The sequence below is a fragment of the Chenopodium album genome, chromosome 7 (genome assembly GCF_948465745.1).
Source record: "Chenopodium album chromosome 7, dcCheAlbu1.1, whole genome shotgun sequence".
NCBI lineage: Eukaryota > Viridiplantae > Streptophyta > Magnoliopsida > Caryophyllales > Amaranthaceae > Chenopodium > Chenopodium album.
Window position 1 is genome coordinate 52,248,438 of NC_137840.1, and position 72,089 is coordinate 52,320,526.

General features: G+C 36.6%; 1 protein-coding gene across 1 annotated transcript; it reads right to left on the reverse strand.

The window, feature by feature from the left end:
• Positions 1-38,077: 38,077 nt before the first annotated feature.
• On the reverse strand, positions 38,078-41,302 carry LOC145640301 (uncharacterized). The gene is made up of 4 exons (XM_081691601.1): positions 40,136-41,302; positions 39,062-39,436; positions 38,763-38,974; positions 38,078-38,663 (listed from the first exon to the last, which is right to left on the reverse strand). Exons 1-4 carry the CDS (start codon positions 41,300-41,302, stop codon positions 38,078-38,080), a joined length of 2,340 nt encoding a protein of 779 aa, XP_081547727.1.
• Between the last annotated feature and the right edge of the window lie 30,787 nt (positions 41,303-72,089).

Below are 72,089 nucleotides of genomic sequence, written 5' to 3' on the forward strand. Positions count from 1 at the left end.
TCTCTTCCTTCATTTTCTCTGTTATCCAAATGAGGGATTTTGTTTTCTTTACCCCTCCCCTTCCTTCATCTTCCTTCCCCTCCCTTTCCCTCTAAAATTTCTATCCAAATAAGCTGTAAAGGGTTCATTTTCAGGCTTGACTTTTAGTATTAAAATTTGCATCTTATACAAATGTGATCTTTAGTACTTCATTTGTTTTTAAATAAATGTTATATTTAAGAGAAAATTGTGAAAAAGGACCTTTTAAGTGGTCGACTTTTTAAAAAAGGAACTTTTAAGTGAAAACTTGTGAAAAAGGACATTTTAAGTTTCATTTTGTTTGTATGGGGTACTTGAGTGACCTTCCGTGGTGGTCAATGCTGGAGCTTCGGCGTTGACTATCAAGTGCGTGTTAGTCACGTGACTTATTATTATTTTTTAAAACAAAAATAATCCACAAATTGGTTGGGTCGGGAAAGGAGGGAAATTTGGGATTTTTTTTAAAAAAAATTAAGTCACGTGACTAACACGTGATAGTCAACGTTGGAGCTCCGACATTGAACCCCATGTAAGGTCGCAAGCTCACCTAAGTACCCCATATAAACAAAATGCAACTTAAAAGATCCTTTTTCACAAGTTTTCACTTCAAAGGTCCTTTTTAAAATAGTGGACCACTTAAAAAGTCCTTTTTCACAATTTTCTCTATATTTAAAAATGTATAAATAATGGTTATATTATCATAAATGAACAACTTTACTCTTAAAATTCCTACAATACCTTCACAAAGTATGTGGTTCCCTCCCCACATTCCTCCACCCTCTTTCTTTCTAACTTTCGTATTCAAAAAGCTAGTGTCAAAAATACTCAAAATGAAGGTATGTCAAATTGTCAATTATATGTTATGCATCAAACTTAGTTAGCTTGCTTATTGCAGGTAACTGCCACAACTGCCCACACTTTCTACGAATTCTCAAGGATGACTGTGGGCTTAGCATGCAGGTTGTTGCGTAATCTTAACCTTCGTGACAATTACCTTAAGAAGCTCCAGGACTATGCGGCGGAGAAGAAACTAGCGATGGATCAAATAATAGGCGATGTTAGTATTGTAAGTGCTAGAGAGAAGTCAGTAGCTGTTGAAAATTTGTTACAAGAGTTGGCCGATCAGAAGCAAGTGGCGCTTGATTTTATGAGGGCTCGTCAAAACCCTACTTCTGGAACTATTGCCAGTTGGTGGAGGCGAAGGCACCAACTTTCTGATTCTATGTTCGAGGACATTGTGCGCAAGTATGTGTTTAATAGAAGTACAAGAATAAAACTTATATAGAAATATAAATGGGTATTATATACATAAAAGATGCAAGGATATCATATTGTGGTAAAAATTATTGCAGGCACCAGGCAAAGATGATAAAAATAGATTCATCATTTAAAGGGAGATTTGGGAATTTGGGAACGTCGTCAGAAGGAGCAGAGTTAATAGAGATGGAAGACTTGAGTGTAACAGGGATGTTAAAGAAAACAGAGGTATGCATACTGCATTAATAATGTGATTTTTTGTTTAAGAAGTATTAAATGCTACTAGAGGAAGTCTAAAACTTTTTCTTTAAAAACAGTTTAACTTTAAGGCCTGTTTCAATCATCTAAGCTTTGAATATTTCTTTTGAGGAATTAATACGAATGAGGGATTTTTTCCAAGATGTGACGTATGTAGTTGATTGTTATTTATAAGTTAACATGATGATAATGAATCATCTACAGGTTTACGCCGACATAGCTGGTTTGACTGGAAAGCCTACATATGCTAGGCTAGCAAGGGTAGCTAAAGGTGCTGGGGCAGCACTAATACTTTTGCAAGTTGGCTTGATAGCGTGGGATACATATTCATCCGATCACCCACTAAAGACTCTTACAAAGGATTCAGTGGAGACAATAGCGTCTGTTTTAGGGGGGTTAGGAGGCGAGATTATGGGTTCTATTGCCGCCACTTCAATCGTGACAGCTGCTGGAATGGCTGTCACTGCAACAGCAGCTGGTGCTTTTATTTTAGCCTCTTCATTTTTATTAGGCATTGGAGCAGCTGTTGCAGTTGGGTTATTAGCCGGTTGGTTTATTGATAAGTTATTTGCATCTGGAGGAAAAGTTGCTCACAAGGCAGTAGCTCAAAAATTAGCTCCTCACAAACTTGCTGTTCTTCACCCTTCTACTGAGCACCTTTTTCTCCACATTGCCTCAATGCCTAACGGTGACCGCTTAGCTCGCCAGCTTACTGCTGGTCCTAAGGCCTAAATCAAGCTTTTCCTTGTTTAAATAAGAGAAATTGAAGAGTGGGTGTGTTTATTTCAATAAAAGAAGACCTGACCTTGATCATGCAGCTTCAAGGTTTTTCCGTTGTGAAATCATTATGTTAATCCTTGACATTAATTTTGTATGAATGTTTTTCTTACAACAAACATTAATATTGATATTATCATATTTATACATGTTATAAAACCACAATATATATGTTATGTGTAGCACTTGCTATCTTGGGATGTTGGAAAATCGTTTTTTTAACATGATGCTACTTTACATAAAATTTGAGGAGTAATTGTTGGAAAAATAACAGTTTAATCCCTAATTTTCAAATAATATTATTACTCATACGAATAAGTAATGCTAGTTTACATGGTTAAGAACGCCTCCCAAATTAACACAATGATCTCCGTAATTTGAGAACTCAGACAGAAATTGAAATTTACATTGTATATCAGGATATACCATGCTCATGGACTCATGGTACACCTGAATGAAAATTTTCATTAAAAAAAGTCAGCTTTCTAAATTTAGGCTCCTTAATTGAAGGGTTTTTGTTATTTCCTTTCTATAATTTTCCATAATTTTAGCTTCCCATATCCATAATTGTTCATAATCAGTTTTTGAAAAAATAGAGAATTTTTAGAGAGAAAATAAAATTTAATGAGAAATAAATAAATTTTTTAAAGAGAAAATGATTGCTAGTGGTAAATTTCATCACAATCTATATTGTCGATTGCACTTGATGATCAGCAGATTGATGATAATTAATATTTAATTAGATTTTGTCACCAAATGAGAAGGTAGTTTTTAATAATTTTTTTCAATTTATGTTTCATAATTTTGTTATTGAAGATGATGTTTTTATATTATTATATTTGTTCATTGATCATTGTCAATGAATTCGTCACTAAAAGAAATTGTAAATTTGTTTTATTATTATTATTTTTTTTCTTCATTTTTTAAAAAAAATTTGTGTTATTGTCGAAGGTTGAAGATGAAGTTCTTTTGGATTAGGATAAATGTTCTTTTATCAATTATTTTGATCCATATTCATTGGAATGAATACGTTCATTAAGTTAAATTAATATTCTCTTTAGGTCTAAACTATATGTTCTTATATAGTCACAAACTATGTTCTTCGGATTTAAAAAATGTGTTCTATTAATTAAATTGTGATTCAAAATCTAGTCTAACACACTTTTAATGAAGATATCTCTCAAAAAATACAAGTGCTTTTGAAGTGATTCAAGTTTGAGGTGATAGCTTGGTTCAAGACCTTTCCAACTATAGGTCATATGCCCAATTCCGATAAGAAACAAGAAAGTTATGGCCATTTTACGAAAACCTGACGAAGTTGGAAAATTACGACGAGCGGGCGAGCTATAGCTCTATGCGAGTGAGCTATAGCTCAGCCCTATGAGGACTTGCGACACGCATAAGCTAGCTGCCGAGCTATAGCTCGGTAGTTCGGTTCTTCTAGGATAATTTTTGGAATATTTCATAAATTTATATCTTTTCTATGATGGCTATTTTTGTATACTTGAGGAACAATTTAGGGTTTTTATTAGGGTTTTATTGTGTTATATAAGGACCCTTTAGTTGATCAATTAGATTATTCCTTTTGAGCCATTAGATTTAGGACTCCTTGTATCATTCTCTCGTTCTTTCTCCATTATACTGAATAAGCTTTCAAATCCCCCACCCGTGGATGTAGGTCTATTTTGACCGAACCACGTAAATCCTTGTGTTCTTTATGTAGGACTTTAGATACTATAATCAGAATTGCATGAATCATATTTTTATAAGCATCTAAACACTAAAATCAATCCATAACACATAAAGAATAATTAGTAATACCTTTGAAGCATGATTTCACTAGCAATCGAGCAAGAACAAACGGGAGACAAAGAACTCCAAACGTGATTCCTCTACTTTGTACATGGGCACAAATTGAACCTCCACTAATGCTAGTTAGTCTTGATCGAACCTTTAAATAAACCTTCTACGGAGAAGAGAGGAACAAATAACTAAGATCCACCAACACGAAACAACACGCACCACAATAGGGTGGCCGGCCGTACGGAGGGGTGAGAGATCAAGAGGGGAGTGCCGTGTGTGTGTGTGTGTGTGTGTGTGTGTGTGAGAGAGAGAGAGAGAGAGCTTAGGGTTTTGGGATTAGGTTGCTTGATTCACAATTTACTGACTTGTAAATTATGACTTAATTCAACTTGTTGTCATGGACTTTATTTATAAATCATATCTAAAATAAGAGTCCTTTTTAAGACCAAAATCCTAACTTTAATCTAACTAATCTAGCCCAACTCCAATCATGGTCTGTTATATCCTCATAAAGCCCATTAATTGGCCTCTAACTTGTTTAACCTTATACCCTTGTTCTGCGACCTCATAGGATCCATACTATTAGGCTTTAGACTATTTGGCTAGCCCAAAGATCATTTATCATATCTAGCAACAGACAATGAGGACCCAAAAGAATGAACTTATTATCTCCATAATAGTGATCCTTAATATATCTAGTAATTGCACTTATCGAAGATATAATTCCTTTAATCTCCCACTTGTCTGAGACAATTGCGCAATATTCAAATTCCTTAAGTCAATGTGCGTCGATTTGATAACATGATTGCATCTCATGTCTTGATCATATTAATCTACAAATCTTTTCTTGAAATCTGAGTTAGAATTACAAAACAAATGATTATGGTGTTATCCATTTGAGCACGGTCATGCATTTTCTGAATTCTCCCTCTTAAAGAGACCAAGACTCATTCCTAATTAAATAGGTAGACTCAATCCAATCTTGTGAAACCAAGCTCCCACTCAACTTTTAAAGTAACCAGGAAACACCCCTTATAATCTCTAGTTAAGGGTAGACGTTTGAATGTGCCACAGTTAAATCAATCATTGAATGGAATCCATGTTCCAATCATGTAAAAGGAATCCAGTAATATATTTGGAATCTCTATACTTGAACTTCATAGTAGGTCTATAGTTCGAACATGCATCATTCATGCATATCCATGTGATTGACCAAGCATCATCACTATGCTCCTATAGCCCATGAAACTGTGCTATCCAATCAATCTTACATGCTAGTCTTTGCATTGAAATCATTTATGTCCACTTCAATGATTTTGAATTAGGAACTTAAATAATAAATGGATTTTGGTCACCTGCGGGGTTTTATTCACCAGGTCATCAACCTAATGAGCCCATCAATCCATAATTATTTTGGACATTTTATTTAACATTAAAACCACAATTAAATAAGAGAAATAATAAATTTCTTATTAGGCATAATTCTGCAATTGAATGTATTTTATATGTAATAAGTTTTCTCAAACAAATACTACTTAAATTACATCATTAGCCTCAATCCAGCTGCACTAATATGAGTCTCATGTTTAGGGAATGGAAGGGGTTTAGTAAGCGGATCAGCAATGTTCTCATCCGTATGAACTATTTGCACATCGTGACATGCATCTTGGTTCCTTTGATTGAGCAATGGTGCCATTGTTGTCACAATACAACTCAATTCCATTCTAAGAAGTTGGTACTATGTCCAACTCTTTGATTAATTTATTAATCCAAACTGCCTCTATAGCCTGCTTCAACGATAGCCGAATACTCTTATTCTGTCGTAGAGTCTGTGACAGTACTTTGCTTTGAACTCTTCCAGCTCACCGTTCCTCTATTCATACAAAAAATGTACCCTGATTGGGATTTGAAGTCATCTCTGTCTGTTTGGAATCTCGCATCCCTATAGCCCTTTACAACCAGCTGATCTTCACCTCCATATACGAGAAGCATTCCTTTAGTCTTTCTCAAGTACTTAAGGATGTTCTTGGCATCTATCTAGTGTGCTTCACATGTATTTACCTAAACTTTGCTACAAATACTAAGAGCGCATATGAAACATTCGGCCTTGTACAAATCATGGAATACATAATAGACCCTAATGCAGAAGCATAAGGTATACTAGTATACGTCTCATATCATCTAGCGTTTGAGGGCACTAACATTTACTGAGCGTAATGCCATGGGAGATGGGGAGAAAACCTTTATTACAGTCTTTCATCTCAAACCTATCAAGAACCTTATCAATATAAGTCTCTTGACTTAGTCCAATCATCCTTCGAGACCTATCTCAATGAATCTTGATTCCCAAAATGTACTCGGCATCACCCAAGTCTTTAATAGAGAAACAACTCTTCAACCATTCATTGACTGACTCAAGCATTAGTATGTCATTTCCCATGAGTAGTATGTCATCTACATACAAGACTAAGAAAACCACGCTGCTCCCACTAGATTTCTTGTATACACAGGTTCCTCGTCGCTCTTGAGAAAATCAAACTATTTGATTGCCTTATCAAAATGAAGATTCCAACTCCTTGATGCTTGCTTCAATCCATAAATGGATTTCTGAAACTTACATACTTTTCTATAATTTTCTGGATCTTCAAAACCCTTAGGTTGTGTCATACACACTTCCTCCATCAAGAACCCATTCAAAAAGGCGGTTTTGACATCCATCTGCCAAATTTCTTAATTGAAAAATGCAACAATCACTATAAAGATCTGAATGGACTTAAGCATAGTTACTGGGGAAAAGGTTTCATCATTGTCAATACCATGAATCTATAGGCATTTCAAACACTTTGTTATCTGTGTGATTCTAGAGGTAATATCCTCTTGTTTCTTTTGGATAACCCACGAAGAAACATTTATCTAATTTAGGGCCTAGTTTGTCTCCTTGTAATCATTTTACATAGACTTCACAACCCCAAATCATAAGTTAAGACAATTTTGGAACTTTTCTAGTCCATAACACACATGGTGTCTTCTCAACTGCTTTGGACAGGCTTCTTTTTAGTATGTTTGCAGCTGTTTCTAATGTATATCCCCAAAAAGATATGTGCAAATTAGTAAAGCTCATCATGGACCGAACCGTGTCAAGAAAAGTTCAATTCCTCCTTTGTAACATACCATTTAACCGTGGTGTTCCTGGAGGAGTTAACTGTAAAGTGTTCCACAATTAATTAGATGATCATCAAACTCTTGAGTCAAATATTCACCACCACGATTGGATCGCAGTGCTTCAATTGTCTTCCCAAGCTCGTTTTGTACGTCAATTCTAGAATTCCTTGAACTTTTCAAAGGATTTCAACTTATGCTTCATTTAATAGATATAACCATACCTACTCAAATCATCAGTAAAAGTAATGAAGTAGTTAAAACCACCTCTAGCTTTTGAACTCAATGGTCCAAACACATCCGTATGTATGAGGCCCAAAAGGTCACTAGCTCTTTCAACCTTTCCAATAAAAGGTGATCTGGTCATTATTTTACCAAACAAGAATGACTCATTGTTTTCAAATGATTTATAATCAAATGAAGTTAGGAGTCCATCCTTTTGTAAATTCACGATGCGCGATTGATTTATAGGAGTCCATCCTTTTGTAAATTATGGATGCGCGATTGGTTTATATGACCTAACCTACAATGCCATAAATAGGTTTGGTTTGATTCATTAGTTTTACGCTTTTTTAAACCAATGTTGTAAATAGGGATAGTATAATCTAAAACATAAAAACCATTAATCAATTTTGCGTTTGCATATAACATATTTTCTCTGAAAATAAACAAGGAAAAATTGCTCCCATTAATCTGAACTTTGCCTCATCCGCCCAAATTAACCCGAACTTTCGATTATTATCTATCACTCCCAACTTTAGGGGGTATTAATTTTTATTGCACCCAAATGACTTGCAACCGGTAATTCAGGTAAACATTTGTAAATTTTTTTTGGGAAATTCTCAATGGTAACACCATAGTTTTTAGTTTTCTCAGTGGTGAATTGCAAAAAAAATTATTATCTTTGGTAAACCTAAACTATTTATAATTATTATTAATGACATTAATGATGACTTTTTTTAATAAATAATTAACTATGGTTAGGATTTCATATATTTTTTAATATTTAATTAATTATATTATATAAATAAAAATAATAAAATTTTAAAAAAAAACCCTACTCCCCCAACAGCCACCCCTCCCCACTCCCCCACCATCAGGCTGGCCGGCGCCCAGCCTCCCTCCCCCACGTCGGTGCCGGCGCCAAGCCCATCCCCCTCCCCCAAACCCAAACCCAACCCACCCCACCCCACGAAACCCCTCTCTCCCCTATTCCCCGAAACCCACCTCCCCCACGGCCCCACCCTCGAAAACCCCAGCCACCACCATCGAAATATCCAAATCTTCCCTCCCCCCCACCCTTAAGAACCCTCAACAAGGGTTTTTGTGGGTGGGGAAAGGGTCGATTAGGGTTTTTCGAGGGTGGTGGGCTGGGTGGCTCGGGTTTTCGGGGGTTGAGGAGAGGTCGCTGAGGGTTTGTGAGGGTGTGGGAGGGCCGATTAGGGTTTTTCAAGAGTGGTGGGCTAGGTGGCCGGGGTTTTCGGGGGTGGAGGAGAGGTTGCCGAGGGTTTGTGAGGGTGTAGGAGGGCCAATTAGGGTTATTTGAGTGTGGTGGGCTGGGTGGTTGGGATTTTCGGGGGTGGGGCAGGTTTCCAGGTGGTTTCGAGGGTAGGGGAGGTAAGGTTCCAGGTGATTTCAAGGGAAGAGAGGTGGAAATCGAAGGAGGAGGGGAACGACTGGTCGCTGGCGCCAGAAAAGGGGAGGGGACTAGGTGGCGGCGGCGCCGACGCCGGCAAAGCTGGGTTGCTGGTTCGGTGGGGAGGGTGGGTGTTTTTTTTTAATTTTTAAATTTAAGTTAATTATTTAAAAAATAATAAAACTAACCGTGGTTAATGATTTTAACTAAAAAGATGTTAACCATGGTTTAATATTAACTAAATTGCTTCATTAACTTCACCATTGAAAATTATAATAAATTAAAGTTTACCAAGGATGATAAGAATTTTTGCAATTTATCACTGAGAAAATTACAAAGTTTAGTGTTAGCATTGAGAATTTCCCTTTTAATTTTTTTTGCACACGTGTCAATTTGTAATTGGTTGAGAAAAATAAAGAAAATAAAAAAAAGAAAAATGTAAAAAAAAAAAATTAAAACCAACCCAGCAGCTGCCCACCACCGACGCACACCACACCACCACCATCGATGGCCGATGTTGGCCACAAATGGCCGAAAATGGCCGATGTTGGGGTTGAATACCCTAAATCGGCCGATTTCTGCCGTTTGTGGCCGATTTCGTGGCTGAATGTCGCCGCACTGCTGTAGGCGTCGTTCGAAGTGCGCCTACATAAAAGCATGTGGTGAATATGCTTGGTACTCATAGGAAGTGGGAATTGACATATAAGATTAGGGACAAGGAAAGTAGGGAGCCATCAACAAGTTTTTAAGGAACTTGTAAACTGTTCACGGATCATAAAAGGCAACCACGATTAAGGGACAAGGATAGGCAACAACTATTGACCCGTGAAGGTTACATCCCATTCATAATCCATGAGATTACTAACTCCATATGGTTCGGAACCACGAAAGGAGGATCGGGGATGATGGTACAAAGTGAGTCATGGAGTCACATTCGCCCGAATTGGCCTCTACTCGATTCTTATAGTGAAAAGTGTTTTCTGCGATCTCAAAGGCATACAAACAAAGATTTAATTTGCTCCAAACTATTATTATACTAAATTGGTTGAATATTAATGCAACACATAATTCTAATATATTAGTGATCACTTGATTAAACAACAAGATTAAAAAAGAGCCAAAACCTGTTGTCCAAATTATCTTATTAAGCGTGATTTTCAATTACATATTCACTTTAAACATGCAATATAGTGATCAATAGTAACAATAGAATAAACATTAATATTAGAAGCAATTCAACAATAATAGTGTTAGTCAAATCAAATAATAATAAACCTAATCATGATATTAGCAATATTAAAATAAAAATAAGTAATTAAATTAATTACTCACATTCCGCGCGTTCCTTTAAATTGCTACATCATGAATAAATTGTTAGTAACTGCAATAAAAAATATTAAGTAAATGAAAATTAAATTAAATTAAATAAAAAGTAGAGTTGATTTGGTCCAAACCCTCAGTTTTTTGTACCTTTCACGCCTTGGTTTAAGGACGGAACCTCGGGTTAAGTATAGACTCCTTGGAAAGCTTAGGGGAATTATTATGGAGGAATAAGGAGGCTAGAAATTAGGTTAAAGAGGGAGAAGAGAATGATTTTTGGTGTAAGGTGAGAGAGAATGATTATTGATGCCCCGAACTGCAGAAAGGGGGGTCCTATTTATAGGGAAAATGAGCAGAGGGAACACGCGGAACCCTAAAAAGATAAAAACCCTAAAAAATAACATCGTGTCACGGCAAAGAGCACCGTGACACGGTGCCAGGCACCGTCAGATGGGGAAGATCCCGTGACACGGGGGAAAACTGAGTGACGCGGGAAATAATTAGGTTACGGGAAGTGAAAAAGCGTTTATGGATTACGTCGAGAAAACACGGAGCAATCCCGTGTCACGGGATGTGCACCGTGACACGGGAAGAAATTTCGTGACACGACATTGTCCACCGTGGCACAATGCAGTATGCCGTGTCATGGTGTAAAAAGTACGCGGAAATTACACGGAATATCCCTGTGTCACGGAATGGGCACCGTGACACGGTGCAAAATCCAGTGACACAGGTGAAAACTGTGCAGAATTACACAATAAGGGCACCGTGTCAAGGGAATAAGCCCCGTGACACGGCAGCATTTGCCGCGTCGCAGCGTTTTAGCTGCTGCGCGGTAATTACAGTTTTTTACCCGTTTTTAAAATAATCAAAACTTTTGATCCATAACTCGGAATAAGGCATATAATATATCATTGGAAAGAATATCAAGTATAATTTCTAACCCAATTGGAATCAAGTTAAAATAATTTTTATATTTTATGATATGACCATTTTAGTGGAAGGGTGTCGGTTTTAGGCCGAGTTTAGTGTTTTGCTCATATCTTTTTCGTTATAGCTCGGAATTGGGCTTATGATATATGGATGGAAAGATTATTTAAATTCTATCTAACAAAATAATAATTGGATCAAAATTATATAGCTATAAAATCAGTTTATCTCGGTTTTGCGATGTGGACAGGAAAAGTGGAAAATAGGTTATGGTTTAGGGAAATGAGCTAGAAATTGGATTGGTTCATGAATTATATTGGATTGAACATGGATTTAAGAACTCCAAAGATTAAATACTCAACTCGACTAATAATGGCGGTGAAAGGTGTTCATCAACGAGTTTGGTTTTGGGGAGACATTTTTAGGCGTCTAAAGAAGCCCCCACTTTGACTGAGTTTGTAGAAACGTCAGTTTCGAAAACAATAGTCAAAGTAGTCGATAAGGACGGAGAATGATTTAAGACGTTCTACGATCCTAAATCACTCTGTATACGCCGATACCTGCAGAAAAATGTTAGTTCTACAGATAAAAGAGTAAAGGGATAGAATGCTTATCTAACACCAATGTATCGGTGGCAAATGAGCTTGGTAGCTTCCTATGCTTAAAGGAATCCACCGAATGACGTTCTGTTGAAATACTATCCATGCTTGAAGAAAGTCGACTGGCGAGTTTGGTAGCTTTCTATGCTTGAAGAAATCTACCAGATGATACTTTTCATGCTTGAGGAAAGCCGACAGATGATGAGATTACAAGTCTCTGTGTATCTATAACCTTGCGCCGTGAAATGATGATGGTTCGATTGTCCCCGAACGTGGGCTGTAGTTGGTTCGCTTGTCCCCGGACGTGGGCTGTAAATGGTCCGCTTGTCCCCGGACGTGGGCTGTATGTATATGGTTCGCTTTCCCCCGGACGTGGGCTGTAAATGGTCCGCTTGTCCCCGGACGTGGGCTGTAGTTGGTTTGCTTGTCCCTGAACGTGGGCTGTAGATGGTCCGCTTGTGCCCGGACGTGGGCTGTAAATGGTCCGCTTGTCCCCGGACGTGGGCTGTAAATGGTCCGCTTGTCCCCGGACGTGGGCTGTAGATTGTTCGCTTGTCCCCGGACGTGGGCTGTAATTGAGACCTGCAAAATAAAATTTGTCAGGGGACTCGTATAGACTATGATTGACTTGACAAACTGACTTGACCAAGTTTGACTTGACACGACATGACATGACATGAGTATGACTTGTGATTGTGTGTGTATAGTTTGAGTGTGTGTGTGTGCAGACACAAGCAACCAAAAATGCAAAAGCAAAAATTTTCCATCATTTTTTGTCATGAGACGAGTGGAGGGTACCGACTTTCTCCCGAAAAAGAAAGACGTGAAAAATGAAATTTTATTTTCGAACTTCCCTCGATAAAAATTTTGAAAAAGTTTTTGAACTTCCCCAAAATAAAATAATGAAAAAGGGAAGAAGTTTTGAACTTCCTCCTTGAGCAAGACGAAATGAATCGTATGGATTGAATTGCTTGTCCTGAAAATGATATATGCATGATGCATGTTCTTAGTCCAGGAGGCTAAGGACAATTATTACATCATGTGACAGGATAGATGAATGAACTAAAGTCATGGAGCTAAGCATCATATATGGTGTAAAGAAACGATCTTAAACGTCACTTTGGTATGGAAGCTAAGCACGTATACAGATGAAGTGATTATTGCATAATGAACGTTGCTTAGGTCAAGGAGCTAAGCACGATATGCTTTGTATGATTAAAAATCATTGATATATAAATGTTTCTCAACACATTATGCAATGCATGAAACAATGAATATTGCTCAGGTCAGGAAGCTAAGCAAGTATACAATGTTTCTTCTAATGAATGTTGTCTTTAAATATGATGAAACATGCACAGTGTTGAAACAAGATTTCATGATAAAGGGCTCTTAAAGGGAAGGATGATTGATATGGATGGATGTGTGAGTGAAGTGTGTGAATGTGATACTAAGGCTGGCTACAAGGGTTATGGCGATGGAAAGAGATGTGAGAAGAGTCAAAGATGATGACTCTTTAGGATAGGTAGGCTAAATGATGTGGGCTCAAGCCCCCCAAGTATAGCTCTAAATGGGTAGGGGTAAGCATTGGATATTCGTTGACTCGATCATGCATATGAATGTGACCGCACCTCAATATGAGGTTGCCTACGTATTCATTAGGAATCAGGCCGAACGTAGCTCTAACCGAACTTTTCACAAGTGTGTGTACACCTCAAAGAGGTCTTTCAAGGGTTGTAATGTGGTTAAGTTGATGGTTTAAGGAAGAAAGGGGTAAAAGGCTCAAGACCCGAGAGAATCCCCAAGATGTGTAATTGTGAATTTGAAAATTTTGTATTTTGCAAGTTTATTTTCAATTTTTTTTTTTAATTTTCTTTTCTTTTTTATTTTTTTATTCTTTTGAATCAATGTAGGCAATCTCACATCATGCGGTCCATCACTCACTTAGCATTCATGTTTCTCAGGCACGGTACCGAGCACTCGATGAGAGACGCATTTTGAGACGTGTTTATATCAAAGACATTGAAATACTTGCCTTTAGACATTGTTTTATTGTTGCTTTGCTGCCTTTTTTTTTTTACTTGCTTTTTGAATGTTATACAATTACACATCTTCCAATCCCAGGTTTAGTGAATGTGGGTTGAAGAAATGAAGACCAAACGTTAGACGAGGCTCAAAATGGTTGATGAAGAAATGGAATGTGATTGAACGGTTAACGGGGAATGACAGGGTTGTATAGGTGCCTCAAGTCATTGGTGTACCTTGTGTTTGGTTCGGTAATTGATTTTTTTTATTTTATTTATTTATTTTATTTTTAGAATGAATGAATGAATAAAAAATTCTATGATCGAGATGTAAAGGAAATTTGCTCACTTTATTAATGGAAAAGGTGAACGAAACACATGAAACATATAAAAATTCAAAATGGAAAACCTATGCTAGACATGAATGGGGGAATGGAGATGAATGATAAAGAAAGAAATCATGAAATCTTGCACGAAGGATCTGTTGTGCGCCTTGTGTTCATTACTTCTTGTCGCCTGGAGGGACAGGAAGTTTGTTTGCATCCACCAAGTCTTGAATGACGTCCTTCAAATTCCAACATTGCTCTGTAGTGTGGCCCCTTCCTTGATGGTACTTGCAATGGGCATTGGGATTCCATTTGGCGCTCCTTTCTTCAGGTTTTGGCTCTGGAAATGGCCCAATAGGTGTGATCAAGCCTTGACCGTAAAGGCGATCAAAGGCCGCCTCATAAGTCATTCCTAAAGGAGTGTAAGTTCTTTTTTTCTTGCGCAATTGAGTATAAAGAGCTAACACTTTATTGAGATCAACTTGGCTTATATTGTTGGTAGTATTTTTGTGCTTAGAAGACAAAGAATAAGGATGGTCGTTCTTCTTGTTTTTCCAAGTGTTATTATTGTTACTACTAGTAGACTTTATTAGCTCATCCTCGATGTTGATGCCGATGTCATATACAGCTTCAAAGTGTTCAAAGGAAGAAATTTGAGGTGTTCCCTATACTTGTAAGTCGGATTTTGAATAAAGAGGCGAACCATCTCTCTTTCTTTGGGAGAATCTACCAACAGTGAAGTCGTTTCCCTCCACCTGTTCAGATAAGCGGTGAAGCCTTCATTCTCTTTCTGTTTGAGAATGGAGAGTTCACGTTCAGAAGTTTTAGTTTGAATGTTACATTTATAACGATTCATGAAACTATCGGTGACATCTTTCCAAGTCGTAGTACGCTTGGAATCTAGGGAATAAAACCATTTTTGGCAAGCATGCTCTAAGGAGAGAGGGAACACCGTAGGGAAGAGTGTTACGTCCAATCCCTTGAGATCCATGGTTGCAGAGAACGCCTTCAAGTGAAATATTGGATTGTCAGTAGGCTTGAACTTTGGAATATCAGCAGTGGAGAACTTTTCAGGAAGTCTGTCCTTCACATCCAAAGGAGTGGGAGGTCGTTCCACATAGGTGAAATCCTCAGAAATCTTGCTCATTTGCTCTTTGATCTTGTCCATTGCAGCTGCAGTAACATTGTTTTACTCTATTGTGTTGACTCTGGTAGTGAGTTCTTGTAACATGTTAGACATTGTCTCAATGGACTTGTTAAAGTTCTCAATATCTTCCTTAGTGGCCATTGGGACAAACAGGAAGTAGTTTGAACGTGATGAGTGACGTGGAGATGGCAAAGTTCTCTTTCAACGCCTCTTAGGTCTAAGAGGTTGATGTATTAATGACTCGAACCGTACCAATCTACCCCAGCTCCTTGACCAAGTGTTGTGAAATAAAACAACCGCACTTAATTGTTTGATACATTTCTCAAGATAGGAAAACAAAAAGTCATTTGAAAATAGGTGAGAATAACTCCGATCCACTCATCTTTTATTATGACGGAAATGGGGGTGCATAAACCTAGTATACGATCATAAACGACATGGTGTATGACTCGAGTAAAAAAAAATAAAGAAAGTGTGTGGACTATACTTGACTCGTGAGTGATTAAGTGATGTTATAAGACTCGTGGTATGATCGTATGGCTAGACATGTGAACATTAGCAAAAATGACTGACGCGAGGACCAAATTAACTCGGAAGACTAAAAAAAAAGTTGACTGGACTTATTTCAAGGGAACCGTGACACGGAAAACAGTACCGTGTCACCGTACAAGCTGCCATGACGCGGTGGTTTTTTTTTTTTTTTTTTTTGTCGGAATTCCACCGTGCCACGGTGGAAACTGCCGTGACACAGTGAACTTTCCCGTGGCATGGTGGATGCTGACGTGTCACGGGAAAGTCCACCGTGGCACAAGATTTTTTTTTTTTGCGCTAATTACTAAGTGAACACGGTCCATTGGCAATCGTTAGTCATAAAATAATCCACCATAGACAAAGAAAGATCGTTAAGGTTAGGATCAAAACGACCAAACATAAAACACGTAGGCACAATGATGCAACGAATAGTTCGCAACCTAAGGTCAAGTTCTATGTTCGACTATGGTCAGGTTTTTTTGGTGTCACTAGGGTACCATGGTTAAGAGTTTGGACGCGTTAGCAAGGCAGCCTCCCTTGAGGGTGTACGCCAACGGGCGGCTCCGTGAGTTCGTGATGAAATCGAACTCAACGCCATGGTTTGGGTGGATTTAATAACTCGGATGAACCCTTATTGCCATGAGCATTTTTGGGTTGATAGAGCTTAAATCCCCCGGGGCTAAGATGCATTTAGAACACACACGTTTTTTCAGAAGAATCGAAGGAAGTTGACTCTGAGAAGATAAAACAAGCCACTGGACTAATTTTAGGACTGCCGTGACACGACAGAGAGCACCGTGCAACGATGCTGCACACCGTCAGACGGTGTACTTCACCGTGACACGGCAGATTCTGCCGTAACACGGCAGTCAGACAATCTGACTGGTGCCCTGTTTTCCTTCGTACGCAATCAAGTTATTCAATTTTTCTTACGGGACAGACCTAAATGCGACGTTAAAACGTCTATGCTTATGCGACAATGCCAAATTAATCACAGGAATATTTTTCAAGAATCTTTGAAGTCTCATCCACTCATCTTAATTAAATATCGATCACTCAAATCGATAAATAACCAAGAATCCTCCCTAGTGGAGTCGCCAAATTGTAGGCGTCATTCGAAGTGCGCCTACGTAAAACCATGTGGTGAATATGCTTGGCACTCATAGGAAGTGGGAATTGACATATACGATTAGGGACAAGGAAAGTAGGGAGCCGCCAACAAGTTTTTAAGGAACTTGTAAACCGTTCACGGATCATAAAAGGCAACCACGATTAAGGGACAACGATAGGCAGCAACTATTGACCCGTGAAGGTTACACCCCATTCATAATCCATGAGATTACTAACTCCATATGGTTCAGAACCATGAAAGAAGGATCGGGGATGATGGTACGAAGTGAGTCATGGAGTCACATTCGCCTGTATTGGCCTCTACTCGGTTCTTATAGTGAAAAGTGATCCCTGCGATCTCAAAGGCATACAAACAAAGATTCAATTTGCTCCAAACTATTATTATGCTAAATTGGTTGAATATTAATGCAACACATAATTCTAATATATTAGTGATCACTTGATTAGACAACAATATTAAAAAGGAACCTAAACCGGTTGTCCAAATTATCTTGTTAGGCATGATTTTCAATTACATATATTTCCTTTAAACATGCAATATAGTAATCAATAATAACAATAGAATAAACATTAATATTGGAAGAAATTCAACAATAATAGTGTTAGTCAAATCAAATAATAATAAACCTAATCATGATATTAGCAATATTAAAATAAAAATAAGTAATTAAATTAATTACTTACATTCCGCGCGTTCCTTTAAATTGCTACATCATGAATAAATTTTTAGTAACTTCAATAAAACATATTAAGTAAATGAAAATTAAATTAAATTAAATTAAATAAAAAGTAGAGTTGATTTGGTCCAAACCCTCAGTTATTTGTACCTTTCACGCCTTGGTTTAAGGACGGAACCTCGGGTTAAGTATAAACTCCTTGGAAAGCTTAGGGGAATTATTATGGAGGAATAAGGAGGCTAGAAATTAGGTTAAAGAGGGAGAAGAGAATGATTTTTGGTGTAAGGTGAGAGAGAATGATTATTGATGCCCCGAACTGCAGAAAGGGGGGTCCTATTTATAGGGAAAATGAGCAGAGGGAACACGCGGAACCCTAAAAAGATAAAAACCCTAAAAAATAATACCGTGTCACGACAAAGAGCACCGTGACACGGTGCCAGGCACCGTCAGATGGAGAAGATCCCGTGACACGGGGGAAAACTGAGTGACGCGGGAAATAATTAGTTTACGGGAAGTGAAAACGCGTTTAGGGATTACGTCGAGAAAACACGGAGCAATCCCGTGTCACGGGATGTACACCGTGACACAGGAAGAAATGTCGTGACACGGCATTGTCCACCGTGGCACAATGCAGTATGCCGTGTCATGGTGTAAAAAGTACGCGGAAATTAGACGGAATATCCCTGTGTTACGGAATGGGCACCGTGACACGGTGAAAAATCCCGTGACACGGGTGAAAACTGTGCAAAATTACACAAAAAGGGCACCGTGTCAAGGGAATAAGCCCCGTGACACGGCAGCATTTCCCGCGTCGCGGCGTTTTAGCTGATGCGCTGTAATTTCAGTTATTTACCCGTTTTTAAAATAATTATACCGTAACTCCGAATAAGGCATATAATATATCATTGGAAAGCTTATCAAGTCTACTTTCCAACCCAATTGGAATCAGGTCCAAATGATTTGTAGATTTTAAGATATGGCCATTTTAGTGGAAGGGTGTCGGTTTTAGGCCGAGTTTAGTGTTTTGCTCATATCTTTTTCGTTATAGCTCGGAATTGGGCTTATGATATATAGTTGGGATTTTTTAAAGGCCTATCCAAAAAAATAATAATTGATCAAAATTATATAGCCATAAAATCAGTTTCTCTCGGTTTTGCGATGTGGACATGAAAAGTGGAAAATAGGTTATGGTTTAGGGAAATGAGCTAGAAATTGGATTGGTTCATGAAATATATTGGATAGAACATGGATTTAAGCACTCCAAAGATTAAATACTCAACCTGACCAATAATGGCGGTGAAAGGTGTTCATCAACGGATTTGGTTTTGGGGAGACATTTTTAGGTGTCTACAGCTGTTGGGGAGGGGTTTTTGAGGGTGGCCGCGTTGCTGGGGAGGAGTTATAGAGGGTAGCCGCGCTGCTAAGGAGGGGTTTTCGGGGATGGACGCGCTGCTGGGGAGGGGTTTTCGAGGGGGAGGAGGGGTTTTCAGGGTGGCCGCGCTGATGGGGAGGGGTTTTCGAGGGGGAGGAGGGGTTTTCGAGGGTGGCCGCGCTGATGGGGAGGGGTTTTGAGTGAAGGTGATGGAGAAGGGGGCGAAAACGGCGGGGGCTGGTGAAGATTGGGTGGGTTTGCAGGGCAGGGGAGTGGTGGGCGCCGTTTTCCGACAGCGGGGGGGGGGGGGGGTTTGGGGGTGGGGGCGTTTTTCCGGCGGGGTAGGGGGGTTTGGGGGTGGGGGCGTTTTATTTATTTTATTTTTTTGGACCTATCACGTGTTGACACGTGTCTAGTGACTTGCTATATCAGGTTAGATGACCGCTTGGGTGCAATATAAATTAATACCCCCTAAAGTTGGGAGTGATAGATAATAATCGAAAGTTCGGATTAATTTGGGCGGACGAGAAAAAGTTCGGATTAATGGGAGCAATTTTTCCAATAAACAATTCTTGTCTCTTATTTCAAAAGAAAAACCTTAAGTACCTAAAACAGGAACTGAAATAATGTTCTTGGTAATAGGTTGGACATAATAAAAGTTATTAAGCACCAAAATAAGACCAGACGGAAGCCTCAAGTGATAGTTTCTTATAGCAAGTGCAGCAACTTTTTCCCCATTTTCTACTCGAAGCGTAACTTCCCCTTTTGCTAACTTCCTACTCTCTCTTAAGCCCTGCATGTTATTAACAATGTGAGCACCAAAACCCGTATCGAATACCCAATTGCAAGAAGAGGTAAGATTGATTTCAACGACAAAAACATTAGGTAACTCTTTACCTTCTGTCTTCACTGGTATGTTGTGGGGATAACTTGGTAAATGGGAAGACCACCTATCACAATAGAAGCACTGGCTTCCCTCCTTCTTCAAGTACTCCTATGTATGGTTTATCAACAGATTGGCTAGAGTCACTATCGAGCCCTCATCATCATGAAAAAGCTTGATGAGATCAAATCCATCATGGAGTGAAAACAGAATGGTGTCATGTGCAAAGTCATCATCAAACGGTCTCCCTAAGATATCCATCCGATTGAGTAAATCAATCAGGTCCTTCACATGGTTCTTAACTGACTAACCAAGAATGAGTTTCATACCCATTATATTACAATGAATATTGTAAGTCTCAAATCTTACACTGTCAATCCAGGAGTAGTATATTTGAGGGATCGAGTTAACGACCTCTCTAACATTCTAATCATTGATGCCTTCCCTTCCTAATGCACCAATGCCACCTCAACATATGGAACATAGACAATTTCATTCGCAGTTTGGTCAACTCATAATCCATGAACCTTCTCTTCCAACAAGTTGGAATAGATGCCAATATGAGATTCCTGATTTTCTCTGCATCGAAAACATTTTTCGAGTGCCTATTAGGAGTAAAATCTATTGTGAATCTGCTATCAATGGGAATATAAAGTCAAGCCTCAAGCATGTGGCTCTTAAGAACACTTCTCAACTCTTCTTCCAATTCCTTGAAGTTTTTCAGATTTAGTCTTGTTATAAAGTTTGGTTGGCAAATTAGTGTTAGGTTGTCGTTAAATCTATTCATCTACAAACAAAATCAAAACGAGGCAAAGTTCAGTAATTATGTTTAATAAAAATAAAGTACCATAAACGAATTAAACTTGGTAACTTTAAAACACTTCATTCAATTTAATTGATCCCTATTTGAATTAAGTGATTCCAAGACCCTTTATTTTTGCAATAATTGATCGGACTTTGGCCTTACCATCAACCATTACATTTTCAAGGTGAGTAATAAACTCTTTACTAATTACAACTCTTATAATTCTGGGTTGAATAATAAACCATCACATGTTTAATTATTACCCTTTGCTCCAAGGTTCTAAACTCTCTAGGTAACCTTGTTGAGTATAGCCAATTAAAATTGTAAAACTTGATTTACCCCAACTCTCCCAAGGTTTATTGTGTTTTTAATTGGAAAAGCAAACTCAATATTACCAGGACCTAGATTCATTATGTTTGTGATTATCTTAGTGAAACTCTAGCGTATCATCACAAGCTAAGCATGAATAGAATCTATCATGCAAATCTACCAATGCATAAATAAACATGACATAGTATGGCCCCTTAATCCTAAGAAAACTAATAAAGCAAAACTCTCATTGAGTCTTCATGGATCTCATCTATCTAGCTCCTTTTGGCCTTCACTCCATTGACTTTGTTCTTGGATCAACTGCAACCTGTAATACTATTCAATTCTATCTACTACTTAAATAAAATGAAATAAATTACAAAAATACTTAATGGTACGCAGACCATATTTAGATCACAAAAATACGAAGCGATGCACATATTGTATTCAGAATCTATGGGTCATACTAGTCTATATATAACGATATATAACATCATGAATTATAAAGTGCTATATAATAAATCACTTATCATGATTTTCTAAACTACAACATCGAATGTTCATAAATAAGGAAACATGAAATCTAAATATCTCATATTTAATTAAATTACCGCAATTAGATAATATTATATATTATTCTTGACCAATCATAAAATATCATATATTCTATTTTAGGTATAAGATAGAATCAAATCATATTTTAATCATGGAAGATAAATCATATTTATTTCCATGATTATCCTTACAAATTTAGGAGAATCCATCTTAATTTCCTAGAACATCACAATAAAATAATTATGGGATAATTACATTATTTAATAAATTATTATCCATATAGAATCTTTTTACTCAATAATTATCCTAACTTAACAAAACTAACTACTTTAATTTTTATAATTATCTTTTCAAAATCAAAACTTATCTTTTATTTTAAAATCTATTTTTTATTAAAATAAAATATTTTTTTTTTTGAATTATGCGCCAGCAAGCGTGGTGTGGCCAGCCAAAGCCAGCCACGGTGGCCGTACACCGTACTGGTGTACGCTGCTATGTGTAGGCATATACTTTTGGCCTCCTGTCCCGACAGGAAGTGTAATGACGATAAATAAAACCATCTTCGTGTTGGATCGAAGTGAAGAATACTTATGGATAACTGGTTAAGCCACAAAACACAAAAGACTAGCCCAAATTTAAAAAAAAATGCGAAACAAAGGTCAAGTTAACTAAACCCGATCATAATTAGGCTTAAGCCCGTGCTTAAACCCTAATAATGACTGATTTAGGAGCGCCTAGGTTAAAACTTAGTGCTGCCGCAGAAAAAGCCGCGGGCATCTCACAAAGTCACGCTTGGCTGCCGCGCGCAACAAATTCAGTTGCGCGCGACACCTTGTGCAACGTTCAGAGTTGCGCTGCAGAAGATTCAGAATTATTCGGACTTATACGGAAAATAAAAAATCGAATCTTACCATAAAGCCGCGCGGAAGACAATTAGTTGCGCTGAACAAATCAGCGCAACTCTATAACTTGCGCTGGGATGCCGCGCGCAACTTTATCTGTTGCGCGCGACACCTGCTGCGGCATAATGCTCGAAACCCTAAACCTAATCATTCCCTATAAATAAGAGCTTAAACCGAGGCTTAAACAGAAAGAAATTAACCTAAAACTCTGGCGAAATAACTTGTGAACATGTGCAACCTAGCCCTCTTGTCCTAAACACTCACCCTTTCGATATCTTGTTGCTACGGTGGAGGTTCCCCAACAAGAAGGAGTCCATAAGTGTTCTAAACGGAGATCTAGCAAAGATAAGTGGTAAATTCCTAAGCACTTAGTTAAATCACATTTATTTTCTTGTTTAAAAGGACTTTAATTAATTAATTAGTGTTGTTTGATCACCTTTAAAATAATTAATTAATCAATTCCACATAGTATCTTGCGTTAAATATATATTAGAATTGAATTAAATAATTGTTGGTTGATCACTTAAGCCAAGGCGAATCTTGTTTATTTTCTTGTCCTTTTCACGAATTTAATTAAATAAGAATAACGACATTACGATGTAATTCCTACGTGAATTAATGCTTGTAAATAAAATCAACTAACATAGTTTTAGGTATCGCGTTGCATATATTGTTTGGTGATGAAATTGTAAAAAAGGAAGAGCTAGTAGAGGTCGTACTAGGGCTAGGATGACGATTCCCCTCTAAAAGGAACGTTATCTTAGTACCCTCGCTCCCGAACTCATTTCTGGTTTATAGACCAATTTGGGCATGGGTAAACTTATGATTTGTGCTAATTATTCCATGAATTCCACATGGAAGAAAGGCATGAACGAGGTTTATGAGTTTTTCCTAAAACCCATTGGCGACTCCTACTTGTTTCTTACAAAAAAGCGTAATGAGAGAATCAATTCTATTTCAAGGTCCCCCAAACAGTCAGGAATTCAAATCCTACTACACCCTAACAAGTGTAAAGTCCAAGGCTTTTAAGCGGCCAAGGGAGTTTAAGGAGAGTACCCCTTACGATGAGATCACCCTCCTTACACTATGCAGCGACCCAAAGCAGCAACAATGCGCGCAACGGTTTCATGCAACTACTATTGCTGCCGCTGCTGCACAACCCCATCCTCCCTCCTGGACCACTTAATACGACAGTTGTCGTGGCTGTCCAGATGCGGCTACCGTACCCTAACCCCCTTTTTTATTTTAATTAAAACTAAAACAAATCTTTTGTTTAAAACTAAAATTAATGTAATGTGGTCTAATTAATTTCAAAATTAAATCATATTCAATCATAAAATTAGGGTTCGTCATGAAATTAATCCCCAATTCAATTTAACTTTTAAATTAAATAATTTGATCATGAAGAATTCATAATTTAACATGAAATCAAATAGATTAAATTCATGAATTACATAGCAATCGAATTAAATCAAAACAAGTTTTAGGGTTAATATATTGATTGTATGTTAGTTAGAAAACGCACATAAATATGAGAAGAATTAAGTAGAGGCCTATTTTTAGGGCAGGTTCAATCTCTTTTAGGTTGGATTTGTACCTTCATCCCCGAATATCTAGTCATAATTACAAACCACTATGGAGTTAGCAATCTCATGAATCGTGAAGGGGTGTGATTTTCACCCTGTGAACGGTTTACAAGTTCCTAAAATTTGTCGGCGACTCTTTTTCTCGAGCTTCCTTCCATTTGGACGCCACCATACTTAAGTGTATGATCACAGTGGGGCTCAAGTATGGGATGCTTGAAATTATTCCCTACAGTTTTTGGCAACACCACTGGGGAGGATTTCTATTTTAATTCCTAAAATTTATTTTGGCAATAATTTAGAATGAGTGGATGAGACTCGAAAAGTTCTAAGTATTCATGTGCGTAATTTTGATGACATTACTGGAATCAGCACAAAAAGGTCCGCATTGGATAGACCATCCGTAATGCTTAAAAAACATAGGAATTTTACACTTAGTAAATTTCGGAAATATCTTTCACAACTAGAATCGAAAAAACGCTGCAAAAACTGGAAAATTCTAAGAACACAAAGAGTTGCTGAGGCATGTAGGAACTGGCGTTGAGAAAACAGTGCCCATCCCAGTGCGATATCTCTGTCGCGGCGCGATAGTAATATTGTATCGCGACAGGGCTATCGTCTCGCGATGGTCACTGTTGTCTCACGCCAAGTTCTTCCAATACCGAGTAAGAAATCTGCGTTCTTGTTTACTATTTGCTGGGTTCTACTTCCTGATTTAGTTTTTCTCATCTTTCTGAACCCATATGTGTTCTACATATGGCCATAACCCTATGGGAATTCACGATCCATCTACCCAATCGAACGCTCATTGCAACGAAGGGTACATCCGAGTTTGTGAGTTCACAAAACCATGATAGCAAGTTTAACTTGTGGGGTCCCATCCATACGCGCCATCCCTTCCAAAGGTAAGGCTTCTACGCAAGGCATCATGACTCATAACCATGGACCCTCTTTGAGTAACCCTTATCCTTGAAATTTAGAGAACTAGAGCCATGGTTAGGTTACAAACTCATTGCATCATATTGTGCTTACTTGCCTACTTGTGCATCTTTGCTTGTGCATATTTACACTACCGTTTGTTTGACTTGTTTGAGAATTTAAATAAACTAATTAATGACTATGTAGGCCTTTGCTTAATTAATTAGTTGATTTAAATAATTAAAGTTTAATAAATTGATTAAACTAACTTAGTAGGACTTTAGGCTTGTCCTTTTTTACATCAGAACATTGGAAACAAGCCCAGACCGACGCATCATTAATGACGCGAAGGTCAGACCTGTGGCAGGACACGACGGTGTCCATCACGACACGATAACTTTATCGCGCCGCGATGGCCCATCGCGTTTAGCTACAGTGCCGTTGCTTCGGGGACGGTCCATTTTTCTGCTCGAGTCTTCACGCTGATCTGAGTCTAATTAACCTTTTTTTTATTAACGGCATAAGCTGTATTTATTCTTTGTTTGAGTCTAGGCACATAGTCCAATGGTTTTACACTAGTTTCAAAGCATGTCACTTTCACTCACTTTCTTAAATACACACCTTGTAAATATAATCACCATGACCATGTCTAGCGAGTCTTGTGTGCGCGTGTTTTTCATCATTTTTTTAGGGGGGGTAAGTCGGATATTAATCCTCCAAATTAAAAAAAACCAAGTTGCTTAAACCCTACACTTGATTCCCAAAAATATACATCCTATTTTTGCTTTTTTTTCCTTTAAAACCAATAAAGTCAAAGTTAATTTGAGTCAAGTCATTAAGTCCAACATAGGCAGGACGATTAATCAAGGACAACACTTTCGTCCAAGTCTTACTCTTTGATAAACCAATTTGACAAAAGAGAAAAGCTAAGAAGAAAATGACAACTCATGATTAAGTCAATGAACTTAGGCAGAACCTTGGTAGTTTAATTGAGATGATGAAGACCATTGTTCTTCAAGTAAATGACTGTGCAAAACAACAACATATGGAGCGAATGGAAGAAATCTTGAGCAAGCTCCCTAATAACTGTAGGTTTCAGGGGATTAGCTCACAAGGGGTCTCGGTGGACAAGGAAATTCTTCCGTAGAAGTTCAATGCCAATGACATCCCTAGATTCAAGCCAACTAACAATCCATACTTCTACTTAAGAGCTTTTTAAACAATAATGAATATTAAAGGGATTGATAATTAGTTTTTTCATCCTCTATTTTCACTGTCGTTAGAAACCGTTTATCAACCATGGTTTTTTTCCCTTAATAAAGGGAAGATCTCTTCTTGGGATTCAATAACAAACACTTTCATAGATAGATATAAGTGAAACATTCAAGTTGAAACTTACCATAGAGAACTTGAGATGTTAAAGCAAAAGGAGAATGAAGGGTTCTTCTCCTTCTTTAATAAGTGGAGGGAAACTTCCGCCAAAATGGTTGAGGTTCTCACTGAAAAAGAATCTATAAGGATGTTCATCGAAAACCTTCAAGAAAATTACTCTAAGCATCTCAAATACAAAAGCAATTTGAGTACTTTCAAGGCCGTCTTTGACATATGAATCAACATAAAAGACGACCTTGCAAAACAAAAAATTGTTAACACTTCCAATAGTGGCTGGAAAGGAAAGAAGAAGGACAATCCTTCTTCTTCCAAAACTACCCTCTCCAACAATGTTAGCACCTTTAATCAGAATGAGGTCCTAGCTATGAATAATCAAGGACAAAAGAAGCCATTTAGGAAAAATTACACACCTATTGGCATGAGTTATGACACAACATTTGATCGTCTTCATGCAAAAGTTCTCATAACTCCTATTGGACCATTTGGAGGTCCACCGGTCGAAAGGAGGACGACTAGTTGGAATCCCAATGCACATTGCAAAGATCATCAAGGCAAGGGCCACCCAACTTAAAACTGTTGGAAGTTAAAGGAGGAAATTCAGGATCTAATAGATAGTAATAAACTTCCATTACCTCCTACAAACAACAATCTAATCATCAATATATAATGGTCCACTTTAAGATTCCTTAGCCATTTTTTATGAGGAAGGTCACGCTGACCCATCACTTCTCATCAAACCACTTAAAGAAACTCATTCCAGTGATGAAGAGAAGGACATTTTCTTCGATGCCATGAGATATTTTCCTCCAAATAAGGAACCAGCTCCTAAGGAAGATACATGTGTACTCATAAACAAAATGAGGGCATCAATGACCCAATAAAGGGCAGCGATGGCCCAACTTCACCATGCTCTCCAAGAAGCAAAAGAGATGGAGAAAAGAGACATGTCCGAAATGATGACACCCACTAAGACTACCGAAAGAAAACCCTTTCTATCAAAGTAGTCAAAACACCCAAAAGGAGTAACAAGTCATGTACACCTATTGGCACCACTTATGAAAATATGTTTCAAAAGCTCTTCTAGAATGGGAAGATCAAACCTCTCGAGCTAAGAAATTTTGAATCACTCAAAAGGACAGATAGGTTATAATGTCCCTATCATAAATCAGGACACTACTACATAAAGTGGAAAAAGGAACGCATAATACACAACTATTAAGTAGGATAGACGATCTCAAGGATTTTATAGAACGCCTAGTGTAGACACCCAAATGTGTCTCCCCAAAACCAAACATAATGATGAATACCTTTCATGTCATTTGATTATCGAACATAGCGAAAGTGTGAAAAGTCTAGTGATGAGGATGTTTTTATTAAAATATCTCTTCTTTATGTTTTTGAAAATATTTCTATCCTTACCCTATTTATGAAAAACGTGTATTCCAGATTAGTTTTATCCATGAAAAGGGTCCAATAATTGTGTAGTTGGATAGGGATAAAAAAGACCTTTCCAACGATATATTATAAGCCCAATTCCGATGAATAATGAGGAAGTTATGACCAAAATACTAAACTGGACCCGGTTTGGTTCTTACATACGGCCCAATGATCTAGAGGAGGGCCTATTATTAATTATCATTCCTAAAGCTATTAAGATTGATTATAGTCTTCTAGAATACTCTAGAAGGTTCTCTTAAATCCTAATGGAGTTAGGATAGGTAATTATGTTTCAAAGAGTTTTAAATTGAATAAAACTACTCCTTATGAGAATCCTTGTTTTATACGAAATGAAATATGTTCTGATATAATTTTCATGCCTCATAATATTTATCCAAATTTTATATGGTTGGATATATATTGAAATTATCTTTCCAATGATATATTATAATATTAATTCCGAGCTATAACGAAAAAGATATGAATGAGATACGAAACTCTATCCAAAACTGACACCCTTCCACTATTTCGGCCATATCTTTAAATCTAAAAAATATTTTAATCTGATTGTACACTACCACAAAAATGGGAATAAGCAACACACAATACACAACAGTCAAGTTGGATAGGCGATCTATAGAATTTTACAGATCGCCTAAGTAAGATGAGCGTTTTGTAAGTTGAAAGTTATAGAGCCCCTCTCCTACTTAACCGTTCTATATCATTTATTATTATTTTAATGAAAAAGTGACTTTACAATATAGAGCGCTTGGGTTAGATAACAGCTCTATTTGCTTTTAACATAATATTAAAAAAATGATTAAAAAAATAATTAAATTAACAAAAAGAAAAAAAAAACCCTAGAACTTCTTTGATTTTGCAATCAGCCGTTATAACACACTTCAGTCACTCATCCACTCCCCTCAAAACTCTTTCTCTCACCTCCTTCCTCTTTAGATCTAGCAAGTAAGGATTCTTCTACACTCGAGTTTTTGAGTTGATTTAAATTTATTTATCAAATTTATGAAGTTTTGAAATCATTAAGTTTCTGGGTTGATTAAGTTTTTGGGATAGTTTTTGTTGAATATTTGCGGATTTAGAGACGATTTTATATGTTTTTGTTCAGCACTCGCCGAAGCCTCAATCGCCGATCCTCTCGCCGACAACTACGACGATGTCCCGCTCATTAAGCTCCAATCGAAGCCCGTCACCGGCCGTAAATGGACCGAGGTGAAATCTCTCACCTCCGATCTCAAAGACGAGGAGATTCTTATTAGAGAATGAGTGCAAGCGATTCGAGCGGTATCAAAGAAGATGGCGTTCGTTGTTATTCGAGAAGGTTTGTTTACGGTTCAATGTGATCTTATGGTTGCGAAGGAGAAATTTAGTGAGCAAATGGTTAGGTTTGAAAATTCATTGAGCCTTGAATCGATTGTTGATGTTGCGGGAATCGTTTCGGTTCCTGGTGAAGCCCTTAAATGCACTTCTGAACAGGTAATGTGATTTAGGGATTGATTTTAAGGTGTTAAGTTGTGATTGATGAGAAGATTTGTGAATTTGGATTGAATTTGGTTATTGTTTGTGTCAATTTCTTCATTTTTTATGTTTAGTTTGTTTAATTGGATTGTTAGAACATGTATGAGTGTTATATGAACTGGTTTTATTTTTAATATCTTATGAGATGAGATTTTATTGTTGTAATAAATTGTATTAAGATCTATTTTTGTTGAGGTGGATCAGGGTTTTGAATGGCTCAATTAATATTATGTTCGTTGAATTCGGTGGAATCTGGGTTTCTAGCAAGGGCGTGATTGAAGTTGTATAAAATTCTTTTAAATTACATTGCAACTATAGTCTTATCATTTGTTGTTATACGTTTTTACAGATTTATGAGCGGAAATTTGCTTGACAGCGGCAGGATTGACACCATTGGCTTAATTATTTTGTACGAAGTATGATAGATCTTGTAATGTAAATTTCTTGTACGGAACTTTGTTGTAATTAAAATAATTTGTAATTTTTCAAATTAATTTAATGTTATTTTAATGGTGTTTTATTCATTATGGACTAATTATTATTATTATTATTATTATTATTATTATTATTATTATTATTATTATTATTATTATTATTATTATTATTATTATTATTATTATTATTATTATATAATAGTTTAATTATTTTTTTAAAAAAAAAAGTGTAAGGAAAAGAGAGGGCCTATCTGTGATAGGCGTTCTCTTTTTTTATAGCTATAGAACGCCTATCCTAAGATGACAACTCTCTTTTCCTTATTTTTTATTTATTTTGTACCTAGCATATGAAGCGCCTATCTGAGATAGGCGATCTGTATTGTGATAGATATAGAACGCCTCAAAGAGGCGTTCTGTAGAACTTATAGGGCACCCCCTCAGAAGAACGCCTCTGAGGCGTTCTATATTGCATGTTTTAGGCATTCTGTATTCCCATTTTTGTAGTAGTGGTAATTGGGTTGGAAATTAGACTTCAAGAGCTTTCCAACGACATATTATATGCCTTATTTGGACTTTTGGATCAAAAGATATGATAAAAACACAATATGAAAAAACTATCTTGCAGCGCCGGACGACAGGCCTGTCGCTCGGCGAAAAGCCTTGTTGCGCGGCGACAGGGACTGTTGCGGTGACAGCGGCGTGTTTTATTCCTCTTCAAACTTCGATTCTTTTTTTTCAAATCCGGACTGTATTCGTTATAAATAGCGTCCTTAGACCTCTGTTTTCAATCACCAATCCTCATCAATTCTCAATCTAATTTTCACCAACTCTCATAAAAAATTTCTTGATACTCTCTCTCTCTTTCATAAGATCTAGACACACCTAGCATAATTCGAAGTTGCTTTCGCCCTAGACGTGAAAGGTTTGATATTTCTGAGGGTTTGGTCCCAAATGTAGTCTAAACTTTCTTAATTCTTTCATTCAATTATTTAATTTAATTCTTGATTTATTATTTTCCTTGAAGTTACTAACTTGTGTATTTTGAAATTAAAAAGAGGTACGAGGCGTCCAAGTAAGTGATTTCATTGTTAATTGATATTTTGATATAGAAATCATGTTTAGGTTGTTATTTTGATTCCTATCTAGTATCATGTTAGGATGCTTTTCTTAGTATGATGTTTAGGGTAAAGAATAAGTTCCTTATATCAAGTATGATTTCTATGATGCTTCCTATTTTCTTTCCTAATATCATGTTAGTATCATGTTAGGGTTAAAGCTTTAATCTTTGATGTTTAGTGACATGCTAGGATTTGTTATTAATCTTGTTAGTATCATGCCTAGGGCCTTGCTTTTATTATGCTTTATTGTTAACATGATTATTTTAATTATGATTATTATTATCATGATTATTATGTTGCTTGATTTTATTTATTGTTATTGCTTGATCACGCCTTTTATGCATGTTTAGAAGGAATTTGTACTTGTAATCACGCTTAATAAGATAATTAATTATCTTGTTTAGGGTTAATATGATTATAATTCAAGTGATCGCCAGTGATAGATTTATTTGTGCATTAATATTCAACCGACATAGATTAAACATGTTTAGGGTTAACCTATTGATTGCATGTCAGTCATAAAGCGCACATGAATACGAGAAGAATAAAGTAGAGGCCTATTATTAGGACAGGTTCTTTCTCTTTTAGAATGAATTTGTACCTTCATCCCCGAACTTCCAGTCTTGGTTCCATACCTATTGGAGTTAACGATCTCTTGGACTGTTAAGGGGTGTAACCTTCATCCTGTGAACGGTTTACAAGTTGCTAAAACTTGTTGGCGACTCTTTTGCTCTAGCTTCCTTCCCTGTGGACGCCACCATGCTTAAGTGTATGATCACGGTGGGGTTCAAGTTTGGGGTAATGCTTGAAATATTCCCTATAGTTTTTGGCGACTCCATTGGGGAGGATTTCTATTTTAATTCCTGAATTTTATTTCGGCAATGATTTAGAATGAGTGGATGAGGCTCGAAAAATTCTAAGTATTTCATGTGCGTAATTTGAATTAACATTATTGTCATATGCATAAAAAAGGTTCTCATTGGAAAGAACATCCGTAATGAGTCAAAACATAGGATTTTTACGCGTAGGAAATTTGAGGAATATCTTTCACAACTAGAATCGAAATAATGCTGCGAAAAACTGGAAAATTTAAGAACACAGAAAGCTGCTGACGCATGTAGGAACTGGCGTCTAGAAAATAGAGCCTGTCGCCGAAGATATGGCTCTATCGCCGAGCGACTATTCTGTCACCAGGCGCCAGGGCTATATCGCGGCGACAGTCCCTGTTGGCTAGTGTTGCGTTCTTCCAATACCGAGTCAGAAATATGAGTTCTTCTTTCGACTAGTTCTAGCAGTGTTGGCTCGATTCTACTTCCTAATTGAGTTTTTCTCACTTTTCTGAAACCCATATGTGTTCTACATATGGACATAACCCATTGGGAATTCATGCTCCATCTACCTGATTGAATGCTCTGAGCAACAAAGGGTACATCCGAGAATGTTGAATTCACCAAACCATGGAAGCGAGTTTTACTCTCGGCCTCCCATCCACACGCGGCAACCCTTCCAAAGGTAAGGCTTCCGCGCGGTGCATATGGACTCATAACCATGGACCCTCTTTGACTAACCCTTATCCTTGAACTTTAGAGAACTAGAGCCATGGTTAGGTTGCAAAATCATTGCATCATGTTGTGACTACTTGACTACTTGTGCATTATTTGCCCGTGCATACTTACATGTGACTAAACTAACCGTTTGGTTTGACTTGTGTTTGTAAATAAATCATAATAAACTAAACAATGACTAAAGGGATTTGCTTAATTAATTGATTAATTAATTTGAACTAATGAAAATACCTTAAATCGATTCATAGTTCCTTTGAGTCAACCGGGATTTTTATTCTCGTATACTGCACAAGTGTCAATGTTTTTTGGTCATAGCCAGAGTTCTAGGAAGAACTACGTGTCTTACAACCTATGGATCTGTAGCCCCGAGTTTTATATTTAATTTGGCGTTGGTTTCATCCCAATCAGAGTCACAGATAAAAAGTTATGACTAAAATACCACAACCTTTCCAGTTTAATGCAACACATGAAGTCTTAACTTAGTCTTTGTTCGAGTCTAGTCACATAGTCTAGCCACATGGTCATGACACGAGTCTTAACATGTCACCTAAAATCACTAGTAGTAGCACACACTTTGTGTATATGTCACCATGACCATGTCTTAGGTTCATGCATGAGTCGATTTTTTCCGTCATTTTGAGTTGGGGTACATTCTATTCCTAATTTTTTCATATCTCTCCATCTACATCATCTTTCCATTCTCTACATGCTTTCTCCATATCACAAACTTCATTCTTCCAACCTTCTTCCATCCATGCATGTTGAATCGAGTTTGAGTCATGTGTTTGACAAACACAAAAATTGAGGGTAATGATGAAACAAATGCACAAGGCAAGCTTCTCACCAAGATTTTATGCTTTCTTCTTCTTTTTTTCAAATCCTTTCCCCAATAAGTCTAGCATAGGCACCCTTCATCCTCCTTGAATTTATTTCTTAGAGTTTGATTTTTACCCTTCACTTTTTAAATAAAATGAGCATTTATTTCCTTGCATATGATCATTGCATTGCATTAAAAAAAAAATCTATGTCGAACTAAGCACAAGGTATACCAATGATTTGAGGCACCCCTTGTGGCCACATCATATTACCTTTCACCTTTCAAATATACAATCCTTTCTTTATAACCCACTTTGAGCCTCGTCTAACGATTGACTTTTCTTTCTTCAACCCACATCTACCTAACCTTGGGATGGGATGATGTGCAACTTATGCAATTTCAAAAGCTTGAGTGATTTCAAAAAAATTAAGATAGAAAAAAATATATGAATAAAAGTGTACAAAAGGGCAAGTGTTCTAATGTCTTTGATATGAACACGTCTCAGATTGCGTCTCTTATCGAGTGCTCGGTACCGTGCCTGAGAAACATGAATGCCAAGTGAGTGATAGACAGCATGATCGGGATTGCCCACACTTATAAAAAAAAGGCTCAAAAAAAAATGCAAAATAAAAAAAAAAAAAGAGCTAAAAAAGAGTTAAAAGTCTTAAGTATAAAAATATAAAGATTCGAATGCAAGATTACACACCTTGGGGGCTTATCTAGGGTCTTGAGCCTTTATCCCCTTCTTCTTCAAACCTTTAGCCTAACCACGTTACAACCTTTAAAAATACCTTTTTAAGGTATACACACACTTTTGCAAGGTTCGGCTAGAGCTACGTTCGGCCGGATTCCTAACGGATACGTAGGCAACCTCACATCGAGGTGCGGCCGTAATAAAAATGCATTCATATTTATGTTCATAATTGATCATATCAAGGGATCCCCTATGCTCATCCCTATTCACTTAGAGCTAGACTTGGGGTCTTGATCTTTAAATCATTAGCTTACCCAGCCTAAGAGTCACCACCATTATTTGACTCTTTTCAATATTTTTTTCCATACACTTAGCCTTTCCTGCCTAACCTTAGTGTCACTTTCACACACTGCATAGATACATGACCAAATATACCTCCCTTAGGAACCCTTTGTCATGAAATCTTAACACAACGTTGAAGCATACTTTGTCATAACAAAATCACTCATCATTGCATCACGAAGTATGAAATGCTTAGTCTCCGTGCCTAAGTTTCCCAAATACTTTCATCATTGAGTCAACAATTGAGATAGCCTAGGATGAATTAATTTTTGAACCTTGAGAGATAGTATCAAACAACATTTGACTAAGTTCATTCAACATGCACCATAAAAAACTTCTTCCTTTTTGGTGTCTTTCTTTTTCGGAAGAAAGTCGGTACCCTCCACAAAAAATTACGGAAATTTTTTACTTCACACTATAATGCACACACGAGTCATGTACATTGAGTCATGTCGTGTCATATCATCTTGAATTGAGTCAAGTTACATGAGTCAAACACTTTGAGTCAAGTCATGGCAAGTATATATGTTTGAAACACATTAAGTCTTAATGATTTAAGCAACACTAATCCTTAGGTCAACCCTAAGATAACTAAAGAGATGAGCAAAGTCCTATAGTAAAAAATATAAATGCAGGTGCATCCTAGCAAGCGAGAATATTCTTGGTTTTTTTCAAAAAACCGCGAATATGACGCATGAGATTCTTCCAAGATGAGAGGAGTTTAAGAAAAATAACATGGATCATTAAATAAGAGATGAAGAGCTTTAATTTACAAAAGATTTGAGCGGATTTGGTTGAAAGGAAACGACCAAGTTCAAAGTTCGGAGTGAAACCGAGCAACGAACAGCAACAGCAAAATGAGGAATAAAGGGGGTTTTATTCGGAAAATCCGAGTGCAGCGCCGCTAGACAAATTTGTCGCTGCGCGACAGATGCTGTCAACAGGCGACAAGAAGAAATCGCGGCGACAACAGTTTCTAGCAGCCGCTGAAGTGGCGACATAGTATGAGGCCTCTTAGAATGATTATTTGGACCTTGTGCAGCAGTTTGGGTTCCTTGGTATGCCAGTTAGCCCCTCTAAGAAACTTGACATGATTTAGTAATCGGCTTGGTTACAATTACATTGAGTGATCGACTTGATAAATGATCATCTCACTTAGCTTAAAGCGCCTAAACATTGGTTCCCAGCAAAGGCACCGACATAATGATTCATAAACAACAAAGGCACCGGCATAATGGTTCATAAACAACAGAAGCACCGACATACTGGTTCGCAAACAGCAAAAATGCGTCGACGTACTGGCACTGTTGAAATTTCAACAAATATCACGGCAGCAAAGTTCAAGCGAGCTCTAAGGATCGACAAGCGTTGGTCTTCGGTAGTTTTTCTTCAGAATATTACCGCAACAACTGAGGACGACTTCAAGAGAAGTTATCTTCGACAACATTCGCTAAGATTGTGGAGGTTGTCACCAAGATTTGAGAAGATAGCACGAGATGGGCGGTCTTCGACAACATTCGCTAAGATTGTGGAGGTTGTCACCAAGATTTGAGAAGATAGCACAAGATGGGCGGTCTTCGACAACATTCGCTAAGATTATGGAGGTTGTCACAAAGATTTGAGAAGATAGCACAAGATGGGCGGTCTTTGACAACATTCGCTAAGATTATGGAGGTTGTCACCAAGATTTGAGAAGAGCGGTTCGTGATGAGGCGGTCTTCGATGACTTTTGCTATGATTGGGAAGGTTGTCACTATGATTCAAGAAAAAAGCTCTTTTTCTCAGAGACGCGTGGGCATATCATATCAAAGCTCTTTGTTTAGAGACGCGTGGACATATCAAAAAAGCTCTGTTGCTCAGAGAGGCGTGGGCATATCATTAAAAAGCTCTTTGTTCAGAGACGTGTGGACATATAAAAAAAGCTCCATTATATTGTTCAGAGACGAGTGAACATCAAAACAGCAAGATGGCGTTCCTTAGCTTGTGGAAGGTTGTCACAACAACAACACAACAAATTGGTTTCCTCTAGAGACGTGTGGTCGACGGTGCAAGATAAGTGTTTCTTAACTCTCTTATCTGTTTTAATTAACGATAGTTTGCAGGTATCAGCGTTACAACAATGATTTAGGATCGCAGAACGTTCTGAATCATTCTCCGTCCCTATCGATACTGTGACTTTTGTTTTCGAAACTTGCGTTTCTCCAAACTCAGTCAAAGTGGGGGCTTCTATAGACACCCAACTGTCTCTCCCCAAAACCAAACCCAGTGATGAATACCTTTCATGTCATTTGATTATCGAACATAGCGAAAGTGTGAAAAGTCTAGTGATGAGTATGTTTTTATTAAAATACCTCTTCTTTCTGTTTTTGAAAATATTTCTTTTCTTACCCTATTTATGAAAAACGTGAATTCCTGTTTAGTTTGGTGCATTACAAGGGTCCAATAATAGTGTAGTTGGATGGGGTTTAAAAAGACCTTTCTAACGATATATTATAAGCCCAATTCCGATGAATAATGAGGAAGTTATGGCCAAAATACTAAACTGGGTCCGGTTTGGTTCTTACATACGGCCCAATGATCTAGAGGAGGACCTATTATTAATTATCATTTCTAAAGCTATAATGATTGATTATAGTCTTCTAGAATAATATAGAAGGTTCTCTTAAATCCTAATGGAGTTAGAATTGATAATTATGTTTCAAAGAGTTTGAAATTGAATAAAACTACTCATTTTGAGAATCCTTGTTTTGTACGAAATGGAATATGTTCAGATATTATTTTCGTGACTTATTATCTTTATCCAAATTTTATATGTTTAAATAGATATTGAAATTATATTTCCAATGATATATTATAATATTAATTCCGAGCTATAACGAAAAAGATATGAGTGAGATACGAAACTCTATCCAAAACTGATACCCTTCCATTATTTCAGCCATATCTTTTTATATAAAAAAGATTTTACTCTGATTTTAATTGGGCAGGAAATTAGACTTCAAGATATTTCCAACTACATATTATATGCCTTATTTGGACTTCTGGATCAAAAGATATAATAAAAACAAAATCCGCAAAAACTGTATTTCAGCGCCGGACGATAGGCCTGTCGCGCGGTGACAAGCCCTGTTGCGCGGCGACAGGGGCTGTTGCGGCGTAATAGAGTGTTTTATTCCTCTTCAAACATCAATTCTTTTTTATCAAATCCGGAAGGTTTTCTTTATAAATAGCGTCCTTAGACCTCCATTTTCAATCACCAATCCTCATCACATCTCATCAATTCTCCATCTAATTTTCACCAACTCTCATCAAAACATTCTTGATACTTTCTCTCTCTTTCTAAACCACATTTTTACAAAAAAAATTTCGAAATCCCAAGATCTAAACACACCTAGCATAATTCGAAGTTGCCTTCGCCCTAGACGTGAAAGGTTTGTATTTATGAGGGTTTGGTCCCAAATCTAGTCTAAACTTTCTTAATTCTTTCTTTCAATTATTTAATTTAATTATTGATTTATTATGTTCCTTGAAGTTACTAATGTGTGTATTTTGTTATTAGAAAGAGGTACAAGGAGTCCAAGTAAGTGCTTTAATTTTTAATTGATATTTTGATATGGAAATCATGTTTAGGTTGTTATTTTGATTCCTAGTATCATGTTAGGATGCTTTTCTTAGTATGATGTTTTTTTTTTATAACAACAAACTAAAGCAAACTAACTAGAAAAACAAAAGGGTTCACCTCTACATCTAGTAGCAATATCATGAGCTTTAGCAACTTGCTCCCGTCCAACTTTCCAAATGACGCAAGATGTAAATAGCCCTCCTTCATGAAGCATTTCCTGTATTGTCCATAAGAAACGAACTTCTAGCTCTCCTTTTCGGATGTTGAATTAACTGAACAATGGCAAGTGAATCAGTAAAAAGAACAATTCGTTGATACCCTTTTATTCTTGCCCACTTTAGAGCAGCCACACAAGCCAGAAGTTCCGCATGTAGAGAAGAGAGGGCTTTTCCATAATCACCACCACCATTTATATAGGTTAGACGGTCCAGTGAGTAAGCCCATCCCATGCCAACATTCCTACTCGTCTTGTGCCAAGAGCCATCCACCATAATGATGGCGTCCAATCTAGCATCGGTTGGGTGTAATAATTCCTCCCTTTCGAAACCAATGTTTACTCTTTGAAAGCCAGGTGGTGCCCCATTAGTCGTTGCCTCCTTTATCCCAGAAGCATTACTACCCTCAACTCTCTTCCAGATGGATAATTGCCGAATTTCTAGGCTATAGTTATTAAACAAGTCTGCAAGATATCCCCCTTCATTACAGAAGACCCTCCCATTTCTAGTTAACCATAGACTCCAAAGAATTCCAATGAACATGCCAATTCGTTCACTATTCTTTTCATCCTCGCTATGAAAAAGCAGGATATGATTCTGAATCCATTGTCGCAAAGGAGTAGATTCATCATTTTCAGGAGAGATATGCAAAGGGCAATTCTACCAAGCATACCTCGCAAAAGAGCACATCCTAAAAAGATGTTGAAGATTATCTTGTGCCATACAACAAGAGTCACAGAAGTCATCTATATCTACACCCCTTTGGGCCAAGTTTGACTTAACTGCTAAACCATTCATCACTATCTTCCATAAGAACAGACTCCATTTCGGCGGTATATTGAGCTTCCAAATGAGGCTGAAAAAAGTATATTCAGAGCAAGCATCCTGTTGCAAAGAAAAATCACACATTAGCAAAGCATATCCCGTCTTAACAGTGTACACCCCTGAGGCGTGGTGCTCCTAATAAAGCACATCCTTCTCCTTAGTAGACGGCAACTCCATGTCCAAAATTTTCTGAGCAGTACTCCATTCAAACCTGTTCCTAATAAGAGCCACATTCCAAGATCTAGTTTCCTGAATGATCAAATCTTTCACTCTCCCTGAACCAACCCCTCGAAGAAGTTGGTTAGAATTAAACACTGGAGTTGAGCCATGCACCCACCTCATATTCGCAACTTTCACTCTTTCACCATTCCCTATCTTCCAATTGAAACCTCTAATCATCTTATTTGCCACATTAAACAAGCCTTGTCTACCCCAAGAAGCATTACCCCGGAGACTAGACCTTACGTTCCCGGTGCACAGAGAACAAGTATGAACTGGCTCTAGAGCTCGAGCCACTAATAGCTGGGAATTACAATGCATTTGCGTCACTTGTTTGAACAAAAGAGCATCGTTTAAACATACCATAGACCGAATACCAAGGCTTCCCATTCCCTTCGGCCTCTGAATAATACCCTGTCTAACCCAATGCATGCCTTTTTCCCCCTTATTTCCCCACCAAAACCGAGCAATCAAGGAATCAATCCTATTAGTAATCGAGGTAGGCAACTTGAAGCATTTCATTACATGTGAAGAGATACTAATCAGAAATGTGTTAATCAAAATAAGTTTTGCCGACTGTGAGAGATTCAGAGCCGCCCAAGACAGAATTCTAGCCGCCAACTTATCAACCAAGAACTTGAAAGCTACCTGTTTCCTCGTAGAGAAATCAATGGGCGCCCCCAAATGCCTATCCAAGACAGAAACTTATGCTATGTTTGGATAACAAATTAGAAGGGAAATGGAAGGGAGGGAAATAGGAGGAAGGGGAAGGAAGGGAAAGTGGAGGAAATGATGAGCTCTATTTTCCCTCCAAATCTCTCAAATTTTGAAGGGATGGTCTTTATTAAAGAAGGAGGGAAAATGGATCCCACCCTCTCCCTCCCCTTCCTTCCCCCAACATATTATCCAAACAAGGAACTTTGTCTCCCTCCCTTTCCCTTCCTTTCCTTTCCTTCCATTTTTCGTTATCCAAACATAGCCTTGAGCAATATTCAAAACTACCTTAAGCCTAGTAACTTCGTCCATCTCCGCAAGCTTGCTTAATTTTACAAAAGATTTATTCAAGTTCAGCTGGTTCCCCGAGATTTCACCAAATCTAGTTAGGATATCCACCACAAGCTGGCAGGAGGTAGGAGTAGCATGAAAGAAAACCATTACGTCATCTGCAAAAAAAATATGCGAGATCGAGGGCGATCTTTTCGTGACCCGTAACCCCTTAATTAGGTTAATATCTTCCGCCATAGAGAGCATACGAGATAAAATATCCATGCAGAAAAGAAAGAGGTACGGGGAAAGGGGATCACCCTGTCGTAAACCACAATCCGGCTTAAACATTCCCGATACTTGGCCATTAATGAGAGTCTTATATGAAACCGTCGAGATACATTGTGAAATCCACTTTATCCAAACTTCTGGAGAGCCATAAGCCCTAAGAACCCTTAAAAGAAAGGACCGATTCACATGATCATAAACTTTTAACATATCCAACTTAATCACAGCCTTAGTGGACGCACCATTACTAGTGTTAACCAAATGTAGTAACTCATGGCTAAGCATCCCATTATCCTCAACATATCTACCCGGCACAAAAGCGTGTTGAAACTCCGAAATAAGGTTCGGTAAAAGAGATTTCAACCTATTCACTAAACACTTAGCTATGCATTTATAGATAGTATTGCATAAACTAATAGGTCGAAACTGTGTAGGCAATTCCGGACACTCAACCTTAGGAATCATAACAAGAATGAAAGAATTTAATTCCTTTAAAAGGAAACCTGTAGAGAAAAAGGATTGTACCGACTCAACAACCGAAGGGCCCACTTCCTCCCAATGTTGGTGAAAGAATTCAGCAATGTAGCCATCCGGACCCGGCGCCTTTAAATTGTGAATAGAGAACATCGCCTTCTGAATTTCTTGGTTCGAAAAAGGGCGAACCAAGGAAGATGCATTCTCCATCTCTATTGAAGGTAACTCCAATTCACGTAACACTAAGTCAATCCTTTCATTCATTATAATCGTAAAGACCATCGGGGGATTATAAACTTCTCTCAAAGTATCCCGAATTAGAGATTCCAAATCCTCTTGTCCCTGCACCCAGGTGTCATCATCCTTCCTCAAAGTAACAATTTCCCTCCGTTTCTGTCGATGCTTCACCCTTCCATACATCATTTTAGAGGAAACATATCCCTCCTTGATCCACCTATCTTTCATCCTTTGCTGCCAATATTTAAACTCTAAGCTACTATGAGTGATTTTATCATTGATCGCTGCCACATAGCTATTACCTTCCTCCAAAGTATTTACCCTTCCACCTTGATCCTGAAGATCAGACGAGTACTTCCTCCAGTTTATCCCCAGACTCTTTTGTTATCCAAACACCATTTTTTAATTTTACTTCGCAGCCACTTCAATCGGTGCTGAAAAATGAACATGACTGATCCCGAGCATTGTAAATTCCACGCCTCATCAATGAAGTCTTTAATCTCTGGAAACACCAGGTACCAAGTCTCAATTTGATACGGTCTATTAGATTTTGAACATTTACTACTAGACTCATATATAATAGGCGCATGATCTGAAACCATAATGGGCTCATGAGTCACCCGTCCATCCGGAAAATCATCAAACCATTGTGAAGAAGAGTAAGCCCCATCTAAACGTTCCATGATCAAATCCGTCCCTAACCTCTTATTTTACCAAGTAAAACGGGGACCCGTAAAAGGAACCTCGAGGAGATTAGTTTGGAATCTCCAATCTAAAAACACATCCAATCCCTTAATCAAAATTGAACCTCCCAACTTATCACCATAATACTCTAGTTGGTTTATTCTCCCATAATTAACACATTAGGAGTTTGAGAAATAAGACGTGAGATTTCATCCCACACTTGAGGCCGATCTTCTACCCTTGAAGCTCCGTACAATAACAAAATATGCCTACTACTTCCATTAATGTCAACAACATAACAAAAGATTAAATTTGGGGAAGAAGCCACACAAAAGACATTCCCCAAATACCAACTAAACAAGGATAAACCCCCCTAGTCCCAGCCGAGTCTACTCCATAAAAAAAATTTGGAGTAAACTCATAAACTAAATTACTAACATCACTAAACAACATTTTAGTTTCGGAAATAAACATAAAAGTAGGCAACTTAGAAGCTAGCAACCACACCAAATAAGGATGAGTAGGGGAGAGTGTGTCATTTAATCCCCTACAATTCCAAGTAATAACCTTCATGAGTCCATGGGGGGCTGTTTCGGTGCCGCCACCTCACCAACAACATCTTCAATAGTTCTAGTTTCCTCGGTGTTCACCTCGATCTACATATCACTATCAAAGTCATGAAAATTAGAATTCACTTCTTCACTACGTTGCTTCTTGGCCGGACTCGAATTTGCCGAAGACGAGTTTGAATACTGTCGTTTTCTACCCAAGTTACCAAAAAGAGGTTGTTTAATCCGCACGCTCCACTACCTGGCCATATCAACATCAGTAATCACTTTCGATTTGAACTCGAAGATGCCATCTTCTCCCCTATGCAAAATATTAAAGCCACCCTTCTCCGCCCACCGATTCAGAGTCTTTGATCGTTTTCGCTCCACCCACCCTAAGTCATAGGATGCTTCCCTCACCGAGCCATCATCACATGATTTTGAAAGGACATGATCAATTGTTCGCGGCCGTTTGTGAGAGACCGGATCAACAGCTTATATCAAGAATAAGTTTAGGGTAAAGAATAAGTTCCTTATATCAAGTATGATTTCTTTGATGCTTCCTATTTTCTTTCCTAATATCATGTTAGTATCATGTTAGGGTTAAAGCTTTGATCTTTGATGTTTAGTGACATGCTAGGATTTGTTATTAATCTTGTTAGTATCATGCCTAGGGTCTTGCTATTATTATGCTTTATTGTTAACATGATTATTTTAATTATGATTATTATTATGATGATTATTATGTTGCTTGATTATATTTGTTGTTATTGCTTGATCACATCTTTTATGCATGTTTAAAAGGAATTTGTACTTGTAATCACGCTTAATAAGATAATTAGTAATATTGTTTAGGGTTAATATGATTATAATTCAAGTGATCGCCAATAATAAAATTATTTGTGCATTAATATTCAACCAACATATATTAAACATGTTTAGGGTTAACCTATTGATTGCATGTTAGTCATAAAGCACATGAATACGAGAAAATAAAGTAGAGGCCTATTATTAGGACATGTTCTTTCTCTTTTAGATTGAATTTGTACCTTCATCCCCGAACTTCCAGTCTTGGTTCCAGACCTATTGGAGTTAACGATCTCTTGGATGGTTAAGGGGTGTAACCTTCACCCTGTGAACGGTTTACAAGTTCCTAAAACTTGTTGGCGACTCTTTTGCTCTAGCTTCCTTCCCTTTGGACGCCACCATACTTACATGTATGATCACAGTGGGGTTCAAGTTTGGGGTAATGCTTGAAATATTCCCTTCACCTAGGTAAGATGGGTTTTTTGTATGTTGAATCTTAGACCACTCTCATTCATGGGCAAATAAAAAAAATGACATTATCTCTCTACCCACTTTCTCACTCCTCTTTTCCACTTTTTTTCATGGGCATTTTTTTTTCTAAAACTTCTCACACATTCATGGGCTAATAAAAAAACCCACACCACTCTCTCTCCTATTTTTTCTCTCTCCTAAAATATTACTATCATTACATTATTTTTAATATGTGTAGCTTTTTTTTTTTTTGCTGATTTGGTACCATGGCCCACACTACTGTAGTAATGAATTTTCGCCATTGCTATGGGCATTTGAGGATTTCCTCATGGCCATTTTTTCTAATGCTCATGAGTGGAAAGCCAAAATTTCATTTTTTTTCATTAAATTCTCCTCTTGGGCGAAAAAATGCCCATGAGTGAGAGTGCTCTTATACAACGCCTCTCTAATTAACCGTTCTATTTGACTTTTAATTATATGTTTTTTAAAAATATGACTTTACATAAAGAAATACTTTCTTGGCTAACCGTCCTATTTGATTTAAACATAATAAAAAAATAATTAATAAATTAGATAACTTTAGATTATAACCCTAGGACGCCTCTCCTCTTTATTTCATGACTCTTAACTTTTCAACAGCAGCTCTTTCTCATCCCTGTCATAAATTTCCTTATTCTTTTTTTTTCAGATCCGTTTATAGTTCTTCCCTCAATGAATTTGATCTTAACTGACCGGGCTGTTGATAGAGAAAGAGATGCTCGATCGACCTTGGAGAAGCTTGACAATGGAGAGCGACGCAGACACTGATGATTAATCTCCTTTGTTGATTTTCGCCGCAATTTCCCATTGCTTCAATGGCCACGATCGATAATTTTAAGTTGGTCCTTTACTCCTTTTGAAGTATTTCAAAGTCGTATCAGTAGATCGTAGTCAATGAGATCCAATTCAAGGTAAATTATTCTTCTTTATTTTGTTAAATTTTATTTAAATTTGGTTTCAGATCTTTTAGGCTTATTTTTTTTATCCATTCCAAATTTATCATTATTTAAACTTTTTTTTTTTACAGATATATGATTGAGATGTGAGAAAATTGTATATATTTTTTTCTCATTTTGTGCCAAATTAAATTTTAAATTAATCATGTGTTTTTTGTTGAACACTTCTGCAAAAACCCAACAGTTTTGGTATATGATTGAAAATTTTGTATTGATATCGACATATCGTTATATCCAAATTCTAATGATTTTAATTTTTAATGCTGGATTTTGCTTGATTCTAAATCAAATCTTATTTTTGAAATTATAGAATTGATATTGATATTGATATTTTTTTTTGCTTGTTGTGTAATAAAGGTATTTTTTCATGTTAATGCAGATTTGATCATAAATGAGAAGATCAAGTATCGTGCTTCAAAAAAAAAAAAACGAAGATCAAGTACTGTATATATGATTCGTTGCGGGACAGCAATACAACAACTTTGAAAGAATAAAAGATTCTTGTAGACTTTTTTAATCTTTTTTTTAAACCATTTTTTAAATCTTTTTATTCATTTTTCATTTACATTTAAGTTGTATAAAAAATTTATTAATTATATAGAAGTTTCGATAACCTTTTGGATTTCCACTATTTTTCAATAAGTTCTTCAGTTTGCAGAGTAGCTGAGTAAGAGCCTAGTATCTCGCAAATGATTTTTTTTATTAAAAAAGGAGGAATAGAGAACTGTTGGCGTATTCTTTATGGAGGAAAAGAAAGCGGCTAAGTGTCATGACCGTTCTCTTTTTCTTCATTTTTATCACATTTTAGGCAGGGAATAGAGAACCGTGATCAGACACAACCGTTCTCTATAGTTGACTATACAAATCACCTATTCAAACTTTTTATAAACTTTATACATAGCTTAGCAGTGGGACGGTCCTCAGGCGATCTATAAGGCCTATTTTGACAGTTCTCTAAGCCCTTTTTTGTAGTTGTGGGACATACCATAGTGTTTTGGGTGTTTTTGTCCCTCGGGAGAGTTACGATCGAAGACTGGTCCGGCTGGAGTTGTACCTGCAAAAACAACGGAAATTCTTGGTGGTAGGAGCTCCGCCTCCGAAGATCAAGTTAGAACTTGAATGAAAGGAAAAAGTGCGGAAATTTAAGTGGGATCTTCTCGGATTCCGAGATCAGGTGTTCTCTGATGAGAGAAAATGGATGTAATAAATGATTGAATGTGTCCCAAAATGGGGAAATATCTCCCTATTTATTGGGTCACTCTGGAAAAAAAGTGTCCCTCCTTAGGTAACTCTGACCTAGGTTTTGTGGGCTGCGCCGCAATTGCGGCTTTTTTGGGAATTGGGTCTTGAAGGCCGCAATTCTTCTGCTTTATCAGAGGCTGCCACGTGTCAGCTAGTGAGTGGCCTTAGATGACCTGTCCAGACTTTACATGTGGACCTCTCTGATTGGTCCACAAGTCTAGGGTATTTTTACCCTAAATAGTTGCCCCTTATAGGGGTGACGTGGCGGGCCAAGTGACGCCTGTAACACGCGTTCCCCCGTGAGTAGTGAACATTAATAACGGCTATTAACCTTCTGGAGACTGACAGGAATGCCCCCGTTTTACCCCTCTATAAATAGGGTTTTACCCCTCCCTTCTCTCCCCTCATTTACAATCTTTGAGAAATTTTCTAGAGACAGAAAGTGAGATTCTAGTGAAAGATACTCTGATCCCACCAGCATTAGATATTTCAATATTTCCCGTCTGATGCAGTTTTCAGAAAGTTCAGAGCCAAAGTAAGGTAACCGCCCTGTACCCTCTTTCAGCTTTTTATTTTTTCTTCTTTTTCATCTATATACATTCTTGTTCCGTCTGTATGCATATTCTTTAAAAGAAAAAATGGACCCTCAATCCACACACTCGGCACCGCCTAGGACATTCAACCGGTCTCCCAATACGGCTGAATCTAGAACAAGGGGTGCCTTTTCTAGACTCTCGGTACAACTTTGCTCATCCCCGAATTCCTCCCTCTTTGTGTCTGTACAGTACACAATGGCAAGTGTTGAGCAAACGGCTATTAAGCCGAGAAGTCGGCGCGCTAGGGAAGTGCCCACAGATAAGGTTTTTTCCGGATGGGGAACAGGAGGAATCGAAGCAGCAAAGCGGTTCCGATGATGGGGCTCCCTGTTCCCCAAGCAGCTTAAACGTAAGGGAGGTAGGCGGTGAAGAGGTCGCCTCCTCTCATGGGTCAGGGGAGGAGTTAGGCGGTTACGAGGCCGCCGAAAGATCGGGGGCAGAGGCATCTGGCTCCGATCCAGACGATTTTGCAGCTGACTACCAGCAACACTGCCCTGTTACAGAGCGGATTTGAGTCTTTCAAGGAGAAGCACCCCTTTGGAAAGGGGTGGATAATTGTGGTCCCACCTGGGGATGCGGTAATGGCCTGGGACAATGGAATAAAAAATGCTGACAATTACTTCGTCTACTACGAGGCGGTAATTGCAGCCGGCCTCCGCTTCCCTCTTCATAGGGGAATTAGAAAAATTCTCAAGGGGTACGATGTAGGCGTCTGGAATCTCAACCAAAACTCGTGGGTCAATATTCTGAGCTACATCGCCGCCTGGGAGTTCTAGGGTTTGGAGCCCAGCTTCGCCGCCTTTGCTCACATGCATTACATGAGCAAAGCCTCAGGCGGCCATGGGGCGTGGTATACTCTTACCACCCTTCCCTAATATTTGATGTTTTTGGACAAAGTGTCCAACTAGACCGGCTAGAAGGAGAAATTTTATTTGTTCTCCTGTCCAAGGTTGAGTCACAACCAGACCCTGCGCCAGTACAATAGAGAACCGACTCTTCTAGGCAGGAAGTGTGCCCTCCCTTGCATCTCTTCTAAAGCTTACGAGGAAATAATGGAGCCGGGATTTTTTCGAGACCACGACTGAGCCCTTGGGGGATAGGACTTACATAGTTGTGCCAAAGAACTGGATCCCCCATCCGGATTTTTTCAAGGATGAGAGTTTCTTGTCCGCCTGTGGACTTGGCACGATGTTCAACAAGGGTAGACCCACTATACATCCGGCAAATTGCCGTCTCTGCTTATATACTTCAATTCTTTTAATTGTTTTGCCTAAATGGTTGTTTGCTCCTTGTAGAAGAAGCGCTGAAAATGGTAGACCTAGAGAAAACTTCGGCTAAGTCTGCCACGCTGCTGCGCAAGGAACAGCTGCAAGCCAAGAAGGCAGCAGCCAAGGCCAAGGAGGCCAAGAAGGGAGGGGTAAGACCGCCTGACCTGTTTTTATTTTTTCTTTTTGTCCAACATTCTTCCGGTTGTAACCTTTTTGGCTTTTTCTTTGTAGAGTGTTGGCAAAACTATTTCCTGCTCAATCTCAAAACTGATTAAGAGACCAGGTGAGGAGTTGGAGAAAACTCCCTCTGCTAAGGCTGCCAGGAGGAACCCTTCCCAGACAACCTCTTCTGCCAACCCGGATCGTCTTACGACTAGGGGCAAAACTCCTGCTGTTATGAAGACTCTGATCGAAAACTCAGAACGCTAAAAAAATGCGCCGGATGCCTCTACAACATCGAATGCATACATTTGACTAATCTCATTCAACATGCACCATAAAATACTTCATTTTTTCCTTTTTGTGTCTTTCTTTTTTCGGGAGAAAGTCGGTACCCTCCACAAAAATGACGGAAATTTTTTGCTTTTCTGCATTTTGAGTCAAGCACATGCACACGCGATTCAAAGAAAGTCGGCACCTCCACAAAAATGACGGAACATTTTTGCTTTTCTACATTTTTAGTCAAGCACATGCACACACGAGTCATGCACATTGATTCATGTCACCTTGAATTGAGTCTAACACATGTGTCAAAACACATTAAATCACATAAAAGTCACACACGTTTCAAAACACGTTGAGTCAACCTCAAGTCAGTCAATCACCTTAGGTCAACCCTAAGAAAAACACCAGCAAAGTCTTTAGGAAATCTTTTGATTTTTACAGGATTCAATCAGCAAAGCTAATGTTCACAGCCAACTGAACGATTTCAATAAACATTCAAGTATAAAAGCTCTTTTATTGAGAGACGTGTGGACATATAATCAAGCTCTTTTGCTTAGAGACGCGTGGGCATCCTATTCAAAGCTCTTTTGTTCAGAGACGCGTGGACATATCATGAAGCTCTTTTACTCGAGACGCGTGGGCATAACATTTAAAGATCTTTTGTTCAGAGACGTGTGGACATATCTATGAAGCCCTTTTGCTCGGAGACTCGTGGGCATAACATTCAAAGCTTTTTTGTTTAGAGACGCGTGGACATTCCTTTCAAGCTCTACTGCTCGGAGGCGCGTAGGCATATCATTCAAAGCTCTTTTGCTCAGAGTCGCGTGGACATCTCCTTTAAGCTCCTTTGTTCAGATACGAGTGAAGATCCCTAATCAAGCTCTTTTTCTTAGAGACGCGTGGGCATCCTATCAAAGCTCCTTTGTTCAGAGACGCGTGGACATATCATGAAGCTCTTTTGTTCAGAGACGAGTGAACAATACTATCGAAGCTCCATTGTTCAGAGATGAGTGAACATTTCTAAAAAGGAGGAAGCTCTTTTGTTCAGAGACGAGTGAACATCGACAGCAGCGAAGCGCGACCAGGCCACAATATTAACAGCAGCGAAACTGAAGATGGCTATAAGCAGTCACCTTCAACGATGTTCCCTAGGATGTGGAGGATTTTCACAAACAATAGAGGATAGCTACAAGTAGCGGTCTTTGACGATGGCGTTCACGACGCACTATGGAGGTTGTCACAACAATAATGCAACAAAAATCGATTACTCTAGAGACGCGTGCTCGACGGTGCAAGATACGCGTTTCTAACTCTTTTACCTGTTTAACTAACGCTAGTTTGTAGGTATCAACGTTACAAGAAAGATTAAGGATCGCAGAACGTTCTGAATCATTCTCCGTCCCTATCGCTACTTTGACTTTTGTTTTCAAAACTTGCGTTTCTCCAAACTCAGTCAAAGTGGGGGCTTTTGTAGACACTCAAATGTGTCTCCCCAAAACCAAACCTAGTGATGAATACCTTTCACGTCATTTGATTATTGAATGAAGCGAAAGTGTGAAAAGTCTAGTGATGTGGTTGTTTTTATGAAAATATCTTTCTTTCTATTTTTGAAAATATTTCTTTTTAATACTCTATTTATGAAAATAGTCAGTCCAATTTGGTTTGGTCCATGATAAGGGTCCAATAATAGTATAGTTGGATTGGGTTCAAAAAGATCTTTCCAACTATATATTAGAAGCCCAATTTCGATGAATAATGAGGAAGTTATGGCCTAAATACTAAATTGGGCCCAAAATGAATTTTATATGTGGCCCAATGATCTATAGGAGGGCCTATTAATTATTACTCCTAAAGTTATTAGGATTGACTTTTAATCTTCTTGAATAATCTAGAAGGTTCTTTTAAATTCTAATAGTATTAGGATTGGTAATTATATTTTAAAGAGTTTTATTTGGAATAAAATAAGTGTTTTATGATAAATCCGATTTTAATTTGATAAACACTGAATTTGCTGCTTAATCATATTAAGAAAAGGATTATGTACAAAGCGCGTTTTATCTTTTAATTAGCGCCAAACGACAGAGTCTGCCACCTGGTGCTAATGTCTGTCGCCTGGCGCTGGTGCCTGTCGCCTTGCGACATAAAACTTGAAGTATTTTCTATCGTTTTCGGACTATTTTTCTATAATTAGGGGTCGTATCTCCCCGTTTTTAATCATTCGGAATCATCATCTATCTATATTTTCTCTTTAAATCTAGAAGCTTATTCTATCTCTATTGTTTTTCTAAACCTCTCCTTTTACAAAATTCCACATTTATTAGATCTAAACACACCTAGCCAAGTTTGAAGTTACCTTCGCCCTAGACGTGAAAGGTTGATAATTTATGAGGGTTTGGTCCAAAATTTCTATTTTAATTATTTAATTTGATTGTTTGATTTAATATTTTCCTTGAAGTTACTAACGCGTGTATCGTGTTATTAGAAAGAAATACGCAGCATCCAAGTAAGTTGTTTTAATTGCTCTTTTGATGTAGAAATCTTGCTTTGATTATTTTGATTCCTAGTATCATGTTACGATGTCTTTATGATTCCTAGTATCATGTTTAGGGTAATAACTAAGATTTCTAATATCATGTATGTTTCTATGATGCTTCCTATTCTTTCCTTCTATCATGTTAGGGATAAATCTTTGATATTTAATGTTTAGTGACATGCTAGGGTTTGTTATTAATCTTGTTATTAGTATCATGCCTTAGATCTTGCTAAAATTATTTCTTTGAGATAGAGATTATTATGATGTTGCTTGATATATCTTATTGTTATTGCTTGATCACACATTTTATGCATGTTTAAAGGGAATTTGTACTTGTAATCACGCTTAATAATATAATTAATAATCTTGTTTAGGCTAATATGATTATAATTCAAGTGATCTCCAATAACAAATTTGTTTGTGCATTAATATTCAACCAACATAGATTACACAGGTTTATGGTTAACCTAATGATTGTATGTTAGTCAGAAAACGCACATGAATATGAGAAGAATAAAGTAGAGGCTTATTTTTAGGGCAGGTTCAATCTCTTTTAGGTTGGATTTGTACCTTCATCCCCGAATATCAAGTCATGGTTCCATTCCACTATGGAGTTAGCGATCTCATGCATCGTGAAGGGTTGTAACCTTCACCTTATGAACGGTTTACAAGTTCCTAAAACTTGTTGGCGACTCTTTTACTCTAGCTTCCTTCCCTTTGGACGCTACCGTGCTTAAGTGTATGATCATAGTGGGGCTCAAGTGTGGGATGCTTGAAATATTCCCTACAATTACGAATCCACTCAAAAAGTTGTATGAAACAACGAATCGAGAACATGTCGAATTGTTATATTTATGTACTCCCATCGTTCCTTAAAGTTTGACTCACTTTGTATTATCATGGTCTCCAATGAACATCTTTATTTGACCATTAATAACTTCTGTTATGTATAAGTAAAATATTTAAAAAGTTGATATTTGATAAATTTATCATAAGAGGAATCTAATAAGATTAAACTTGTTAATTTATTTTGATTATATACTCCCTACGTTTTTTATTTGCATCACTTTTGTTTACACAGAGTTTTAGGAAAATGAATTAGATATAATATAATAATGTGAGTGGATAAATAATTTAGTATGGTAAAAGTAATGTGTGGACCATGAAAGTGAGAGTATGTGTGAGAGAGTAATAGGGGCCATGAGAGAGAGAAATGCTAAATTATTTGAGTGGGGTTTTAAGTAAGAGAGATAAATAATAAAATCTAGTATAAAGTTAATATATATAGAAGTGATGCTAATCCCTAACCCCTAAAATGTAAGTAGTAATCTTACTGTTCATTTCTCAATAATATAGCTTTGTAATAGTGTTTTCTTGGTTATACCCTTACTTGGTGATGTGTCTTATTATTGCCACTTTTTCGTAGTTCGTCAGCTTGTTTGTGCCACGTCAGGTTTTCTTGTTTCCTTCGTCTTACTGGTTATGAGCTTGCGGTTTTGATGGTTTAAATGGTTTTCCTGGTGTTACTGGTTTTGATGGTTTAAATGGTTTCCCTTGTCTTATTGGTTGTGAGCTATTCTCTAATTCATGCGTTCTTACTGGTTTTGAGGTTGCGGATTACAGATTATGGTAAATTATTGTGACATTACGTCGTGGTTTTGGGATTAGCGGTTATTTAGTTTGGTTTTGGATGGTGTTCTGGGTTTTTGCCTTGGTGAGGCTTTGTTTAAGCAGCATGTCAGCTGGATTCTGTAGAAGATTCAAGTCGTTGTTCCAGGTTACTGTGACAATGGCGTCTCAGGATGTGGACTTTGGGTTTAGCATGAGAGACGGCATCGTTATTGTCTTGGTAAGTGTTTATTAGTATTATTACATTGTTGATTCTTGTTATTATTATTGATATTTTTATTTGCCTTAGTTTTGGTGTTTTTACTGTGATATTGTATTGGTAAGTGTTTATTAGTATTATTACATTGTTGATTCCTGTTATTGTTATTTGTATTTTTTATTTCCCATAGTTTTGGTGTAGTTGCTGTGATCTTTTCTATTATGGTTGTAATTAGTTTTGTGGGTTCAGTTAGTGTTTAATTAGGAGGGGTAATTTTTAGTATTGCTACTGTAAGTCATTTTAACTTTGTATGGGTTTTTTTGGGATGGGTTTGGGGTGGAGGTGGGGGTGGGGGTGAGGGTGGTTAGTGTTAGAGCTTTCTATACTGTACTTTGTGTGTACTTTTACTTGTTTTGGTTTTTCCCCTTTAAGTACTTGTGCAGATTTTTTTATGATGGGTTTCCCTTTTGGAAGGTTTTTTTTTACTCAATTTTTATTGGGAAATCCCTTTAAACTTCTTATTATGGGGGCTAAAAACGTGGAACTTTAGTGGCTTGCTTTAAGAATTTATTTTTTATGGGGAAGGCTTTAACTTTTGGAGGTATATTTGGTTTTTTTTTTTTTTTTTTTTTTCTTGGTATATATGTTGTATATATATATATATATATATATATATATATATATATATACAAATTCTTTGGAGTTTTCATTTATTTGTTGTTTTTTTCTTTGAGAAGTTTGGTTAAGGTACTCAGATTTGAGAGCTCCACTACGCTGTGTGATTTTTGGTTGTTAAATGGTTGTACTTATTGGACTTGAATTTAATATTGCTAAATCTAAGAACACTTTTGCCAAATACAATGTTTACCTGTCTGAATATTCGAAAAATCTTCTTGCAATACTATGGAACATGTTTGCCTTTATTTATGTTCTGTTTTTTCTAGTGTGTTTTTAATGAAGCCTTGTGCATAATATGATGTGACATCAATTTGATAATATGATATTTATTGAAGTGTTTTAAAATCTGCAATGTATTTGAATTTCCCTTGAATTGTGTCCTTGTGTTATGAAAAAAATAAAATATTATGTTGTTTTATGCTTAGATTTGTAACAAAAAGAGAGTGTTTGGTTTTGTAATGGGTAGGATTCTAATGGTGTTGTGTGGGAATGAGTAGGATTCTAATAGTGCATTTTTTGTTTGGTTGATGGGTTTAGGAGCATCAATTGTTACCATTGCTTATTGTAGCGTGCCAATTACTTGTTTTTTTTGTAATTGTTGTTTTTAAGAATAAGTTACTTGGTTAGCGTGTATAATGGTTTTGCTGCTATGTTGGTTTAATGTTGTTAGTAGTATTTTGATTGTTGTACTAAGTTGTACTCTGATCTTGCACAGCTTATTTTGTTGCTGCTGTTCGAACTACTTTTGTTGTTGCTGTCTGCACAAGCTGCTTTAAGTGCTTATTCTGATTTTTAATAATTGGTGTTTTTGGTAGTTTAATATTTATGGATATTTAGATCGACTTTGCTTTGTTGGTTGTCTGTCTTATGGTAGCTTGTTTTGTGTGTTTTGTTGTTTCTTCTTTTAGCTCTTTGTTAAGTTACACATGGATTACAAATACAATTATACAGTCATTTGTGGGAAAGTTAATTTTTTTCTCGGATGCTTTGTTATTGGTGTTTAGAGCTTCAACTTTTACGCTATTCTTTACAGGAGTGTATTTTTTATTTTGTCTACATTGCTGCTGGCGTGTGTGTATGGCGTTTTTTTTAGCTGGTTAAAGTTACAAGTTATGAATTGTGATGCAAAAACTATCTCCATTCCTTTTGAATCGCCGTTGAAGGGGGCAATTGATTGCCTACGATTTCCAAAGCCTGTTTATGGTCTGAGGCCTGTTCAGAAAAATAGTGTTTATGTGCGCGTGCGATTAGAAATTGGACCATGTTGCATTTATTTTTTTGCTGGGTAAGAGCCTACTATAGAGGCATCGCGTAAAAAGGCGGATTAGAAAATTATTCAGGGTTTGATGAAGCGGTATGGTGTTTGTGTTGATGATTTTACGTTTGAGAAGGTAAAGATGTATGAGCTTTGTGAGAGTTTATTTGCTCGTAAGCGTAGTGTCCTTGTCCATGACAAAGAGAGCATATTTAAGTGTTTTAGAGAGGAACTTGCTTATGGGAAATCGTTTAATGGCGTTGTTCATGTGTCGATGGATTATGTTAGTTTCTTAACTGACGTTGTTAAGAAAACTGTCGTTTTGATTGTTTCGTTTGAAACCGTTCCAGTTAAGAGCAAGGGTTTTATATGTTGGATAATGATTAGTTGTTCATGCACTGGAGAAGATTTGGAGTGTATCTTTAGTGACCCATGTTCTGAGATTAGTGTTGCTGAGCAACAGGCTGCAAAGAAGGCTATTTCTGCCTTTTTCAAGCGTGCAAGGATTTTTTAGCTACTATGCTTGGATGCTTTTTGTTAAGAACTTTTGTTAAGAGATCTCTGGATTAACCATCACCACTTTAGAAACTTATGATTGTATCCTTGAAGTCCCAATAATTTTTCTATTAGATTATGCCTTGCCACACTAGGAGCATCTTTTAGTATGGTTGAAGTGGCAATGGTTTTGTAGGGTGTGGTTTTTATTATCTATCTTGTTAACCGGTGTAAGTTATAAAATTATTGCAACTGTGATCCGCTCTATATATATATATAAATATTATTCACTGAGGTTAATATATGTGGTATCGTTTTTTAAAAAAGATGTTACTAATGATGCGTTATATTTGCTGTAATTGCATAGTCTTTAGTATGAAATTAATTAGTTACTATCATTGTTCATGTGGATCAAGTGACTGCATTTGTTGATTGGTATATGCTTATTAGGTTTGTCCATGCATTTTCTAATGGGGGGGGGGGTATCTTCCATGGTGTCTCAAGTTACTGTAAGCTGAGTAGTTATAAGGCATGATTTTGTGTATCTGTGTTAGTAATCAGATATTGTGACAACTGATTTTGAAATTATTTCTGTTATGGCCCTTATTTTGTGCTTTGTTTTCCTTTTTTCATTCTCGCAGACCATGTAATATGCGGCCACTTCGGATATAATATATGTAAAAATCTAATTTCTGAAATGAAAAATATATATGTAACAGATATGTGACCTAAGTGTGTGCTGAGGATCATTTGGCTTCCACCTTCTAATAAAGTTGCTTTGTTATTTGGGGTACAGTGAAACTGATCCTACAATGGGTAAGCTATTCAGAATTTTTTGGTTATTGTTTTGTTGTTTGTTTGTTTATGGTGATGTTACAATAGGTGTAGTTGTGTGTTTTGTGTGCAATTGCATGTGGTGTTAAGTAGCAACTTCTAAACATTAAGTTTAGATTGTGTTTTATCAGACAGTTAGAGCTCAGGAAAACGATCTCCTCAAACTAAAGTCACAAAAAAGAGACGAGCTTTGGATGGCACACCTCAGGCTACACTTGTTAGGTGTACAAGTGTAGACACCAAATTGTGTCTCCCCAAAACCAAACCTAGTGATGAGTACTTTTTACGTCATTTTATTATCAAATGAGGTGAAATGTGAAAGAGTCTCGCGATGCTTTTGTTTTTAATAAAAAAAAATACTTCTTTTTGTTTTCGAAAATATTTCTTTTCGTAGCTTATTTATGAAAATATCCAATCCAATTTAGTTTGGACCATATTATGGGTCCAATAATAGTGTAGTTGGATGGAGATCGAAAAGAGTTTTCTAACGATATATTATAAGCCCAATTCCGATAAATAGTGAAGAAGTTATGGCTCAAATATTAAATTGGTTATTAAATGAGTTTTATGGGTGACAAAATGATCAAGTGGAGGGTTTATGAATTATCATTCCTAATGTCATTAAGAATTACTTTAATTTTCGAGAATAATCTAGAAGGTTATTTTAAGTTCTAAAGAGATAAGGATTAATAATTATATTTTTAGAAAAGATAAAGAATTTTAGTTGGAATAAAACAAGTATTTTAAAGGATTTAATTTGACTTTAAATAATAAAGTATGGACTCTAATTATCCAATTATATTGGAAAAAGTATTTCGTAGGCAAAAAATTATCCAGCAGCACCATCGCGCTGCGACAGGTTAATCGCGAGACTTAGACACAGATATCCAAGCTCGAAGTTGCCTTCGCCCTACACGTGAAAGGTTGATAATTTCTGAGGGTTTGATCCCAAATCTCTATTTCAGTTATTTAAATTAATTGTTTGATTTAATATTTTCATTGAAGTTAGTAACGTGTGTATTATTTTGATAGAAAGAGATACGAGGCCATAAAGTGAGTAATTTTATTGTTATATTTTGTAGAAAGCATGTTTAGATTATATTAATTCCTAGTATCATACTATGATGTTATTTATTAATTTTTAGTATCATGTTTAGGTTGCTTCATATTTTCTTTTATCATGTTAGTATCATGTTAGGGTTAAAGATTTGATCTTTATTGTTTAGTGACATGCTAGGATTTTGTATTAATCATGTTAGTATCATGCCTAGGATCTTGCTAATATTATTATGTTTTGATGAGATTATTATGATGATGATGATTTGTTGTATCAATAATATTATTCTTTTGCTTGTTATTATTATTTTTCTTTATTGCATAATCACGCCCTCTCTTGCAGGTGTAAAGAGAATTTGTACTTGAAATCACGCTTAATAAGATAATTAATAATTTTATTTAGGCTAATATGATTTTAATTTAAGTGACCACCAATAATAGATTTGTTTGTGCATTAGTATTCAACCAACATAGACTAAACAAGTTTAGGATTAATATAATGATTGTATGTTAGTCAGAAAGCGCACATGAATATGAGAAGAACAAAGTAGAGGCCTATTTTTAGGGCAGGTTCAATCTCTTTTAGGTTAATTTTGTACCTTCATCCCCGAATATCCAGTCATGGTTCAAGACAACTACGGAGTTAGCGATCTCATGGATCTTGAAGGTGTGTAACCTTGACCATGTGAACAGTTTACAAGTTCCTAAAACTTGTTGGCGACTCTTTTACTCTAGCTTCCTTCCCTTTTGACGCCACCATGCTTAAGTGTATGATCATAGTGGGGCTCAAGTGTAGGATGCTTAAAATATTCCCTATAGTTTTTTGGCGAATTGATTAGGGAGGATTTCTATTTTAATTCCTAAAATTTATTTTGGCAATAATTTCGAATGAGTGGATGAGACACAAAAAGTTCATGTGCGTAATTTTTATTGACATTAATGGCATTAGCATAAAAAGGTCCGCATTGGAAAGACCATCCGTAATGCGTCACAAACATAGGCTTCTTATACGTAGGAAATTTGGGAAATATATTTCACAACAAGAATAAAAAAAATACTGCAAAAATCGAAAAATTCTAAGAACACAGAAAACTGTCGAAGCATGTAGGAACCGTCTCTGAGAGAACAGAGCCCATCGCAGTGCGATGGCTCAATCGCGATGCGATGGAAACATCACAACTCGACAGGGCCATCTCCTCGTGATGATCCCTGTTTTCTCGTTCCAGAGTTCTTCCAATACCGAGCCAGACGTCTGCCTTCTTGCTTTGACTGGTTCTAGTACTAAATACTCGATTTTACTTCCAAATTGTGTTTTTCTCGCTTTTCTGAAACCAGTGTTCTACATATGGCCATAACCCTCTGGGAATTCACGCTTCATCTACCCAATGGAACGCTCATTGCAACGAAGGGTACATCCGAGTTTGTGAATTCACCAAACCGTGGAAACAAGTTCAACTTGTTGGGTCCCATTCATACGCGCCAACCCTTCCAAAGGTAAGGCTTCTGCACGATGCATTCGCACTACTACAAAAATATGCAAAGAGACTCGTTGAAATATCCTTTACAAACCTCCTATCAACGGGTCTCTATCTAAGGGGTCTGTCTGATAAATAGACCGCCTGTATGGATGGGGTCTGTTTTTAAAAGAAAAAAGACTCGTTATGGAAAATACCAGGTTTGTTAGATTAATTATTAAAGATACGAGAGCCGTTGTAAAAGAAATAGGGTATGTTTGCTAGATATAACAGACCCGTTAAAAGAGAAATAAGGTCCTTTTTAAAATTAAATTTAGACCATACCCTATATCAAAGATATGGGGTGTCTTTGATTTTTTATTTTTTTTAATTTAATTCATCAACCCGTAAGATCCGTTCTTAACCTAACAGGTTTGTTAGCATACCTTTATTTTTATTTTTTTCAAAAAATCAATAAAATATTTAAATGGCCTTTTTTTCCAGCAATTTCTTCAATAATTTATGTAGGCGTCGTATGAAGTGCGCCTACGTTAAAAGAATGTGTGAATATTCTTAGCACTCATAGGAAGTGGGAATTGACATAATACGATTAGGGACAAGGAAAGTAGGGATCCGCCAACAAGTTTTTAAGGAACTTGTAAACCGTTCACGGATCATAAAAGGCATCCACGATAAGGGAACACGAAAGGCAACAACGATTGACCCGTGAAGGTTACACCCCATTCATAATCCATGAGATTGCTAACTCCATATGTTTCGAAACCACGGAAGGAGGATCAGGGATGATGGTACAAAGTGAGTCATGGAGTCACATTCGCCCGTATTGGCCTCTACTCGATTCTTATAGTGAAAAGTGATTACTTGTGATCTCAAAGGCCAACAAAAAAATATTCAATTTGCTCCAAACTATTATTAGACTAAATTGGTTGAATATTAATGCAACAAATTATTCTAAAATATTGTGATCACTTCAATTAACAACAAGATTAAAAAGGATCCTAAACCGGTTATCCAAATTATCTTATTAGGCGTGATTTTCAATTATATATTCCCTTTAAACATACAATATGGTAATCATAAAAAAAACATCAATATTAGAAGTAATTTAACAATAATATCGTTAGTCAAATTAAATATAAATTAACCTAATCATGATACTAGCAACAAGAATAAAAATAAGAGTAATTACGTGATTAATTACTCACTTTCTGCGTTTCCGTGAATTGCTACATCACGAATAAACTGTTAGTAAATTCAATAAAAATATAAATCAAATTGAAACAATTAAATTAAATAAAAATTAGAGTTGATTTGGTCCAAACCCGCAGTTAATTATACCTTTCACGCCTTGGTTTAAGTATAGAACTTCAGTATTGTATTGACTCCTCGGAGTGCTTAAGGGAAGTATTATGAGAGAATAGGGTGGCTAGTAATTAGGCTAAAGAGGGAGAGGAGAATGATTTTGTGATCAAGCTTGTTGATGATTGAAAAATGGATTATATGACTTCTATTTATAATGAAAAAATAAGGGTCGAAGAATTAAGATAAAATCCGAATTTAATTAGAATAAAACACGATAGACAGTAATTTTTGCGATTTTTGTTTTTATCATATATTTTGATCTTGAAATTGGAATAAAATAAATAATATGTCGTTAGAAAGCTTTTGAATTCTACTTTATTACCCAATCAGATTCAGATGAAAAATAATTTGTAGAATAAAAGATATGGCAGAAATAGTGGGACGGTGTCAGTTTTGGATAGAGTTATGTATTTCATTCATATCTTTTCCGTTATAGCTCGAAATTGATAATATAATATATCATTGAAAAGATAATTTCAAGGGCTATCCAACCATCAAATATTTGGATAAAAAATATGAGGCACGAAAATAATATTGGACTATCTTTGAACGTATTTCAATTCTAATAGAATTAGGACTTTCAAAAATAAAAGTTTTATTCAATTTAAAACTCTTTAATCTTATCATTTCATAAAGGATAATTAAGATATTTAGAAACTTATAGAAGCTTATAATTAATCCTAATTGGTTTTGGAATGGGATTAAATCCTTTGGACCCTCCACATGATCATTGGGTTGTAGGTAAGGTGAGCTTAGGTTCGGTTTAGACTCAGCTTAGTATTTTGGCCATAACTTATTCGTTATAACTCGGATTTGGGCTTATAATATATCCTTGGAAAGATCTTTTCTAGACCCATCCAATTATTCCATAATAGGACCCAGATTATGGACCAAAATAAACAGGTATAAAAGTTTTTATAAAGAAGACACGAATTGAATGATTTTAAGGGACACGAAATGAATTATTTTGGGTTTAAAGGCACGAAAAGAGGAAAATAAGTTATAATTTGCCGAAACTCAAAACACTTTTATGTCCATTGAACAACAAGTGCAAATTCTTCTCCAGTCTAACAAAATCTCAAACTCTGCAACATCTACATCCTCTCCTATTGATGCATGATCATCAAGAGCAAATGACAGGTGTAGACACCTAAAAATGTCTCCCTAAAACCAAACCCGATGATGAACAACCTTTCACTGCCATTATTGGTCGGGTTGAGTATTTAATCTTGGAGTGCTTAAATCCATATTTCAATTTCATAAAACCAACCCAACTCCTATCCCATTTCCCCAAACCATAACTTATTTTCCTCTTTTCGTGCCTTTAAACCCAAAATAATTCATTTCGTGTCCTTTAAAATCATTCATTTAGTGTCCTTTTTATAAAAACGTTTAATCCAGTTTATTTTGGTCCATAATCTGGGTCCAATTATTGAATAGTTGGATGGGGATTTAAAAGAGCTTTTCAATGATATATTATAAGCCCAAATTCGAGTTATAACGAATAAGTTATGGCCAAAATATTAAACTGAGCCCAAACCGAACCTAAGCCCACCTTACCTACGATCCAATGATCATGTGGAGGGTCCAAATGATTTAATCCAATTCCTAAACCAATTAGGATTAATTAGAAACTTCTATAAGTTTTTAAAAGATCCTAATTATCCTTTTTGAAAAGATAAGATTAAAGAGTTTGAAATTGAATAGAACTCCTTTTTTTTAAAGTCCTAATTTTATTCGAATTGAAAGACTTTCAAAGATAGATGGATATTATTTTCGTTCTTCATATTTTTTATCCAAGTTTTATATGTTTGGATATACATTAAAATTATCTTTCCAATGATATATTATAATATCAATTCCGAGCTATAACGGAAAAGATACGAATAAAATATCAAACTCTATCAAAAACTGACACCGTATCACTTTTTCGGCCATATCTTTTATTCTGTAAAATATTTTAATCTGATTCCAATTGGGTTAGAAATTATACTTCAAGAGATTTCCAACAATATCTTATTTATCTTATTCTGATTTCTGGATCAAAAGATATGATAAAAACAAAAACCGCAAAAACTATTGTCTATCGCAAGAGTTTTATCCGATTCGAATTCTTATCTTTTCTTGATTCTTCGACCCTTTTTTTTTCCTTATAAATAGAGGTCATATCTCCCCTTTTGTAATGATCAATAATCTTGATCACAAAATAATTCTCTTCTCCCTCTCTAGCCTGAACACTAGCCTCCCTATTCTTCCATAATATTTCTCCTAAGCACTCCAAGGAGTCCATACTTAAACCGAAGTTCTATACTTAAACCAAGGCGTGAAAGGTATAATTAACTCAGGGTTTGGACCAAATCAACTCTACTTTTAATTTAATTGTTTCAATTTGATTTATATCTTTATTGAAGTTACTAACAGTTTATTCATGATGTAGCATTTCAAGGAAACGCGGAAAGTGAGTAATTAATTAATTTAATTACTCTTATTTTATTTTAATATTGCTAGTATCATGATTAGGGTTATTTTATATTTGATTTGACTAATGCTATTATTGTTAAATTTCTTCCAATATTAATGTTTATTCTATTGTTATTATGATCACTATATTGCATGTTTAAAGGGAATATGTAATTGAAAATCACGCCTAATAAGATAATATGGACAACCGGTTTAAGTTCCTTTTTAATCTTGTTGTTAAAAGTGATCACAAATATTTTAGAATTATATGTTACATTAATATTCAACCAATTTAGCATAATAATAGTTTGGAGCAAATTGAATATTTTGTTTTATACCTTTGAGATCGCAGGAATCATTTTTCACAATAAGAATCGAGTAGAGGCCAATACAAGCAAATGTGACTCCATGACTCACTTCGTACCATCATCCCTTCGTGGTTCCGAACCATATGGAGTTAGTAATATCATGGATTATGAATGGGGTGTAACCTTCACGGGTCAATCGTTGTTGCCTATCGTTGTCCCTTTATCGTGGTTGCCTTTTATGATCCGTGAACGGTTTACAAGTTCCTTAAAAAACTTGTTGGCGGCTCCCTAATTTCCTTGTCCCTAATCGTATTATGTCAATTCTCACTTCCTATGAGTGTCAAGCATATTCACACATGCTTTTAACGTAGGCGCACTTCGAGCGACGCCTACAACATGGTTCCTTTTTGTATATTGCATGTAAAGTCTCTAATTATTACTATTGACATGCTTCTAATATAGGTCTCAGTCTCATGGTCGCATATATTGGACTAAGTATTATGGCATTAGGTATTAACTAAGTCTAAAAGGCTACTTTTGTATATTTTGCTACTAATTCTAGCTTACTTGTTCCCTTGTAAGTTACACTATGAACTTTACCCTATATGATATAATGAATTAACTTTGGTTTAAATTTGTCTGTCTTTTTTAATATCATGTGACTACGAAAAAAAAAAAAACACCTGATATTTAATGGAAAAATACAAACAATATTGCTTATTAAATTTTTAATCCATTATTACTCTTAGCGACGAATAATTTTATTTCCGTCTCAACACTAGAGACAGATTTATATGTTTTTGTTGGTAGAATCAGCAACATAATTGACAAATCCGTTGCTGATGCTAGCGACAGAGCAAGTTATATCCGTTTCTAAGTCTTTGCCACGGATTCTGCAACGGAAAATAATTGTCGCTAAAACAGCTACGGATTACTTGTTTTCCATTTCTAAGTCCATTTAGCGACAACATATTTACCAACAAAGTGATTCCGTTGCTATATCCGTTGCTAGCTAAATTTAGCGACGAATTTTCTAAAACTAGCGACGGACTCCACTTGCCCTAAAAAGCTTGATTTTTGTAGTGTTGGGGAAATGGGGTAGGAATTGGGTTGGTTTATGAAATGTATTGGGATTGAATATGGATTTAAGCACTCCAAGATTAAATACTCAACCCGACCAATAATGGCGGTGAAAGGTTATTCATCATCGGACTTGGTTTTTGAGAGACATTTTTAGGTGTCTACAAAAGCCCCAACTTTGACTGAGTTTGTAGAAACGTCAGTTTTGAAAACGATAGTTAAAGTAGTGGATAGGGACAGAGAATTATTTAAGATGTTCTGCGATCCTAATTCACTCTATATACGCCGGTACTTGTAGAAAAATGTTAGTTCCACAGATAAATGAGTAAAGGGAAAAAATGCTTATCTGACACCGGTGTATCGGTGGAAAACATGTTTGATAGTATCTGACACTAGTTTCTCGGTGACAAATGAGTTTGGTAGCTTTCTATGCTTGAAGAAATCTACCGGATGATATTTGTTGTGATACTTTCCATGCTTGAGGAAAGTCGACAGATGATTTTGGCAGGTTTCTATGCTTGAAGAAATCTACCGGATGACACTTTCCATGCTTGAGGAAAGTCGACAGATGATTTTAGCAGGTTTCTATGCTTGAAGAAATCCACCGGATGACACTTTCCATGCTTTAGGAAAGTCGATAGATGATTTCGGCAGGTTTTTATGCTCGAAGAAATCCACTAGATAACACTTTCCATACTTGAGGAAAGTCGACAGATGATTTTGAAAGGTTTCTATGCTTGAAGAAATCCACCTGATAACACTTTCCATGCTTGAGGAAAGTCGACAGATGATTTTGGCAGGTTTCTATGCTTGAAAAAATCCATCGGATGACACTTTCCATGCTTGAGGAAAGACTTGTCTGATGATGAGATTGCAAGTCTTTGTGTATAGAGAACCTTCCACCGTGAAATGATGGTGGTTCAATTGTCCCCGATCGTGGGCTATAGTTTGTTGTCGTTCAAAGTACGCCTACGTTAAGCATGTGTGAATATGCTTAGCACACATAGGAAGTGGGAATTGACATAATACGATTAGGGACAAGGAAAGTAGGGAGCTGCCAACAAGTTTTTAAGGAATTGGTAAACCGTTCACGGATCATTTAAGGCGACCAAGATAAAGGGACAATGATTGGCAACAACGATTGACCCGTGAAGGTTACACCCCATTCATAATCCATGAGATTCACTACTACAAAAATTGGAAAAAGGACCCATAATTACAGACCCGTTATCTTAACTAACGGGTATGTTTGATGTAAGAGATCCTTTAATAGAGATAACGGGTCTCTTATAAGCCCTTGGGCCCACAACTTAATTGAGAGGAGTGAGATAAGAAACCTGTTGTAGGAGCAACGGGTCTCTTACATTATTTTTACTTCTCATTATTTTTACTTCTCATTATTTACGGGTGTAGTGCCATCCTTTTGGCTCAATCTCTCTCCTCTACATCTCTTTCTATCTCACCGACATTCCTTTGCTAATTTATTTTTCCTTAAAAACTCATTCCTCATTTACCTCTAATTGTGCCATAATTTTGCTCAATCACTTTGATCTGCGTCTTTTATCATCGAATCCTTTGCTATTTTTTGTCCTCAAAAACTCATTTCTCTTTCACCTCCAATTTATTCCCTCTCATCAATGGCTTCTTCTACTTTTTTTTTACACCTTCATCAATGACTTATTCGAGCGTATGTATGCTCCTTGTATTTTGTGAAGTCTCCACCTTCAAGATCCCTTTTTGCTTAGCCTCCGACGACAATTGCGAAGTGCTTCAGTGCAATAAGATCTAGATTTAAGCATTCAAGGTACAATTTTTGCGAAATTCAGTGAGTTTATTCGAATTTTATTTTTTTCTGGGTTGTTATGGGTTAGCGATGGTGGTGGGTAGACCTTTTTTGATTTGTTTTGTGAGTTGTTTTTCATTTGATTTTTGGTTTGTTTTGTGATTTGGTTTTTATTTGATTTTCTGTTTGTTTTGTGGTTTGAATTTTGTTGTTTGTTTTTGGGTTGATTGGTTTTTGGTGTGATTTGGATCTGCTAGGTTTCGTATAATTTTGGTTTGATTTAGATCTGCTGGGTTTCAATTCGTATAATTTTGGTTTGATGTAGATCTGCTGGAATTTCAGAATACCCAATTTTAACATAGAGTTGTAATTGATTTGGTAAGTGTTCATTTGATGAATTCTTATTTTTCCAATATGATTGTATGAAAATGTAATTACTTCTCAATTCAATTTAGTTTTTAAGTTATATGCTTTATTTTTCTTTTCGCTTCAATAATGTCTGATGAGCAATAGGCTTATCCTTGCAGAAATTCCTAACCCCAGAAATTCAGAGAGACCAGATCTTGATGAATGAAATTGTAGAAGATGGAGTAGTACTCCAGCCTTATTGATATAAATATTGTTGTAAATTTTAGCGACTTTAAATATTTTTGTGTTAATTTTGCTTGAATTTTATGTTAGGTTTTTTTTTTTTTTTTTTTTTGTATCTTATCAATTTTTTTTTTACCAAGGCTAATTTCATATGGTCTAAAAGTATTTTTAGGGAAAGTATTGTAACTTACAATTTTTTAATTTTCCGCCAATTTGTATAATGCATAAAAATTCAATATTCAAAATTCAAAATTCAAATGCAAACCACGTCTAAAGCAAATTTCTATTTTTTTTTATAAAAACAAAGAACAAAGAAACCCATTAAGTTACATGGCAGGTCTGTTTGATACCACCAAACAGACCCCTTATCTCAATCAACGGGTCTTTTTTCCTTCTAAATTATCAATTTTGAAACTTATATAACATACCCGTTATCATTAACAACGGGTCTCTTTGTCCTCACAAACAGACCCCTTCTAAGGAACGGGTCTCTTTATCAAACAGACCTCTGAGATAGAGACCCGTTGTAAGGCGGTCTCTCAAGCATATTTTAACGGGTCTCTTTGCCATTTTTTGTAGTAGTGATTATTAACTCCATATGGTTCGGAACCACGAAAGGAGGATCGGGGATGATGGTACGAAGTGAGTCATGGAGTCACATTTGCCCGTATTGGCCTCTACTCGATTCTTATAGTGAAAAGTGATTCCTGCAATCTCAAAGGCATACAAACAAAGATTTAATTTGCTCCAAACTATTATTAGGCTAAATTGGTTCAATATTAATGCAACACATAATTCGGAAATATTAATGATCACTTTGATTAAATAATAAGATTAAAAAGGAACCTAAACCGGTTATCCAAATTATCTTATTAGTCGTGATTTTCAATTACATTTTCCCTTTAAACATGCAATATGGTGATCATAATAATAATAAAACAAGCATTAATATTGGAAGCAATTTAACAAAAAATCCAACAGTATAAAATCGTTAGAAAAATAATAGAAATAAAAGGAACATATTTCTTACCTTGATTTTGTTTGCTTGCAACTATAAAACAATAAACGAGTTAGTAACTTCAAGGAAAATTGATAAAACAATAAGTAAATTAAATTAAATTAAATTAAATTAAAAAGAGTTGATTTGGGGCCAAACCCTCAAACAGTTCTACCTTTCACGCCTTGGTTTAAGGATAGAACCTCGAGTAAAGTACGGACTCCTTGGAGTGCTTAAGGAAGGAATTTTGAAAGAAGAAGGGTAGGCTAGTGTTTAGGCTAGAGCATAGAAGAGAGAAAAGGAGAGTTAATTGATGCCCCGTACATCAGAAATGAGGGGGTATCTATAGGGAAAATGAGTAGAGGGAACACACGGAACCCTAAAATGGATAAAAACCCTAAAAACACTGCCGCAACACGGCAAAATATGTCGCGACACGGCCAAAATTGTCGTGACAGGTGAAAATTTGTGTGACGCGGGATATTTTTGTGTGACACGGGAAATATCTGACCTACAGGAGGTAAAACGCGTGAAGGGATTACGCGGAAAAGACACGAGAGTGTCCCGTGTCACGGCACAGGCACCGTGTCACGGGGAACAATGCTGTGGCGCGGAAAATTTTCCCGTGACACGGCACTATATGCCATGACGCGGCAGATCCTACATCCATTTTTCCATCTAAATACATTTTTGCCTAAATTTTGTTCAGCCTTTTTCAGTGCCGATTGATAATTTCAGGCCATTTCTGATTTTTTTTTTATTTATTAATTGGGCTAAAATAATAAAATAAATAAATAAAAAGGTTTGGGCCAAAATTAAAAATTAAACTATGCTTTGACTAAACATTAAGACTAATCTGCTGATTATTTTAAAAACTGAATTAAATATGAGTTTTTAATCACACTCGGGATTAAATACTAAACCCGACCAATAATGGTGAAAGATTGTTCATCATCGGGTTTGGTTTCGGGGAGACATTTTTAGGTGTCTACATTAACTGACTTGACCAAGCTTGAATTGACATTACAAGACATGTGTATAACTTGTGGTTGGGTGTGTATATGGTGTGTGTGTGCAAACACAAGCAACCAAAAATGCAAAAGCAAAAAATTTCCGCCATTTTTGTCATGAGACGAGTATAAGGTACCGACTTTCTCCCAAAAAGAAAAGACGTGAAAAATGAAGTTTTGTTTTCTAACTTCCCTCGATAAAAAATTTTGATAAAGTTTTTGAACTTACCCAAAAGAAAAAGATGAAAAAGGGAAGAAGTTTTGAACTTCCTCCTTGAGCAAGACAAAATGAATCGTATGGATTGAATTGCTTGTCTTGAAAATAATGTATGTATGATGCATGTTCTTAGGCCAAGAGGCTAAGGACAATTAAATCGTGTGACATGATAGATGAATGGAACTTAAGTCATGGAGCTAAGCATCATATATGGTGTAAAGAAACAATCTTGAACGTCACTTAGGTCTGGAAGCTAAGCAGTAAGCACATTATAGATGAAGTGATTATTGCATAATGAACGTTGCTTAGGTCAAGGAGCTAAGCATGATATGCTTTGTATGGTTACAAATCAAGAAGATATGCTTAGTATGATTACAAATCATTTATATATAAATGTTGCTCAACACATTATGCGATGCTTGAAACAGTGAACATTGCTCAGGTCAGGAAACTAAGCAAGTATACAATGTTTCTTTTAATGAATGTTGTCTTGAAAGATGATGAAGCATGCACATTGTTGAAACAAGATTTCATGATAAAGGGTTCTTAAAGGGAAGGATGATTGATATGGATATGGATGTGTGAGTGAAGTGTGTGAATGTGATACTAAGGCTGGCTGCAAAGGTTATTATGGTGATGGAAATATATGTGAGAAGAGTCAAAGATGATGACTCTTTAGGCTGGGTAGGCTAAATGATGTGGGTTCAAGCCCCCAAGTCTATCTCTAGATAGATAGGGGTAAGCATTGGATATTCTTTGACTCGATCATGCATGGATATGAATATGAATGTGGCCGCACCTTGATGTGAGGTTGCCTACGTATCCGTTAGGAATCAGGCCGAATGTAGCTCTAGCCGAACTTTGCACAAGTGTATGTACACATCAAAGAGGTCTTTCAAGGGTGGTAATATAGTTAAGTTAATGGTTTAAAGAAGAAAAGGGTACAAGGCTCAAGACCCGAGAGAATCCCCAAGATGTGTAATTGTGAATTTGAAAATTTTGAATTTTGCAAGTTTATTTTAAACATTTTTTTTTGCTTTGATTTTTTTTCCATTCTTTTGAATCAATGTGGGCAATCTCAGATCATGCGGTCCATCACTCACTTAGCATTCATGTTTCTCAGGAACGGTACAAAGCACTCAATGAGAGACGCAATTTGAGATGTGTTCATATCAAAGACATTGGAACACTTGCCCTTAGACATTGTTTTATTGTTGCTTTGCTAATTTTTTTTTACTTGCTTTTTGAATGTTACACAAATTTCACACTTTCCAATCCCAGGGCTAGGTGAATGTGGGTTAAAAATAAGGTCAATCGTTAGACGAGGCTCAAAGTGGTTGATGAAGAAATGAATATGTGATTGAGTGGTTAATGGGGAATGAATGGACTGCAGAGGTACCTCAAATCATTGGTATACCTTGTGTTCGGTTCGGCAATTGATTTTTTTTGCTAATTACGTGATTGAATGTACGAAAGAGATGATCATTTATGAAGAAGGTAGGAAATGTGACACATAGACACATGGATAAGGAGAACCTATGCTAAACTTTTTAGGGAGAAGGGTTTGAAACAAAAGAAGAAGAAAACATGAAATCTTGGTGAGAAGCTTGCATCGTGCTTTGTCTTCATGGCTGTTTATGAGTTACTTCTTGCCGCCTAGTGAGGAAAAATTTTTCTTGTTGTTGATGCTTTGATTGGAAGGAAAGAAGAAAGGAGTGACGTTCCCCATATTCTTACAACTATTGCCTAGTAATTTTAGACTCAAGTAAAGGATGAACTCACTTAATGAATTCACTCAATACTCAAATTGGAAAGGAAGAGTGGGTGTACGAAACAATTTTGAAAAATGATAGGAAATACTCCACTCATTCCTATTACGATGGAAAACAATGCATGCATGTTCCTAATATACGATCATAAACAATATAGTGCATTACTCGAAGACAAAGTGTGTACAATGTCTCAACATGTGCGATTAGGTGATTTTATTAAGACTCGTGGTATGATCGCATGGCTAGACATGAGGACGTTGTGAAAAACAAAGGACACAATGATCAAATAGCACGGAAGACTAAACAAACTAACTTGATTAATTTTGTCCAATTTTAATGTTTATGCTATTTACTAGATGAAAACGGTCCATTGGAAATTGTTATTCATAAATAAGATTAACCACAATAAAAAACAAAGAACACATGTTAAGGTTAGCACAAAAATCGATCACAAAAAACTAGGAAGAGGACTAGAATTCTAAAAGAGTTAGGACTCATGGGTATAAAAAATTAAAAATAAATAAATAATAAAAATAAAATCTATAATCCTATGTTATATTAGTTGAAAAGGATTAAAGGACTTGGCTAAGACTAACTGGACACGAAAAGTTATATAAAAAAAACAAAGAAAGTGGACGCTAAAAGACACCTAAACTGGACAGGCTTTAGTATATCAGTAATAACTTTTTATTTTTCCCTCTAATTGGGACAAAACAAACTTCAAATGAAAGATAAAACTCTGGGCTACAGATTCATAGGTGGCACGACACGTAACTCTTTTTAGAACTCCGTCTATGACCAAAACAAGTTGACGCTTGTGCAGGATACGAGAATAAAAATCCGGGTGACTCAAAAAAAAATTATGACTCGACTCTAATAATAAAAAAAATAAAACGGTTTGATAAGAGAAAATAAATAAATAAATAAATAAATAAAAAGTAAAAAAAATGCACATATAAACACATTGTCACGCATGATGCAATGAAGTTCCCAACCTAAAGTCAAGTTCTATGTTCGACTATAGTCAAGGTTATTTGGGTGTCAAAGGGTACCATGGTTAAGAGTTTGGACGCGTTAGCAAGGCAGCCTCCCTTGAGGGTGTATGCCAACGGGCGGCTCCGTGAGTTTGTGATGAAATCAAACTTGACTTTATGGTTTAGGTAGATTTAAAAACTCGAATGAACCCATATTGCCATGAGTGTTTTCGGGTTGATAGAGCTTAAATCCCCCGGGCTAGCCACATACGCAGAACACGTACTATTGTGGAAAATTAGGAAAACTAAAATGCATATGCATATGTGACAATACCAAATAATTCAAGAATCTTTCAAGTCTCATCCACACATCTCAATTAAATACCGATCACTCAAATTGATAAATAACCAAGAATCGTCCCTAGTGGAGTTGCCAAATTATAGGCGTCGTTTGAAGTGCGCTTACGTTATAAGTATGTTTGAATATGCTTGGCACTCATAGGAAGTGAGAATTGACATAATACGATTAGGGACAAGGAAAGTAGAGAGCCGCCAACAAGTTTTTAAGGAAATTGTAAATCGTTCACGGATCATAAAAGGCAACCACGATAAAGGGACAACGAAAGGCAACAACGATTAACACGTGAAGGTTACACCCCATTCATAATCCATGAGATTACTAACTCCATATGGTTTGGAACCACGAAAGGAGGATCGGGGATGATGGTACGAAGTAAGTCCTGGAGTCACATTCGCCGGTATTGGCCTCTACTCGATTCTTATAGTGAAAAGTGATTACTGCGAGATCAAAGGCATACAAACAAATATTCAATTTGCTCCAACCTATTATTATACTAAATTGGTTGAATATTAATGCAACACATTATTCTAAAATATTGTGATCACTTCAGTTAACAACAAGATTAAAAAGGATCCTAAACCGGTTGTCCAAATTATCTTATTAGGCATGATTTTCAATTACATATTCCCTTTTAAACATGCAATATGGTGACCATAAATAAAATTAAACATCAATTTAATAATAATATCGTTAGTCAAATCAAATATAAATAAACCTAATCATGATACTAGCAACAAGAATAAAAATAAGAGTAAGTAAGGGATTAATTACCTACTTTCCGCATTTTCTTGAATTGCTACATCATGAATAAACTATAAGTAACTTCAATAAAAATATAAATCAAATTGA

What these genes read in the sequence shown, in the direction of transcription:
- LOC145640301 (XM_081691601.1), bottom strand. Translation starts at nt 41,302, where the DNA reads ATGATGTATGGAAGGGTGAAGCATCGACAGAAACGGAGGGAAATTGTT. An exon ending in CGTCTACTAAGGAGAAGGAT is followed by an intron (nt 38,975 to 39,061) that starts GTGCTTTATTAG and finishes TCTTTGCAACAG; the next exon opens with GATGCTTGCTCTGAATATAC. An exon ending in AGGATGTGCTCTTTTGCGAG is followed by an intron (nt 38,664 to 38,762) that starts GTATGCTTGGTA and finishes GCTTTTTCATAG; the next exon opens with CGAGGATGAAAAGAATAGTG.